This window comes from Oncorhynchus kisutch, linkage group LG6, assembly GCF_002021735.2.
Source record: "Oncorhynchus kisutch isolate 150728-3 linkage group LG6, Okis_V2, whole genome shotgun sequence".
Classification (NCBI taxonomy): Eukaryota; Metazoa; Chordata; class Actinopteri; order Salmoniformes; family Salmonidae; genus Oncorhynchus; species Oncorhynchus kisutch.
The window spans coordinates 75,572,378-75,641,830 of NC_034179.2; the positions used below are offsets into that span (position 1 = coordinate 75,572,378).

The 69,453-nt window shown below is 41.5% G+C and overlaps 7 protein-coding genes across 12 annotated transcripts in view; 5 read left to right on the forward strand and 2 right to left on the reverse strand.

Moving 5' to 3' along the window:
- LOC109898580 (thyrotroph embryonic factor-like) overlaps positions 1-2,714 on the forward strand; it is a 4,787-nt gene extending 2,073 nt beyond the window's left edge. Inside the window, exons 3-4 of the mRNA XM_020493598.2 lie at positions 53-270; positions 533-2,714. Of these exons, the coding sequence (XP_020349187.1) occupies positions 53-270; positions 533-748 (434 nt within the window). The 3' untranslated portion in view covers positions 749-2,714. The remainder of the gene's footprint in view (positions 1-52; positions 271-532) is intronic.
- Positions 2,715-8,894: 6,180 nt separating this feature from the next.
- Positions 8,895-15,793, reverse strand: LOC109898582 (protein Tob2-like). Its single transcript, XM_020493599.2, has 2 exons — positions 15,591-15,793; positions 8,895-13,937 (listed from the first exon to the last, which is right to left on the reverse strand). The coding sequence occupies exon 2, from the start codon at positions 13,658-13,660 to the stop codon at positions 12,446-12,448; it is 1,215 nt and encodes a 404-aa protein (XP_020349188.1). The 5' UTR covers positions 13,661-13,937; positions 15,591-15,793; the 3' UTR covers positions 8,895-12,445.
- A 398-nt stretch (positions 15,794-16,191) lies between these two features.
- On the forward strand, positions 16,192-27,447 carry LOC109898583 (aconitate hydratase, mitochondrial). Of its 3 annotated transcripts, none has more exons than XM_031827570.1 (16): positions 16,192-16,285; positions 18,946-19,088; positions 19,367-19,625; positions 20,143-20,235; positions 20,482-20,640; positions 20,773-20,923; positions 21,088-21,192; positions 21,344-21,435; positions 21,551-21,656; positions 21,877-22,034; positions 22,132-22,317; positions 22,415-22,693; positions 22,950-23,141; positions 23,259-23,391; positions 23,801-23,922; positions 24,042-27,447. In XM_031827570.1, exons 2-16 carry the CDS (start codon positions 19,015-19,017, stop codon positions 24,171-24,173), a joined length of 2,241 nt encoding a protein of 746 aa, XP_031683430.1. In that variant the 5' UTR covers positions 16,192-16,285; positions 18,946-19,014; the 3' UTR covers positions 24,174-27,447. The 3 variants fall into 3 exon arrangements, with proteins under 3 accessions (XP_031683430.1, XP_031683431.1, XP_020349189.2); XM_031827571.1 differs by lacking the exon at positions 16,192-16,285 and adding an exon at positions 16,844-16,943; XM_020493600.2 differs by lacking the exon at positions 16,192-16,285 and adding an exon at positions 17,309-17,431.
- A 1,461-nt stretch (positions 27,448-28,908) lies between these two features.
- LOC109884381 (DNA-directed RNA polymerase III subunit RPC8) lies at positions 28,909-39,480 on the forward strand. 2 transcript variants are annotated; one of them, XM_031827572.1, is made up of 7 exons: positions 28,909-29,101; positions 29,374-29,488; positions 29,681-29,777; positions 31,869-31,955; positions 33,923-33,986; positions 34,202-34,418; positions 37,698-39,480. In XM_031827572.1, exons 2-7 carry the CDS (start codon positions 29,378-29,380, stop codon positions 37,746-37,748), a joined length of 627 nt encoding a protein of 208 aa, XP_031683432.1. In that variant the 5' UTR covers positions 28,909-29,101; positions 29,374-29,377; the 3' UTR covers positions 37,749-39,480. The 2 variants fall into 2 exon arrangements, with proteins under 2 accessions (XP_031683432.1, XP_031683433.1); XM_031827573.1 differs by lacking the exons at positions 28,909-29,101; positions 31,869-31,955 and having other exon boundaries at positions 29,375-29,488; positions 37,698-38,254.
- On the forward strand, positions 38,986-43,150 carry LOC109884374 (cold shock domain-containing protein C2-like). 2 transcript variants are annotated; one of them, XM_020476337.2, is made up of 4 exons: positions 38,986-39,170; positions 40,554-40,905; positions 41,120-41,242; positions 41,473-43,150. In XM_020476337.2, exons 2-4 carry the CDS (start codon positions 40,724-40,726, stop codon positions 41,645-41,647), a joined length of 480 nt encoding a protein of 159 aa, XP_020331926.1. In that variant the 5' UTR covers positions 38,986-39,170; positions 40,554-40,723; the 3' UTR covers positions 41,648-43,150. The 2 variants fall into 2 exon arrangements, with proteins under 2 accessions (XP_020331926.1, XP_020331928.1); XM_020476339.2 differs by having other exon boundaries at positions 38,995-39,170; positions 40,557-40,905.
- Positions 42,917-55,681, reverse strand: LOC109884373 (phosphomannomutase 1). Of its 2 annotated transcripts, none has more exons than XM_020476336.2 (8): positions 55,235-55,681; positions 52,971-53,088; positions 52,067-52,143; positions 51,752-51,843; positions 48,016-48,115; positions 47,550-47,625; positions 45,069-45,184; positions 42,917-44,721 (listed from the first exon to the last, which is right to left on the reverse strand). In XM_020476336.2, the coding sequence occupies exons 1-8, from the start codon at positions 55,313-55,315 to the stop codon at positions 44,599-44,601; spliced, it is 783 nt and encodes a 260-aa protein (XP_020331925.2). In that variant the 5' UTR covers positions 55,316-55,681; the 3' UTR covers positions 42,917-44,598. The 2 variants fall into 2 exon arrangements, with proteins under 2 accessions (XP_020331925.2, XP_020331924.2); XM_020476335.2 differs by having other exon boundaries at positions 52,052-52,143; positions 55,235-55,661.
- A 4,116-nt stretch (positions 55,682-59,797) lies between these two features.
- The window catches only part of LOC109884384 (heat-stable enterotoxin receptor-like), a 17,920-nt gene continuing 8,264 nt past the window's right edge, over positions 59,798-69,453 (forward strand). The window contains exons 1-14 of the mRNA XM_031827574.1: positions 59,798-60,504; positions 60,667-60,779; positions 62,898-62,965; positions 63,196-63,414; positions 63,623-63,741; positions 63,933-64,029; positions 64,128-64,233; positions 64,350-64,506; positions 65,134-65,219; positions 65,335-65,452; positions 67,187-67,268; positions 67,880-67,982; positions 68,249-68,311; positions 69,346-69,417. Of these exons, the coding sequence (XP_031683434.1) occupies positions 60,294-60,504; positions 60,667-60,779; positions 62,898-62,965; positions 63,196-63,414; positions 63,623-63,741; positions 63,933-64,029; positions 64,128-64,233; positions 64,350-64,506; positions 65,134-65,219; positions 65,335-65,452; positions 67,187-67,268; positions 67,880-67,982; positions 68,249-68,311; positions 69,346-69,417 (1,614 nt within the window). The 5' untranslated portion in view covers positions 59,798-60,293. The remainder of the gene's footprint in view (positions 60,505-60,666; positions 60,780-62,897; positions 62,966-63,195; positions 63,415-63,622; positions 63,742-63,932; positions 64,030-64,127; positions 64,234-64,349; positions 64,507-65,133; positions 65,220-65,334; positions 65,453-67,186; positions 67,269-67,879; positions 67,983-68,248; positions 68,312-69,345; positions 69,418-69,453) is intronic.

Sequence of the window (69,453 nt, forward strand, 5' to 3'; positions counted from 1 at the left end):
AAAAAAAATGTATACTCATACTCATCATTGAGCTGACTTTGTCTCCCTCTAGAGGGGAAGTCTGCAGACCGACTCACATCCACTCCCATCGACCCGGAGGACATTGAGGTGGACATCAACTTCCAGCCGGACCCCACAGATCTGGTGCTGTCCAGCGTGCCTGGGGGTGAGCTGTTCAACCCACGGAAACACAAGTTCTCTGACGAGGACCTCAAACCACAGCCCATGATCAAGAAGGCCAAAAAGGTCTTTGTGCCCACTGAGCAGAAGGTAAGATGACCAGTGAATATTTGTTTCAGGGAGGTTATGAATGATGGAACTGGTTGTTCTGTAGTAGGATAATGAGAATGTAGCCACTGCAATTGGGCACCAAATAATCATTGGTTGATGAAGATTGTAGTATCACTATGTTACACCAGAAAAATGAATGAGTGAGTAGTAAGCCATGAAATAAAGGGGCTTGTCTGGGATTAGGGATGTTTCCACAACACTGCTTTTATTATTTTGTATTAAAATCCTCTGTCTCCCACAGGATGATAAATACTGGTCGAAGAGGAAGAAGAACAACGTGGCAGCCAAACGTTCACGTGACGCCCGGCGGCTGAAGGAGAACCAGATCACAGTGCGTGCTTCGTTTCTGGAGAGGGAAAATGCGGCGTTACGGCAACAAGTGGCTGAGTTGCGCAAGGACTGTGGTCGCTGCAAGAACATCATGTCCCGATATGAAGCCAAATACGGACAATTGTAAGGGACAAACTTTATCTTTCAAGAAAAGAACCGAAAAATAAAAACACCCCCAAAACGCAGACACAAAGAGAATCTGAATTGCACTCCTTTCATGGTGAACACTGGTCACTGCGTCAAGTTCTAGATCCTTTCCAACACGACAGTGGAGGCATGGATACACACTGTCAGTGAGCCCGGCAGCAACATGGCGAGAGGTGGACATGAAGGGTTGTGGAGAGCGACTGGCTCCTACACATACAGGGACTCAATTACAGACATAACATGTATATTGTCTACTGCTAGTCAGGTCTTATCACTGGCCAGAGGAGTCAGAGAAAGCTGGTGGAGAAAAGCAGGCTTGTGAAAAGAAGCGCTTAAAAGTTACACACACATTTATACAGCGTATTAATGGTTTGTTTTGTGGACCAAAGCATGAACATCATCAGTGATGAGTAGTGAATATTGAAAGTTGTCCCCCTGCCCTCTTCCCACTGTTTGCAGTAACTGACTGTCTCTCTCCTCTGTTTCAAGTACTTGTGCAGAGGCTCTGAAGAAGGACATGTGAACTCTTGATTTATTCATAATTGGGTAGGGGAGAAAACAATGAATAACAAAACGGACAGATTGAGGATGGCAGCTTTGTGATCGTACACAGAGGAAATAATTGATATTGGTCAGACAAAGGGGCGAGATAGTTGTGTTTTCTTGTCACAGCTTTTCTATGTCTGTCTTTGTTTGTACCACACACTAAGGTGTGTGTGTGTGTGGAGAGAATTCTTTGTAGATAGTTTTCTCCCTGCACCACAGATTGTGTTACCCCTGTTTTGCACTTAACCCTTCCAAAGCAACACCTTGTGGGTGAAGATTAGATATAGGGCTGGGCGGGTACTTTTTTCCTATTACGACATGATTTAAGCAATTGTTTATACAAAAACTAACTCTGCTTCTAATATCTTTCCCCCCAAAAAACAGTATTTTTGGTGGAAAGAGGCATTTTAAAAAGTAGTATGGCAAGGACTGTCTTTCCTCAGTATGTTTATTGCTCATAGGTCAGGCATTTATAAGGGCCCTCACTGGTGGAGGGGTATTTAATATGTATGTTGGTTTATGTCATTGCTCACTGCAAGTAGAGGGCACTATATTTGTGCCTCTTGTAGTTTGTCTGGGATTAAGAGTCAGTTATTTTGTCAATACCTGTGTCTTTTTATCTTAATTTACTGCTATTCCTTATGTTTGTTGAATAGCTATTATGATCAATGCTGTATTTATTCTAACAATGCATCTTGATTGATGTGCAACAATCTGTCAGATTTATATTTCTTTAGAGGAAAGAAAACAATGAACCAATGATTAAGCAGGGATCTCAATGGACAAACTGTGGTTTTTGGTTTATTTATTTTTAACCGGTTTTCAACCAGAATTTTACAGAAATATATTTTTTTTCTAAAGACAATTTCCTATTTACCTCATCCAACACTTCCATTGTTTAATGCTCCTATCTTATTGGATACCAATAATTTTGAAGGGTTGGGGTGCCTATGACAATGTTGACAGGAATTGTGAGCACAAGAACGGTGGTTTTGGTTAAGTCTGATAAAAAATGATAGGTCAAGGTACAGAGTCGACGCAGAGTTCTGTTTGTCAAAGTGGCTGTGCCTCAATTGTTGCAAATACTACAGTGCAGACTGTTAAGTAAAGGGACTCAATCTCTTAAGTGTCTGATGAGTTTGTGTTCCTGTGCTGATCTTCATTATGATGCATATTAGAATCATACATGTGGCAATAATATTAATTTTACTCTGCTTTGTTTCTGTAAAATAACTATGATAGACAAAATGTTGAAATGGTGCAAAGTCATGTGTGCTTCCAATTAAGTTTCCCAGTAATCCTGCTGCACGAAAATGTGTTAATGGTGTAATGTTTGCATCTGTTTTACACTAAGTATATGTACTTATGTCTGTAAATTAAAGGATCAAAACAAATATTTACTGAATTTGCTTCAATGGAAGGCATTGCATTGCGCTGACATTCATATTTTGTATGCTTAGGCATATAGTTGTTTAAACAGTGAGTTTAAGCTTGGTGCAGAATCTTGTCAGATCGATAGACCAACATTTGGGTATGATAGTCATTTTAGTATGATATGAAGTTAAAGCTGGATCAAAGCCAGTTTGTATGTAGAAATGAAACTCCTCAAGTTGTCCCAAACTATGTTCATTTTCTTTGTAGAAATTCCTCTACAATCTACATGACAAATCCAAAACAGGTTTTTATAAATGTTTGCACATGTGTAAAAAATTCAAAGTACTTTGAAGCAGCAATTACAGCCTCTTCTTTGGTATGACAATACACACCTCCAATTGGATGGGGAGCATCACTGCACAACTATTTTCAGGTCTCCAGAGATGTTCGATCAGGTTCAAGTCCAGGCTCTGGCTGGGCCACTGAAGGACATTCAGAGACTTGTCCCGCTGCCACTCCTGCATTGTCTTATTAAAGGGGGATATCCTAGTCAGTTGTACAACTGAATGCCTTCAACTGAAATGTGTCTCTCTGAATCAGATTGGTGCGGGGGGCTGCCTTAATCGACATCCCTGTTTTCGGCGCCCGGGGAACAGTGGGTTAACTGACTTGCTCAGGGGCAGAATGACATATTTTTACCTTGTTAGCTCAGGGATTTGATCCAGCAACCTTTCTATTACTGGCCCAACGCTCTAACCACTAGGCTACCTGCTGCTCCATATACAGAGGGTACCGGTACCGAGTCAATGTGCGGGGGTACAGGTTAGTCGAGGTAATTTGTACATGTAGGTAGGGGTGATGTGACTATAATAAACAGCGTAGCAGCAGTGTAAAAAACAAATGGAGGGGTGGGGGGTGTCAATGTAAACCGTCCGGGGGCCATTTGATTAATAGTTTAGCAGTCTTATGCCTTGGGGGTAGAAGCTGTTAAGGAGCCTGTTGGTCCTAGACTTGGAGCTTCGGTACCGCTTACCGTGCGGTAGCGAACTCCAAGCGGGCTGTCATGTGCCACTCTATCATAAAGGCCTGATTGGTGGAGTGCTGCAGAGATGGTTCTCCCATCTCCACAGAGGATCTCTGGAGCTCTGTCAGAGTGCCCATCGGGTTATTGGTCACCTCCCTGATCAAGGCCCTTCTTCCCCAATTGCTCAGTTTGGCTGGGCGGCCAGAGTCTTGGTGGTTACAAACTTCTTCCATTTAAGAATGATGGATGCCACTGTGTTCTTGGGGACCTTCAATGCTGCAGACATTTGTTGTTACCCTTCCAAAGATCTGTGCCTCGACACAATCCTGTCTCGGAGCTCTACGGACAATTCCTTCGACCTCATGGCTTGGTTTTTGCTTTGACATGCACTGTCAACTGTGGCACCTTATATAGACAGGTGTGTGCCTTTCCAAATCATGTCCAATTGAATTGAATTGATACTGATAATCTATTATTGTGAAGAGAATTGTATTGGATTCACCGTTTGTGTACCATGTCTCATAGAGGTCTGAACCTAGAGTTTAATATCAGACTCTTTCTTACATGAATATGTCACTTTGATTTGTCTTGCCTTCCAGGTCATCTACTTGGTCATTTTGCAAAATATATTATTTTCTGGAACTAGTACATGTACCCATCTCCTTGTTATTAAATTATTAGAGATAGACAAATTGTTTTTGCACCCACCATGCATCATGTCTGCAATGGTCATGTGAGGTGAAATGTGTATATTTTGGGATATGCGCACTCAGTTTGTTTGTTCGACCTGACGAAGACCCGTTTTGGATGTAAACGTTGTCAGTAAAGCTGTGAATTGGGAGCTTTAACAGTGTGCGGGCCTTCTTGTTCGATACTAGTATTCTTTATTAGCCCAGCACCTATGTTTTTAAGGATGTGCGTATGACCACAAACTTTTCAATCAGTTTTCAATCAATCTCAAAGATGATCAATGGAAACAGGATGCACCTGAGCTCAATTTCTAGACTCATTTACTTACGTAAATGTGATATTTCAGTTTTTAATTTTAAATGACCTTTTCGCTTTGTAATTATGGGGTATCGTGTGTAGACTGATGAGGATTAAAAATATATATATTTTAGAATAAGGCTGTAACGTAACAAAATGTGAAAAAAGGGAAGAGGTTTGAACACTTCCCGAATGCACTGTATATACATAAGTATGTGGACACCCCTTCAAATTAGAGGATTCGGCTATTTCAGCCACACCCGTTGCTGACATGTGTATAAAATCAAGCATGCAGCCATGCAATCTCCACAGACAAACAGTGGCAGTAGAATGGCAGTAGAATGGCCTTACTGAAGAGGTCAGTAACTTTCAACAGTGACTTTCGACTCATATCAAACATCTCCAATCTAAAATCAAATCTAGAGTCGGCTTTCTATTCCGTAAACACAGCCTCCTTCACTCATGCCTCCAAACTTATCCTAGTAAAACTGACTATCCTACCGATCCTCGACTTCGGCGATGTCATCTACAAAATAGCTTCCAATACTCTACTCAGCAAACTGGATGCAGTTTATCACAGTGCCATCCGTTTTGTTACTAAAGCACCTTATACCACCCACCACTGCGACCTGTATGCTCTAGTCGGCTGGTCCTCGCAACATATTCGTCGCCAGACCCACTGGCTCCAGGTCATCTACAAGTCCATGCTAGGTAAAGCTCCGCCTTATCTCAGTTCACTGGTCACGATGGCAACACCCACCCGTAGCACGCGCTCCAGCAGGTGTATCTCACTGACCATCCTTAAAGCCAACACCTCATTTGTCCGCCTTTCCTTCCAGTTCTCTGCTGCCTGTGACTGGAACGAATTGCAAAAATCGCTACAGTTGGAGACTTTTATCTCCCTCGCCAACTTTAAACATCTGCTATCTGAGCAGCTAACCGATCGCTGCAGCTGTACATAGTCCATCGGTAAATAGCCCATCCAATTTACCTACCTCATCCCCATACTGTTTTTATTTATTTACTTTTCTGCTCTTTTGCACACCAGTATCTCTACCTGCACTTGACCATTTGATCATTTATCACTCCAGTGTTAATCTGCTAAATTGTAATTATTCGCCTACCTCCTCATGCCTTTTGCACACAATGTATATAGACTCTTTTTTCATTTTTTCTACTTTGTTATTGACTTGTTTATTGTTTACTCCATGTGTAACTTTGTGTTGTTGTCTGTTCACACTGCTATGCTTTATCTTGGCCAGGTCGCAGTTGTAAATGAGAACTTGTTCTCAACTAGCCTACCTGGTTAAATAAAGGTGAAATAAAAAAATAAAAAATAAAAAACATGGCACCGTAATAGGATGCCAACTTTCCAACAAGTCAGTATGTCAAATTTCTTCTCTGCTAGAGCTGCCCTGGTCAACTGTAACTGCTGTTATTGTGAAGTGGAAACGTCTAGAAGCAACAACGGCTCAGCCGTGAAGTGGTAGGCCACCCAAGCTCACAGAAAGGGACCGCAGAGTGCTGTAGCGCATACAAATCGTCTGTCCTTGGTTGCAACACTCACTACAGAGTTCCAAACTGCCTCTGGAAGCAACGTCAGCACAATAACTGTTCATCGGGAGCTTCAATAAGTAAGTTTCCATGGCCGAGCAGCCACACACAAGCCTAAAATCACCATGCGTCGGCTGGAGCGGTGTAAAGCGCCCAGCCATTGGACTCTGGAGCAGGGGAAACGTGTTCTCTGGAGTTATGAATCATGCTTCACCATCTGGCAGTCCGACGTACAAATCTGGATTTGGCGGATGCTAGGAGAACGCTACCTACCCCAATGCATAGTGCCAACTGTAAAGTTTGGTGGAGGAGGAATAATGGTCTGGGGCTGTTTTTCATGGTTCGGGCTAGGCCCCTTAGTTCCAGTGAAGGGAAATCTTAACACTACAGCATACAATGACATTCTAGACGATTCTGTGCTTCCAACTTTTTGGCAACAGTTTGGGGAAGGCCCTTTCCTGTTTCAGCAGAAGTCCACACAGAAATGGTTTGTCGAGATTGGTGTGGAAGAATTTGACTGGCCTGCACAAAACCCTGACCTCAACCCAATCGAACACCTTTGGGATGAATTGGAACGCAGACTGCAAGCCAGGCCTAATCACCCAACATCAGTGCCGACCTAACTAATGCTCTTGTGGCTGAATGGAAACCACTCCCCGCAGCAATGTTCCAACATTTAGTGGAAAGCCTTCACAGAAGAGTGGAGGCTGTTATAGCAGCAAAGGGGGGGACCAACTCCATATTAATGCCCATGATTTTGGAATGAGATGATTGACGAGCAGGTGTCCACATACTTTTGGTCATGTAGTGTACTTCCTATTTTGAGCGCTATCTTTGCTGTTGTAGTGTTTGCCCTTGGACAGTCACAAGGTCATAAATGATTCCTTTTATTTTTGTTTGAAACATCTTGTAAAATACTAAATATCTATTTAGAAATTAACTGGACGTTAGCTTTTTGTGATGTCAGATGTTTGTTTTTGGTTCCTTATGTTACACGTGTTTCAGGATAATGAAGTCTTCTCAATGAGGTGGTCAGGACTGAATTATTTCTTTTTACATGGTTCATGAATACAATTACAGTTACTTCCTACCAGATCTGCATAGAAAACTGTTATAAAAGATACCAACTCCAGGCTGAAACAGCCCTTCACAATACAAACAGCCAAGGTCATCCTAAAATAATAGCCTCTTTGTATGTAGAAAACAGTCCAAAGAAAATTATAACGGTCTCTTTTAACAGCTATAATACTCCTGATAGGATAAACATTACTTTGAGGGCATTTCAAACTTTACCTGTCAAGTGCATTTTTTTCAACTCTTAAATAAAGATGCATTTCCTGTTGTGATTTTTAATCTGTATGTACCAATGTATGGGATATGTATCATGTATATTAATGAAGTGGAATTCAATGAAAGGTGAGCCCTTGCCTTGACCTTGCCTGAACAATCGACCAACAGAAGTTTTTTTTTTTACCAACGCTGACAGGATGCACATTGTGATGCTGGGAGACAAACAAGGAGCACATCACTCTTCTTGCCTCATGCACACAAACACATGCGCTGTTTATCACACACACACACACAAAACAGAGATTTGAGGTCCTCTGTTTCTGCTCTGCCTATCCCCCTACCTCATCAACATTAGTATTCCAATGGAGTATGAGATGTTGCGTAATGATCACATCCACACACAGGGGAGCAGTGTTGCATAAACACAGCCTCAAAGACAAGGGGGGATAGAGGAGAGGGGTGGTGAGGGACGAGTGGGGAAATGCGATGGGATAGAGAGCAGAAAGGCTAAGGGGAAAAATAGGGATTTGGTGAGAGAACAGAGGCGATAAAGGGAAGATGAGAGGGTGATGGAGGAGGGGAATGAGATGTGGTGAGAGGGCGGTGAGGAGATAAAGGGAAGATGAGAGGGTGATGGAGGAGGGGAATGAGATGTGGTGAGTGGGCGGTGAGGAGATAAAGGGAAGATGAGAGGGTGATGGAGGAGGGGAATGAGATGTGGTGAGTGGGCGGTGAGGAGATAAAGGGAAGATGAGAGGGTGATGGAGGAGGGGAATGAGATGTGGTGAGTGGGCGGTGAGGAGATAAAGGGAAGATGAGAGGGTGATGGAGGAGGGGAATGAGATGTGGTGAGTGGGCGGTGAGGAGATAAAGGGAGCCAAGGAGTAGCTGACCAAGCATGTTAATGCCAAACATCGACACGCCATAGGAGAGCAGAGCCCAGTGGAGTCACAACAGGGAGTCATGCAAACATCTGACAGATATAATAACACAATCAAAATAATGCACCGGACATATTTCTAGGTGATGAAATTAGGCAATATTTGTCTGGGGTCTAAGTAGAAGAGTTTGTGAGATGAGCTATTTGAGGTTTTCATATCTGGGTTGAATTATTAATCAGACTTCAATTTGTTTACATCAATATTAGAATGTATTGCAATACTATGAAATACATGTTTATTTTCTACAACCTCGCGAGGGCTTTTTATACCGCAGGGGAACATAAATACTAGAAGAATTCATGATCACAAGAAGGCCAACAGACACTATTCCAAATAATTTTGTAATAATTATTTTGCCAGGATTTGTCACATTTGACAAACTGAAAGACAAAAATGACAAGAGAACTGTATTATTTTCCATGCTTACTTTTGCAATTGTTTTATTACAAACTTAAAAAATAATCTGATACAATAAGAAAGTGCAGTACTAAGTCCCCATTCCCATGGGGGAGCACAGAAAACAGGTCATTGCATTTCAGTAGTGAAAGGTTCATATACATCTACAGGGTGTACAGATCAGATAGGAAGTAGGAAAATGATAACAAAATACAGGCAAAAGAGAAAGTACTATATTAATATATCTTACTTTTCAATTATATCCATTTATTCTTAAATGTTAAATAGAAAATACTTCTTTATTACAACAAAATATTCCAAAGTGTTAAATAAAACACACGTAGATAGATAGAAGCAAAAGACAGAATACAAAACTCTGTTTCTCACTTTGATTCAATCCTGGTGGTAGAACAGCCTGCTTTTAGTGCATTTAAAAACCAAGTATTTTTAATTACAATGCTTGGAGAGGATAGTGTAATCTGTTAATCATTTTTAAATGCAAGACGTATACCAACAGCCAACCACTATACTGCAACAAAACACTGTCCATCCTGTGACCAAAAAGCCAATGTGAACAATATTTATAGTCTTCCTGTAATCCATCAGAGCTTCCAAGTAGAGCAGCCCCCATCCCTCAAACGTCACAGTCCTCTGGCCTTCCCATTGGCAGTCAGTGACCGCAACATGGTCTCCAAGCCACCACTCAAACCGCCAGACCTGCTTTGCAGGCACAGGGAATTATATACAGCACACATCCGATTACCAAGAGTAATCTGACCATTATTTAAGCAATGGGGGGCGGCAGCTCTTTGGGATGCTCGTAGGGATTTTGGAAACCAAACATCTCACTGAATCAACAAGCACAAATAAAAAATAGCTCTATCCATCACCAGCCTGTCCACCAGGATTGACCAGTCACTGATCATAATAAACAGCACATTCAATGACGATCCTCCTCCTAAACCTACTTGAAACTCTTGACTTGAAGAAATGTATTGGAATATTTGTGGTTTAAAAGGACTAAGACCCCCCCCCCCCCCCCCCCCACACACAATTGTGGTCTAAAATATGGCGTTAGTTACACATTGCACTGGACCAGGGTCAGTGTCTGTGTGAGTAAAGACAGTCTAAGTTATGGCTATAGTAGCTGGAGCAGGGGAATGTTACCACAAAATGGATGTGAGGTGAATACTCATCAAGGATTAGACTGCAGGAACGGGTTTTTTGCTTTCCCTCAGTCTTTGTGTGAGAATGAAATTGGCAGCCAATTCAGTCATAGGACTGTTCAGGCACACAAATAAGGTTAGTGGTATAAAGAAAAGATGTATGGCACTGGACAATATGTAGATGGAATATGAATGAATAAGGGACAAAATTAGTAACATATGAGCACTACAAAGGGGATTTGGTTTAAATGTGGAGATTTTGGTTTAAGTGTACAAACTATGAAGGAACAGAAATCTTACACAAGTTATCAGACTGCCCTTAGAAACAGACTGAGAATGACGCTGTCGGACTCTCCACCCATTGTAAACATTCATCTCTGAAGCTCTTCAAAACCCCAATTTAACAAATTACATTTACCCGTCTTTTATTGGACAAATTCTGTACAAGGTACAATCCACATTCAATACTTTATTTTATACATCTTTATTTTTATTCCCAACTTGCATATATATATTTTGTTATTTTTGTAAAAAATAACTTCACCACATAACTAAACAAAGGAAACCTGAACATAATATATACATATTCCTACTGTTATAACATCTCGCTCTCTCAACTTTACAAATGTACTTCATTACTTTTGAAAAAAACATAGGAAAAATATAGAAAATTTAAAATAAATTACAAATGTAAAAATGACCCCTTCCCTCACAACCATTAGATTTATAAAGAGATCCTCCCGTCCCAACCCCTGGACGGAAAGATAAATAAACAGTTTGAATGACACGCATAGGACCGACAATCACAGCAATTACCAGTGTACTTATGTTAGCTTATACACAGATGTTAACATGGCACAATCTAGAAAACATTCAGATGGATAGGGACACTCCCCCTTCTATCCAAATACAAATCTCATTGGAACAGAACCAACATTTCTTAGCAGATGCAGCTGGAACATAATGGGCCAATAAGAAGAAAAAAATAATGTTTAGCGCCTTACATGACGGGGGGGGGGGGGGGGGGTGTCACATGGCATCTATAGCCCAATAATATAAAGTGTTGTATGGCTCAAAAGGAAAGGTGGGGGCTGCCTGAACCCTGGTGACAATTACTGCCCCCTCGATTACCTATATGGAGTCAGGGTATCACCACCACCTTCATGAGAATGATCTGACATGGCATCATAAAGTGACAAAAACACAGGTTTAGTTAACATTCATAGTCCTGGAAATTGAAAAGGAAAACAGCTTTCATTATATGATGCTGGTCTCCCACTGGAGCAGCAACTGGAACAGAGATAATTAAGGGATTAAAGAGCAGGGGACCTAGCGTGGGCCTTTGGCTGCAACGCCACTAAAGTTCTACAGAAACGTGCTCCGGGTTTTAAAGTATCAGTCTAAAGCCATTGCACCCAAGATGCCAAAAAGTGTTAAAATGCCATCGATGCCCCTGCCTTGCCATCCCCTTTTCCTCTCCTTACTCCCTCCCCATCCTCCTTTCCCTGCAGAGTAAGACCTCTCCTTCATAGTCACGCTAAGCCATTCATCACAATCCCCATTGCTTAGCAGCATCCTATTCCCCTCCAACAATGCCCGTTCACCTTCACACACTGCTGACAGAGCCGGTCTGTGTGTGTGTGTCTGTGTGAGATTAGTACATCATTATATCCGAAGACAAAGATAAACTTGCCTCACATTCACCAAGGTTCACTGACCTCCCTGGAAGTAATTATTCCTGTCATGACAGATACATTTCCTCATACCCTGCACATTAAACCCTCCCTTTTCCCAAGACACTACACACAGGCTCCCTTTCTAAGAAAGTCCATGACCAGATTTCAGAGCTGATGAATGGCAAATACTGATACCTCACGCCAAACCAATTCAGACATGTTTCAAAGCTCTAGTGACAGACTCACTATATTCACAATGACCACAAGCCACAGAAGAGCACATTTAACACCTGTTAGCATGAATAAGACATCACCAAACCCGCACAAACCCCTCTGTGCATTTTTGGTAACTAAGGCCGAGCAGATTGCAAAGCGTTAAGCTTTCCAAAGCCATCTTACAGGACATTGGTCCCTTTTCACAGCATAACTACCATACTGCTGTCAATAGACCAAAGCTGAAAGGCATTTTACTCTGCTGAACATTCAATGAAAATGATGCATGTGCAATAGGAGGCTGGTTACTCCTCTGGTTAGAGAAACTGAAATCAAAATCCACCAAAAAAACATGAATGATATGGAAATAATCATATTGAAATATATAGTGGAGGTTGTAGTAGTAATAAAACGAATTCTACGCTGTAGTATCAGTAAGAACAATTTTCAAAAAAAAATACTTGAGCATTACTGCCCTACTGCTGCAACAGAAATACTCATAAGAAAGGCTTAGTTGGCCAGCACCACCGGCTGGAAGGCCTGGCTGGGATATTGCAGGTTATACCCCCCTATACCCTCCACAAATGAGGGCTTCTCAATGTAAGAAATCCCACCGCTACCACCAATGATGCCAACAGCTGGACCAGGTGGGGGGCTGGAGAATGGCTCAAATGAGGGGTGGGAGTGGGCAGGGTGAGGGAGCTGGAAGGGGCTTGAGTGTGGTAGTATGGGCGGAGCATCGTTGTCAAAGTATAGGGGCCCTGGGGATGCCGGGTAAACAAACTCTTTGGCATTAGGGGAGAGCTGGCTGGGGATCTGAGCCCCCAGGGAGTGCAGGGAGACTGAGAGGGGCTTGTGTTTCAGCAGCCCTGGGGGAGAGATGTTGGTAGGGGAACGGGCGAGCATCCTCTGTGGCGGGGGCACACCTACACTCGAGCCGCCAGCCGATCCGGAACCGCCACACTTCTTCATCTTAGTGGAGCCAAATTTTGTGGCAGCAAAACTGGCCGTGGTGAAGGTGATGGGCTGCAGCGGTAGACGGGTGCTGGGCAGTGCGGTCGTTGGCTGCTGAGAGGGGAGGTAAGGGAGTGCCCCACTTGGAGGGGAAGGTGTGGATGTGTTAGAGTGGGCTGTTGGGTTCGTGGGTGTGCTGGAGCTGGGATAGCTGAAAATCACTGGGCAGGATGAGGCCGAGAGAGGTGTGGGTGAGCTGGAGAGGGAAGGAAGCAGAACTGGAGATATCTGGGCTCCAATTGGAACAAACACCTGGGCCTCAGGGTTGAAACCTAAGCTCTTGGCCTCCTCTACCTCCATGTCCCCTTTACTCACTCCACTTACTACTTCCACCATTTCGCCTTCCCCACCTAAGCCAGATGGATCCTCCAAGTACAGGACCTTAACGGCTCCATTCTCCCCAATTTGGTAGGACACCTCATAGGGGTCGATCCACACACTCAGCTCAGGGGGGACATTGGCACGCACTTCCTCTGTGTCCAGTCCACTTCTCCTGGCAGCTAGCTCCACCACTGGGTCCCTGGGGGCCCCTAGGTGCAGGCAGCGAAAGGCAGAGCCCCGCAGAGGAGCTTCAGGGTACCAGTGGCCTTCATAGCGTGACAACAGTATCCGCTCCAACTCCTCCCCGAAGAGGTCAGCACGACGACGGGGCAGTTTGTTGTACAGGTAGGACACAATGAAATTCAGAGCTACCTTTACCTCTAGCTGCATGACTGTATCTGGCCAATGCAGTCTGGATAGCCAGGTATTCAAATCAAGCCCAAAATTAGACTATACTGGAACAGTTATCTCTGGCTTGTAGAGGTCTGATGTTTTCTTATCCACTACATGTACTGCAGGTAAGTTGAAATCCGGCAGAATCTTTAAACCTCTTCCTGGGTGGTCAACATGGACAGACTTGGTGGCCAGGAGGCCAAAACCTAGTCCAACCAGTTGTTTTCAGTTGCCAGGTAACAAGACTTGACAGGTAACGAGATGAGGAATCCAACTGGTGGAAAAATAAAAACATGGTGTTATTTCTAGGAAGATAAAAGGCAGACCAAATAGGTTCAACAGAAGGGATAATGAGAGAGTGAATGGGTTAGCCAGCCAACATGGAGGGGAGTAACAGCTGCAGTGATCAAGGCAGAAAACCATGATAATCTGCTTCTGCCAGATGCTTCACTACTCAGGATTACACAATTAGAGAAAGTTCGAAATCAAACAGTGTAGGTGCGAGAGAAGGCTGTGGGTGTACAGTTCACATGTAGGCATGTTTTGCATACTGTAAATGGCAAGGTACTGGCTACAGTGCATAAAGGACACCATTTCCCACCATGCAGCACTATTAACGTCATCACAACACGTGCAATACATAGTCCACCTACGCACCATAAACATTGCCCAGCAGGCAGGATTACCCAGCAAGCTAAATTTAACAACTGTATACTTGAGATCTACGAGAACATCGTTATAATGTATGCATCAAGGACAATGAATTTTATATTGTGAATCAGATTATATTTTTTCTCAAGCTAATTATTGGTATGAGATATAGCTACTCTGTTTGCAGGCAGAACATTGCATCGATGGCTATAAAATGGGCAAGAACAAGATACAATACACAACCTGACTTCACTTCTTATTTAAGACAGTATTTTACTTGTGTTAAATCTATGAAGAAGCTCATTTGGAGGTGTGAAACCATTCAATTGGAGATGTTTGGCAGACGGCAAACAAACTTTCATGACTACATTTAAATCAATGATAATGAAGTTTACAGTACAGCTTCAAAAAGCATTAACCACCATAGTCATTTCCCATATCCAATGTCATTCAATGTCATCCCTACAAAGCTGTTTTTTCATCATTTCATATGCAGCTGGGACTTTATGTACAGTACAAAGTAAAACCTGTCATGTATCAAAATGGATCCTAGTTGTTAATTTTGACAATTGACCTATAATGCATACACTGTATTAGTTAAAGCAACATTACTCAACCATGAACATGTTTGTTTGTCATGGTTGTATCCTACTACTAAGTAGACTACACACACCAACAGTAGTTACATGACCTAATCTGATAGTTGACATTGTTTACAGTGCATCATCACCACCATAAAGCACACATCTGTCCACTCACTGTAACGTGGCAAGCTTATTCAAGTGGAAACTATACCTGTATATAGTAGCAGAACACATTTCCCTAATAAGGACACATCCAGTTTGTTAGAATAGTGTAAGACCTTCATTTATTTACAATGCCAATTTGTAAGGAGACTAATAAAGTGGTGAATTTGCGGTCTCATGTCATTATATCGACACATGAGCAGGACTACAATAGCTCAATAATAATTGGTCCTGCCCGAAAACAGGAAGAAATGGATTAGCTGTATATGAGAAGAATAAACACGACTCGAATCTCAAATAAGAGTTTGAGTGGGTCCTTCTAAAAATAAATATAAACAGAATCTAAAATGGATGACAGAACCAATTACAGTGTCTGTTTCTCAAAAGGCAGGGCATATTTTGAGAGTCCTAAAGCCTCTTTGATTAAATCATGAGGATGCACCATCTAGCCAAATGTACGGTTATGGCAGATAAATAAAAATGTATGTCAATGCCATACATGTTTATATGCGGACGCTGTGTATACTTACTAATGCAGCTTGTGTTCAGTTCCTGCGGTTTTAATTCCCGTATTTTACATTGCATTTGAAGGTGATGTGGCTTTTCAAAGTAGTTGTTTAGAGGCAGATATAATGTGGTGTGTTAAATGGGTATTGAAACGTATTCTCTTCATACGGTCTCCATTTCCACAACCGACAGGATGACCAAAACTGCCCGAGAAAACTTTAGTGTTTGACAACCTTGCGCATTTATACTGGACTACCCCCTGTTCTATGACGTTGGTCTGAATAGGGACTACTTTCTTGATACTTTTGTAATGTACACTATCAAATAAACTCATACACTCATAAGAGAGAATAGTCGACCCTCAGTAATAAGCCTATAGTTTCAAGAATAAGTAAATCATATGAAATAGGTTACGGGTAATTGAGGACAGCAAATTATGGTAGTTATGATTGAACATATTGGTATGAACAACGATGCTATAAATAACAAAATGCATTTTCTTTATTTCTCCCCACCCATGAGCCACAGAATTACATCCATGGCTCTACAAAACCAGAAAGCGAAATCCTAGTTTAGTTGGCGAACGGATATTTGTAACGCCAAGTAAGTACTGTGCCATTGCTAAAAATATAAGCGGTGATAGCAACAGAGTCCCTATTGGCTGAGAAGGGGGAGGACCCGTATTTTATTGGGCTGCAAAAGGGTGTCCAGTCAGCAAGTAAGTGATATGACGTTTTGCAGGAGTTGTGGGTAATGTCGTTCCAAACATATTGCGTTATTTACAATATTTGCTTGAATTTCCCGCTGAGACTTGTTTTGGGAAATCATTCTGCAGATAAAATTACATAAGGCTGTAAAGTTGCCATGTAAGATTGGGAAGGTTTCTACTTTTTTTCTACTTTCTCCCCCAGAGTGAACCCTACTTTCCAAAAATTAAGAATTGTTTTCTAACTATTGATATAATTTTTTATGTATTTTTATTTGATTTTATATGCTATATTTTTGAATATGCAACAACAATCTATAGCCACATAAGGAGAGTGATTAAAAAGGAAAATATTTGGACACATCATTGGTCCAGGACCAGGACAGGTACTGGAAGAAATATACTGAGTTACGAGTAATTCTTAAAAGTAATTATTATAATTCGTTTTATAGATTCAAAGTTCTGTCAAAATACCTTCTTCAGGAACGTCATTATATGACTGCTGTGCCACATCAGTCATTGTCATCAGTGGTACTATGTAAATATGTCCAATTAATTTGCATCAGTAAAACTCATAGCCTAATGGTGCTGCTGGTGTTCTCATGGGGCGGCAAGTAGCCTAGTGGCTTGTCACCGAAAGGTTGGTAGCTCGAATCCCCGAACTGACAAGGTAAAAATCTCTCGTTCTGCCCATGAACAAGGCAGTTAACCCACTGTTCCTAGGCCGTCGTTGTAAATAATAAATTATTCTTCTCTGACTTGCCTAGTTAGGTAAAATAGACTCTTTTAAACTGTAAAAGTGCATCAACTGTACGCTAACTAGGCATAGTTTAATTATAGGGAGCTGATGACAACCTTACAGATAAGTACTAAACATCAACATTTAAATGATTGGAACCACTTTGATAATTATTGGAATCACTTTAATTATTGGAACCACTTTGATAATTGTATGGAAATATTATATTTTGACTTTGCGTTATTAGAGTGAGTCGTAAGGATTCACAGAGATATACACTTGTAGGCAGTTTTAACACACCTGTCAGGACAAAAAAAATGGACGCGTTTAAATTAGGGTTCCTGACGTCACCTGACAGCAACACAGCTTTGTCAGTGAACAAAATGGCGTCCTACTGTATGACTGTCACTCGGCTTCGGGTAAGTACAACTTTATTTTATATTAATAAATATATTCAACACTATGCATCAAGTACAAATGCTCAGTTAAAAATTAATTACGAGATATTGTTGTCCACAACGATATTTTTTAAAATAATCAATATTGTAAACAATCCATTTTAGCGGCTTTGTCGTTTGGTCGCGGTGTCCCAGTAGACTGTAACGTCACAAACTAGCGCTCCATGCAACGGCTAAAAGTTAGTCTGGGAAGTGTATAATTACGCTTTATTTATAATGCTGGTTTACAATACAATGTGTTGTCGAAATGCAATAAATTGGATACTTCAAATTGCACCAAATGTCCAGCTGTTAGCAAGGTGATTCAAGGTTACTGAAGTTAAGTGCGCACTTGTCTGATTTCCACACCTAATAACATATTTAGTAAAATCACGATGTCGGACAATGCGGCACCACATTTAGAAATGTAATTGAACATGATATGATCTTATAAAAACCTAATGAAATGATCTGAATGGACACTGTCCAATACTGTTCTGCTACGTCGTCTGTAAAGATATTTGTCCAAGGGCCTGCTAATATGATGTAGATTTATATTTGATTCGGAAAATTAACATTACTGATTTTTCTCAGTTGGTTGTGATATTCCATTTGCTTACGTCTTTTTACTCTAGATAACTCAAGTTAGACAGGCTGATTAACATCTTATTGAGGACGATTGGCTATGTTGAAAATCATAACTAGGTTAGGCTACTTGAGCTGTCACAAAATTGTTGTGCTAATGTGTAGGGATTAGGTGTCTCCTTTAGGGCTAAACACTAATTGAACCAACAGTTGGCTACTCATGCTGTGTATTTGGGAAAATGAGTGACAAGTAGCTGGCTGACAGATTTACTTAGTGTAATGCAATGATCTAGTTTTTACTTTATTAGTCTTGCTGTCAGTCTCCATTGTGTCAGAGGTGATGGAACATAAGTCACATGGAGATCATGCAGATTGTAGATGAGTAATTTTATGGTGGCCTTGTTTTAAAACATTAAAAAAAAAAACTGTTTTATTTGATTTGGCTTTGGGATTCTTCAACCAGCATGAAAATCCATAATGTTGTCTGTCTGGGCCTCTCTGTTGATAATGCCAACATGTTTACTTGAAATGACCCCCATAATAACAGAGCCTAACACTTTGAACATGAGTCAAGTGAAACTTTATCTTGTTCTCTGAGAGTATGAATCCTATATGTCTCTGTTTAAACTTTCTGTTCATTAGGCTATAGACTAGGTTGAGGAAATTCAACTCTTACCCTACAAGGTCTGGAACCTGCTGGTTTTCTGATCTACCTGATAATTGCACCCACATGGTACAGTTATGAGAACGCAGTGGAACTGGCTTTGAGGTCCGGAGTTGAGTTTGAGGAGACTAGGTCCTATGTTTGCAATTATTAGAAACTTAAAAGCCCCTCTATCCTCTTCCATGATGATGAACATGTTTCCAAGTTTGATGTATCATTACTAAAAATGTACCCCCCTTTCCTTTAGCTTGTCCTTGGAGAAGGGGCAAGGCGTCTCCATGTTTCGGCAGCCTTTAATGCCAAAGCCAAGGTGGCCATGAGCCGCTTTGAGCCTGGCACCAGCATCAGCTATGAGAAGCTGCATGAGAACATCGACATTGTGCGCAAGAGGTCAGTAGCTACCTTTCCAACCTCACACCCAGCGCTCATCAGTGTTCCTCTGTTAATAACCACCACCACTACTACTACTACTACTATGACATGCCCATTACAACTGCTCACTTTGGCATGTTAGCGTGTAGACTTCTCATGTTCAGCAACACTGGCCACACTGAGCCAACTTTAGATTACAAAGCATTCCTCCTAGTGAGTTAACCTTTTTAAAATGTATTTTAGAAGTTCAATTCTAGCCACAGTGGCCTCCAATCCCTGCCCTCCTCTCACCTCAGGCTCAATCGCCCCCTCACCTTGTCGGAGAAGATTGTGTACGGTCACCTGGATGACCCTGTGGGGCAGGACATCGCCAGGGGCCGCACTTACCTGCGCCTGCGTCCGGACCGTGTGGCCATGCAAGATGCCACGGCCCAGATGGCTATGCTACAGTTCATCAGCAGCGGCCTGCCCAAGGTGGCCGTGCCCTCAACCATCCACTGTGACCACCTGATTGAGGCTCAGATCGGAGGGGTCGAGGATCTAAAGAGGGCCAAGGTCAGTAGGGAGCAGAGGAAACTCAAGGGCCTGTCCAGATGTTTTTGGGTTCCAGCTGATTTCTGTTGGCTGAGATTTAGGGTGTTCTACAGAGGGGTCATCTTTTCCATGGTATCACAAGATCCTAGGGGTAACCAAAAGTTTATTTAACCATTATTTAACTAGGCAAGTCAGTTAAGAACAAATTCTTATTTACAATGACTGCCTACCATAAGTTTTGCATTGGGGCCAAGATGACCCAAATGAGAGGGAATGTTGGTTAACTGCTACACATACACACACACACACACAGCATCACATATTTTTTAGACAAAGCGAAGCCCTAAGGAATATTTAGCATGGGTGACACTTACTACATCCAATTCCAGAGGTCAACTTGAGGGACAGGGATTAAAGGGGAATTAAGGTCTGCAGCCAAATATGTGCTGTGAACGTTACATAAAGGGGACTACCAGCTGAAAATATATTCTCCTCAACTGACACCCCAAACTCTTCTCCCTGGTCCTTTTTAATCCAGGAAGTGAATCAGGAGGTTTACAACTTCCTGGCGACAGCTGGAGCCAAATATGGAGTTGGCTTCTGGAAACCAGGCTCTGGAATCATTCACCAGGTACTGGAACTAAACTGGTTAGATTGAGCTGCCATGAGACTAATTTTGTATTTGAACAATATCCACTTCTGAACTTAGATTAACAACTAGATTGGAGCTCAGGAATACTGCTGTGAAACGAGTAGCAGAATATATTGTTCACTCGTGATATCAAACCTGTTATACATTCAGATCTCAATGTTATTGTGATCAATACTTCAAAGGATTGTTGTGCATTGGCTAACATATTTCATTTACCCTTGACAGATAATTCTAGAGAACTATGCCTACCCAGGCGTCCTGCTCATTGGCACAGACTCCCATACACCTAATGGGGGCGGCCTGGGCTCCATCTGCATCGGAGTGGGTGGTGCTGATGCTGTCGACGTCATGGCTGGTATCCCATGGGAGCTCAAGTGTCCCAATGTGAGCTGCATGACAGTGAACCACCTCACTACATTCCCTTCACCCACTCATGTATCTATCTCCTTCCTACATGTATAAAAAAAAAAAACAGACCTTTCACAAATGTAGTAATAACTCCATCCTCCCCATCAGGTGATTGGAGTAAAGCTGACTGGTAGTCTATCAGGCTGGACCTCTCCCAAGGATGTTATCTTGAAGGTGGCTGGTATCCTGACAGTGAAGGGGGGCACTGGAGCCATCGTGGAGTACCATGGCCCAGGCGTTGACTCCATTTCCTGCACCGGTGAGGCCAAAAGATAGTAAGGTTTACCTGAACTAGTGAGTAAACTACTCTACGCTGTTTGTTTTAACACTGCTTGTTTCAGTTGTTTGTACAGTGGTTTGGTCTTGATTTGGTGCTAGTTTACATAGAAACTTGAAGTGACTTTTCCCACCTCCTGGTTGCAGGTATGGCAACTATCTGTAACATGGGAGCTGAAATTGGGGCCACCACCTCTGTTTTCCCCTACAACCACCGCATGAAGACTTACCTGAATAAGACTGGACGTGCAGGTTAGTACTCACAATAAGACATTCTGGAATATTTTTAAAGCCTGTTATTGCACAATATGTTCCGTGTCAGTCTCGCAGCCACTGATACACATACAGCATAGTCCCTTAGCATTTTTGTTTTCTCTTTTGGACTTTTTCCATCTACTTCCAGACATCGCTGCCCTGGCTGACGAACATAAGGATGACTTGGTCCCTGACAAAGGCTGCAAGTACGACCATGTCATTGAGATCAACTTGAGTGAGGTGAGTCCACTCTGTTATTAGGCTGACATCCATTACTTGTATTTATATAATATATTTTCAAGAATTAACACACATTGTCAATGCTAACTGTTTGTCTGTCTTCTGTCCCTGGCAGCTGAAGCCCCATATCAACGGGCCCTTCACTCCTGACCTGGCCCACCCAGTGTCTGAGATTGGTGCTGTGGCTGAAAAGAACGGCTGGCCCTTGGAGGTCAAAGTGGGTCAGTATCAGCACCAGCAGTCACACGGTATCTTTAACACTCCCTTAAAAAGTATACATTTTGCTCTCTGTTAATATTAAAGGAAAGCCCTATAATAGGAAAGTACAGTAACATTTCATTATCATATATTTGCAGGCATATTTACATGACTGTTAAAATCACCTGCGTTTCTCCTATCTTTATTAACCTGATTTCCGGTGGTCCCTTGTGGTCCCACTAGGTCTGATTGGCAGCTGCACCAACTCCAGCTATGAGGACATGGGCCGTGCTGCTTCCCTGGCCAAGCAGGCCCTAGACAAAGGCCTGAAGTGCAAGGCTGCGTTCACAGTCACCCCCGGCTCTGAGCAGATCCGCGCCACCATCGAGAGGGATGGCTTTGTGAGTTCAAACCTTTTGGGAAAAATGTCCATTGCCAAACTAGTTGCTCTTTACTTGATTTGTAGGTGCATTCTTATGTTTGTTTTTTCTCCTTCAGTCTAAGATCCTGAGGGATGTGGGTGGAGTGGTCCTTGCTAATGCTTGTGGACCCTGCATTGGCCAGTGGGACAGGAAGGATGTGAAGATGGGGGAGAAGAACACTATCGTCACCTCCTACAATAGGAACTTCACTTCCAGGAATGATGCCAACCCTGCCACTCATGCTTTTGTCACATCTCCTGAGGTACCAATAATTACAACACACACACACTTCTTATATTATGACGTCCACACTATGTCCCCCTGTAACTGCCTTAATAACCCTCTCTCTTCCTATACAGATTGTCACAGCCTTGGCCATCGCTGGTACCCTGAAGTTCGATCCTGAGACTGACTACCTCACTGCGGCCAATGGTGAGAAATTCAAGTTGGAGCCGCCCAATGGCGACGAGCTGCCTGCCCGTGACTTTGACCCCGGCCAGGACACCTACCAACACCCCCCTGCCGAGAGCGGCTCTGTTATGGTGGACGTCAGCCCCACCAGCACCCGCCTGCAGCTGCTGGAGCCCTTTGACAAGTGGAACGGCAAGGACCTTGAGGACCTGCAAGTGCTGATCAAGGTGAGGGAAGGGGAGAGGTGTAGAAGAGATGTCAAGACAGCTATATGATGAGGAAGGCCTCTTCTCACTGTTTGGCTGAGTTCTATCCTCCACCAAGGACCATGGTTGGAATTGAGAGGCCTTCAACAGTGGCATTACATTCTAATTATTAGAGACTTAGAAACCACTGAGTTGGCAGATGTTTGTTCAGGCATGTGGTGCCACATTTGGATGGCCATTTACCCTACGGTCTCTTTTCTTCCTTCCTGTTTTGCAGGTGAAAGGCAAGTGCACCACAGACCACATCAGCGCTGCTGGCCCCTGGCTCAAGTTTCGCGGTCACCTCGACAACATCTCCAACAACATGCTCATTGGAGCAATCAACATCGAGAACGACGCGGTGAACAAGATCAAGAACCGGCTGACGGGAGAGTACGGGGGCGTGCCTGACGTGGCTCGCCACTACAAGGTGTGACAGACAGTAACTGTCAGGAGAGGACCTATAGAGGCTGTTGGGCTGTCCCAGAATGACAGTATTTAAATTTGAATCTGATTTTAAGAAATATTCCCTTTCTGCTCCCACCAGGCTAACGGTCTGTCGTGGGTGGTTGTGGGGGATGACAACTACGGGGAGGGCTCGAGCAGAGAGCACGCAGCCCTGGAGCCCAGACACCTGGGAGGCAGGGTCATCCTCGTCAAGAGCTTCGCCAGGATCCATGGTACGCTTAGATGCTACATGTGGAGTCACCAAGAGAGAGGAGAGGGTATAGGGGTGTGGTGGGGAATGTGGGTGGGTAGCATGAGAGGAAAAGCTTTTGGTGGGAACCTGCTCAATCTGAGACTATTTGTGTTGAGACAGAGCTCATGTAGCTATCATGAGACCCATTGCACAAGAGGGGAAACGGGATTAGAAACAAGATCACCCACACACTTTGAATGTGCACATTGTTCTCTATGACCTTGACTTGGCATGTAATGGATCTGCCCCGCTGTGGTAGAAGGCCTCTCTGTTTACACAATGGAGCTCGATACGAGCCAATTCGCAAAGCTCCCTCTTGTTCCCCACTTTCTTTTTTTCTATCTTGTTTTCTTTCTTTTCTCCTCATTGCCATTCTGTCCTCTTCTCAGAGACCAACCTGAAGAAACAGGGCATGCTGCCCTTGACCTTTGCCGACCCCACCGACTATGACAAAATCCGCCCCGATGACAAGCTCTCCATCACAGGCCTCGCAACCTTTGCCCCCGGCAAGGTGAGCGTCATTGACCATTCAGCCATCCAAATTACTTCCCTCCATATAATGGGGATGGGACTTGGTAGTATGTGTATTTTACACGGATGCCTTACAGGCCAGCTGTCTTTCTCCTCTAGCCCCTGAAGGGAGTGGTGAAGCACGGTGACGGCAGCCAGGACATCATCACCCTGAACCACACCTTCAATGAGAACCAGGTCGAGTGGTTCCACGCCGGCAGCGCCCTCAACAGAATGAAGGAGCTTCAGTAACTGAAGGGACCCAGGGGGGTGCGGAGGAGCACAGAGAGAGGCGGGCCTGAAGATACTGGGGGGAGGGGGGGGGCTGCTGCTGCTGCTGCACAGAGGTGGGAAATGGGCGGTAGCAGCCTGCCTAGCGTAAACACACCCCATGCCGCTGTACAGATTAAATGCTCGCGCACACATACAGGATTACTGTCAAAGCTCTCCCCACAGACAGGTAGAGCTGTATACGCACACACAAGCTCTTGACATAACACACACAAGAACCCTTGTTTTTGTTTCAGCATAGCATTTAAGTGTTCCCGTTCTAGGCAGCACTGCTCCTGTTGGCAGTACTCTGTGTAATCACATTTGTCACGCTTTTTGCCATTGACTGTAGTGCGGCAGTATTCAATTCATTCTTACCTCACAAACACACTGCTAGCTCTCCATATCTGGTCTGTAGCTTGAATCCTGCTCACATTCCTTTCCCTGTCATAGTTGTTGTGTTAAGCTGTGTACCTGGACCTCCACTTGTTTCCTCCAACACAGACAGAGTACATTTTAATTCACTGAATATATCCTTCTCATTCCCAGGATTTGCAACTCTTGTTAGTTCAATATTACTGCTAGTGAAGATGAATGTGAATATTTGTTTTGTTAAGTTCACTAGTTCTAGTGGGCCTCAGGAGCTGCACATTTTTCCTGTGACTGACCTGAATTGATCTGTTTTAGTCATTGATTAGAGAGCAAGTAGCCTAACCTGGTTACCCAGGCCTAATAACTGTTCACAGAGTAGATTAAAGGCATCAATGGAACCATTAGATTATGTGGCCCCAGGACCAGGTTGTAGTGACAAGGTCAACCCTTCTACAGAGTGTAGTGTAATCATTTACTTTTTTTTTTGTAGGGTTTTCCTTTTCTGGCATTTCTCTTAACCCATGGAATTTGGGGTACTGTTTGTCACTCCTTTGGATTCCACACTTTAAATCTCTACTGCTGTTTTCTCCACATGCTCCATTTGTTTCTACTTGAGGGCTATTGCATGAAGTTATATTAGATCCTAGCAGCCCTTTTCTGTGTGTCTTTGTAGGTGGGAGTAAAATGCTACAGACTGCTGTGTTGTACTAGTCTTGCCATTACTTTCCATGTGCGTGTCCATATATGTTAGCTAGCTAATCAGACCATTGCCTGTCCATATCACTGTCTGGCTTTGTGCTGCTCCTCTGTCCTTGCTAATACCAGAGCTCCACGCACAGCTTGAGGGACCTCTTCTTACAAAATTAACGCACAATCTAGTTTGCAGACTGCTGTACACTAGCGCTATATGTAGTAGTATTGTAGACACTCATCCACGCTTTCACTTATACATCGCAAATGCTGCACTCCATAGCATCTTAAAGCAAGGGTGTGATTTTATTTGAAATAACAATACAATGACAAATGTAATTTGAGAAATGTATACCATTATCTGATTCAAGTTATTACATTTGGCTAAAACTCTTGCCATTTTGTATCTACATTTTGCCACTTAAATGGTACATTGTGTGTTTGAGGATATTGCAGCTAAGTCTTTAAGTGTGACTGTTTTAAGTTGGCTTTGGGGGGGCCACCTATTCATTGCATTTGTTGTCTTGTCACTAAGAACTAATTTACTTTATAACTTAATTTAATCAAAGTATTCATGGGATTACTTTGGATTGGCTACTTCCATTAAATCATTTTGTCATGGAGCCAAGATGATTAATGTTGCTATCAAATCAACATTTATTTTCATGTCAGTTTATTTTGCTTGTCAGTGATGAACTGAAGAGCTAACTGTCTCAGTTTTTGTAGTTGCAGTAGGGTGTAATGAAAGTAGAAATGCAATGCCTATTTTTGTCCACTAGCATATTGACTTCAGTGACAATATATTCAGATGAATGGCAATAGCTCTGTCAAACCCAAATGTATTTAAAGGAACGTGTTTTGGGCCTGTGTGTAAATGTGACAGAGGTGTACATATGCATTACATTATAAAATGGAGAGAGGGTGGGCAGTAGCTGCCTGGTTGAATGCAGAGCCTTTCGTTCTCTGATAAACCCACTGTATCAAACTAATAATTTAATCTCCCATCAATTATCTTTTGTTAATCTGAAGCCTAAAATAGTTTTCCATTTCCCCCCTCTCCAATCTAAGGGTTTCACAACTTGTCAAACGAATTAACAGGTGGTTGGAGGTTTTAAATTAAAGGTAAATTGTTGTTGAAGCACTAAAGTAGGGTTGTACAGTACGTCTCAATGTTTTGTCGGTCTTGGACCTGTGCTGTACAGTGGTCCGTCTTTGTGTTGCACCCAGGTGAATGTTGGAGTTGTCAATGTAAAGGGAGAGACTGGTCAGGTGAGACATGCCTAGGTTTTGTTTTAAAGTTATTTGATGCAGATGAAGGAACCCCTGATTTGAAACAGGATTGGCTCCAGATCGTTGCAACTTTAACCCATGTTGTATGCGGTTTAGAGCACATTAACCAACTTGTTATACTAATTCGTCATTTGCTTAACCTTAGCAAAGTTAACATACTGCTGATGAATTCTCTGGTCTGTCTACTGAAGTTAATCGCCAAAGATGCCTCATGAAAATGCTCCATTACATACTAAAACAAACATAAGTGTTGTTACAAAGGTTTGCCATTCTGTTTAATTTCTTCATGTCTATGAACCCCATGTTTGAGTATGAAGATGACCAGTGTAATGCCAGCAGCATTTAAGTTTGTTAGTTGTGTCTTTTAAAAAGAAATTAATACCGTCTTAAATTCCCAAGTATTTAATGCAGTCTCTAAATGGAACTGTTCCTTTGCATTGTAATTCATAAGAATAACAGCCACCCGTGAAGCAGTATGCAATATACAATATGTTGATCCCTGGTTTAAATCGGAGTTTCTGAAATGCTACTGTGACGTGACAAAGCAAATGCTTAGTTGTACTCTAAATTGTCTTCAGGAAATCCAAAACCTGAACTGCTTTGTTTTATTGGCCTAGCTATTTATTTTCCATTTAGAAACACTGTCAATGATTGACTTCATAAGAATGCAAATTTTGTTCAGACACTGCAAACAATTAAATGTAGAAACCCATTGGCAGGCTTTATTTAATGTAATCTCAAGTGGTGAATTCCGCTTCATGGATTTTCTGTATTTGTTTTGATTTTAAAGTTGGTTTTGTATTAGGTGATTTGAATGCTTGCAGTTTCATAGCGTGCAAGACTTAGAGATTTTAGGATATTTCATGTGGTAAATTCATATTTAATAAAGATGAATAAAATCTTTGTTCTAATTTTTATTTTTTGAAAGTTTAAATAGATTTAATTCAGCACTTTTATAGTTTCTGTACAAGTAATACAGTTAAAATACTACACAATTCAGCACTGTGAATATAGTATCCCTTAGCCATAATAGAGGCGGTTTCCCGGACACAGATTGAGCCTAGTCCTGGACGAAGTACTTTCAATGGCGATTTTCAGTCCATGACTAGGCTAAACCTGTGTCTGGGTTTTTCCGTTACAGCACCATTGTGTTGCCAGTGAATATGTTAATGTAGACCCTAGTGTTATTTTTTTTCGAGCAGAGCTGTGGAATTGGAAACACAAGTCTGAGACTTTTTGGTAAAAAACTGAGGCAAGTCTCGAGTGGAAATATGCAATTATGGTGCTTTTCGAATGAGACTTAACCCCACACTAGAGATCTTCACAGGTCCTAAAAGTTGGACCCAGACCCAAGTCCAATTTCCCCCTTTTCTCCCCAATTTTGCGAAATCCAATCTTGTTCCATCACTGCAACTACACTATGGACTTGGGAGAGGCGAAGGTCGAGAGCCATGCGTCCTCCAAACCCCTCTCCCTCTTGACACACTGCTCGCGTAACTCGGAAGCCAGCCGCACCAATGTGTCGGACGAAACACAGTTCAGCTGGTGATTGTAGTCAACTTGCAGGCAGCTGATCTGCCACAAGGAGTCGCTAGAGTGCGAAGGGACAAGGAAATCCCAGCTGGCCAAACCCTCTCCGAACCCGGACGACGCTGGGCCAATTGTGCCTGTGCAGTGCCTTAGACCGCTGCACCACTCGGAATGCCCAAACACATTTTTTTAAAGGGTGACCCGCACCTGAATGGACCCGTAAACAATTTAACCTGAATGGGCCCGATGACAACCAGACCTAGAGCCAAATTTCAGGTTCAATCGAACCCATGAAGACCTCTACCCCCACACCAGTTGGTTGCCAGTGTTTTATGTTTAATGTAAGCTCCAGTGTAATTGTGATTCCTTCAGGAGTGTGACACTAAAGACGGGGTGAGCAGAATCAACAACCTCTGCGTCATTCAAGATGGTTGATTTGTGAGAAGGTGCTGAAGTTCACAGTTAGCCAGTGTTATGTAAAACAGACAAGTCTGAGTCTTTTGGGTAAACAACCAGGGTAAATCCTCAAGGGAAACTCACTATTCATGTGTGACATACATACATACAGAGGAAACTGCATGACTGAGCATAAGGACAAATAATGTGTATCTCAATAGTATTAATAAGTGGCCTCCTTTCTGTGTGTCCTTTTCTACACTATGTTGAAGAACTGGGCAGGTGAGAACAAATGTATGAGTTCTCAGATCAGTAGACCAGATAAGGAAAGGAGACCAGAGGAGGAAGCCAAGAACTTTGACGAACAAAATAATCAAATAAAATGTCAGCAAAAAAAAGAAGCGTTCTGTGCCTTTAAGATTGCGACCTGCCGTAAACGGTAATGTAGTAAATCAATAACACGTGTAAAAAAAAAGATTTTATGAAGCTAGCGACACGAAGATGGGGATTTTGGTGTCAACTTATCTATGATACCAGTATTTATTCAAACTAATACGATGTTGGTCCTTGCAGTTGAAGATACACTGTCAGAATTTTTATAATTTGAGTAGTTTAAAGGATTCAAAGGAAAAGTAGGTAACGTTAACAGTTTCAGGACAGTGATGCTTTGTTAGCTAACTAGGGAGATAACATGTTTCTTGGTGAATTTGTTATACGTTACTAGCTACATTGTTTCATTACACTGTAACAATGGAATTGAATATGATAAAGTAGCTGGTAAATGTACCTGTGCGATAGTACTTTAACATATTGCAGACTTACTGTCATACCACCCTGTCTGAAAGGTAATTGTTCTGTGATTTCATAGCTACTGTATATTGTTTCTTGTTTTTCCTCGGACCAGAATCATGTTCGTGGCAGTGGAGATGGTTGACACTGTCAGAATCCCCCCATGGAATTTCCAGCGGCAGTTCAATGAAGCCATAGCCGAAGAACTCAACAAGAAATTGGCCAATAAGGTGAGAGGATGCAGTACCAAAGATACTGTAACCTACTCCCCTATTCATCAGTGGACAGGGGTTCTGTATATTGTCAGCTGAGTTAATCTTTTATTGTTTGCTTTGTTTAGCCTAACACAATTGTGACATTGTAGTCTTGTTAACTTATCTGCTTTATTTATGTTTGGCTGTTCTTTACCTGCATCTCTACAGGTGGTTTACCAGGTTGGCCTCTGTATCTGTTTGTATGACATCACAAAACTGGAGGATTCCTACATATTCCCAGGTGATGGAGCTTCCCACACCAAAGGTAAGGAAATTACAATTTGCGACAGATTTTCATGTGAATATTTAAAAATCAGCATAAAAATATTATGCACATTTTCCCAGCAGAGGTGGGTTTCCATCAAACGGACTTGTTGCAGATAAAAAGCTGTGCGATGACAGTGCACATAAAAAGCCCTTTGTGCTTACATTTCTTTGTACCGAATAAAAAAAATGGAAGTTTGATGTTTCCATTGCATTTTCAACCCGACCGATGGTTTTGTTACAAACTGTTACAATTAATAGCAAACGTGCTCAATCTGGTTTTGGCGCATGCTCTCTAGACAACAGTTCACTTATAAAGTTGACAGAGTAGGTTATATGATGAGATGTGGATAAAGCCAAACACGGATCATGTCACTAGCAATCAAATAATACCCTCAATATTTATTGGACATTTGCAAGCTTACAGTGTACTTAAAGGGCCAGTACAGCCATTTGTATCGTAATATCAAATCATTTCACCAGGCAGGCCAAAAATCCATCCCACCAAAACAGGCTGAAATTTCAGGTTGTCTTTTCAAACGGCGCTTACAATAACAGGGCATTATAATTATTTTCAATTTCAGCATTATTCCAACCTTATAGTATGTAAATATATATATAAAACACAGGGAAATTGCAGTTTTGACTGCACTGGGCCTTTAACCACCATTTATTTAATCTGCCTATTAACTACATGCTCTTCCATGGCATGGTGGTAGTAGGCTACAACGTAACATATCATTGCGTGACTCCAAGTTAACCTTGACAAGATGGTTAATATATCAATAGTTGCAGCGTTTCGACCATGATTATTGCATAATCTTTCACAGGCAAAAAAATTATCCACCCATGTTCTAGTGTATTTTGTGTTGACATTTTGCCCTCAAATGTGCTGTTTCTATCAGGCCTGCTGTGAGTTAATTTTTTTTATGTGTAATTCATCTGCATGAAATGGTTGGATGGAAACCTGCTTAATGTCGCTGATAGGCCTCCATGTTTCATATGAATATTGATTTGCAGGTAACAAGTGAATACATTATTTTAGGATTGAGCCCACAAATGTATTCACTTGTTACATGCAAATCAATATTCATGCAATAATTGTGATCAAAACACAGCAAAATAATTCAAATTAAATTAAAACGGCACTGGTCCAATAAACGTTTATTTTCAAACGCTCCGCATGGAATTATTACGTTGTCTTATCTAAGGTAGAAAAAAATACAGGTTAGGACAGACTACGTAATAATTCCATGTGGAGCGTTTCGAAAATAATCACATTCATTGGACCAGTGCCGTTTTTATTTTATTTGAATTATTTTGCTGTCTTTTTTATTTTACCTTTTTTATTTAACTAGGTAAGTCAGTTAAGAAAATTCTTATTTACAATGACTGCCTTGGAACAGTGTGTTAACTGCCTTGTTCAGGGGCAGAATGACAGATTTTTACCTTGTCAGCTCAGGGATTCGATCTAGCAACATAATCGGTTACTAGCTAGGTGTCAGAAGCAGCAGGTTCATCATCCTTTCTCCCCTGCCTCTGGAATGGTTGAAGTCTGGGAGAATGTTGGACTACCTAACTAACATTCTTGATCCTGCTCGTTTGATCCTGATCTTATTCCAAATGCTCACACGGACGTTTTCCAATTCAGTCTAACAAATAATAGCTTATTACCAAAGCGGTATTGTAAACGCATTGTGGCCGATGTGTGTGATTGTTTGCAGACTTTTTTTCCCCCAGCTTTGACCGTGCTACTGACTATAGTGGTGGCGCTCGAGCTTGCGCATGCACATTTAGTTCACACAACATTCTAGAATAGAATTTTGTTATTTGACACGTCAAATTAAAAGCTTAATTGACGTGTATCTTTTTTGACACGTAAAGACCCAAAAGGCATTCCATATGTTATAGAAGTAGCTCCACCTTGCCCTCTGATAGGTTAGGTGGAACTTTCACCACATTGCACCATATTACTATCAGATCTACACAAGTGCCTGGAGGTCACGGCCTAGGAGATGTTTCTGGGCAGGGACATTCTCTTAGGACTGACTGTCCATTTTGATGTGAACTTATCTTTTCCCTACTCTGTTAGTCCACTTCAGGTATGTTGTGTTCCACCCTTTCTTGGATGAGATTCTTGTTGGAAAGATCAAACACTGCAGTCAAGAAGGAGTACATGGTGAGAGAAACACCTCATCTTTCCCGCCACCTTCCAGTTTTCTCCCCACCCATCTGAATGTTAAGTCCTAGTAGCCTATATGTCCATAACGCATATACAGTTGAAGTCGGAAGTTTACATACACCTTATCGAAATACATTTAAACTGTTTTTCACAATTCCTGACATTTAATCCTAGTGAAAATTCCCTGTCTAAGGTCAATTAGATTCACCACTTTATTATAAGAATGTGAAATGTCAGAATAATAGTAGTGTGATTTATTTCAGCTTTTATTTCTTTCATCACATTCCCAGTGGGTCAGAAGTTTACGTACACTCAATTAGTATTTGGTAGCATTGCCTTTAAATTGTTTAACTTGGGTCAAACGTTTCAGGTAGCCTTCAACAAGCTTCTCACAATAAGAATGTTGTCCCATTCCTCCTGACAGAGCTGGTGTAACTAAGTCAGGTTTGTAGGCCTCCTTGCTCGCACACGCTTTTTCAGTTCTGCCCACTAATGTTCTATAGGATTGAGGTAAGGGCTTTGTGATGGCCAGTCCAATACCTTGACATTGTTGTCCTTAAGCCATTTTGCCACAACTTTGGAAGAATGCTTGGGGTTATTGTCTGTTTGGAAGACCCATTTGCGACCAAGCTTTAACTTCCTGGTTGATGTCTTGAGATGTTGCTTCAATATATCCACATACTTTTCTGTCCTCATGATGCCATCTATTTTGTGAAGTGCACCAGTCCCTCCTGCAGCAAGCACCCCCACAACACGATGCTGCTACCCCTGTGCTTCACGGTTGGGATGGTGTTCTTCGGCTTGCAAGCCTCCCCCTTTTCCCTCCAAACATAAGGATGGTCATTATGGCCAAACAGTTCTATTTTTGTTTCATCAGACCAGAGGACATTTCTCCAAAACGTACAGTCTTTGTCCCCATGTGCAGTTTCAAACCATAGCCTGGCATTTATATGGTGGTTTTGGAGCAGTGGCTTCTTCCTTGCTGAGTGGCCTTTTAGGTTATGTCGATATAGGACTCGTTTTACTGTGGCTATAGAATATTTTGTACCTGTTTCCTCCAGCATTTTCTCAAGGTCCTTTGCTGTTGTTCTGGGATTGATTTGCACTTTTCGCACCAAAGTACGTTCATCTCTAGGAGACAGAACGCGTCTCCTTCCTGAGCGGTATGACAGCTGCATGTTCCCAAGGGGTTTATACTTGCATACTATTGTTTGAACAGATGAATGTGGTACCTTCAGGTGTTTGAAATTTGCTCCCAAGGCTGAACCAGACTTGTGGAGGTATACAATTATTTTTCTGGGGTCTTGGCTGATTTCTTTTGATTTTCCCATGATGTCAAGTGAAGAGGCACTGAGTTTGAAGGTAGGCCTCCAATAAGGCTAATTGACATAATTTGAGTCAATCAGAAGCTTCTAAAGCCATGACATAATTTTCTTGAATTTTCCAAGCTGTTTAATGGCACAGTCAACTTAGTGTATGTAAATTTCTGTCCCACTGGAATTGTGATACAGTGAAATAATCTGTCTGTAAACAATTGTTGGAAAAATTATTGTCATGCACAAAGTAGATTTCCTAACCCACTTTCCAAAACTATAGTTTGTTCTAAATACATTTGTGGAGTGGTTGAAAAACAAGTTTTAATGACTCCAACCTAAGTGTTTGTTAACTTCCGACTTCAACTGTACCTATGTCTATTCTTGACTAATAGGCCTCATCGTGTCAAAATAAGAACACTTGAACATGCTGTGATTTGCTGATACACTAATTTGGGTCAGATGCTTTTTATACACCGCCGTCACAGCCCCAGAGGAGTCTGTACACACTGCAGTGTGATTTCTACTGACCCTGTCTCTCTCAATGCATAAAGTGGATCAACAGGGAGAATGTCTCCAGTATGAAGTATAACATTGATGTGGCAGTCTGTCTGTATAGATTTGTTCACAATGCCATATTTTGTTTCACAGTCAGCCTAGGATTCTTTGATGACATCGTCATTCCCCCAGAGTCCCTACAGCAGCCTGCAAAATTGTATCCTGCCCAGTGATGTGTTTTTGTGTATTTCTTACCAATGTGCACATTTGACAATGTGTTGCTTAAAGCTGAGTTGATGGCTCTGAAATACAATCATGTAAATGTTAATTCAACTCCTCATGTTTATAGCTATCTGATAGACATTTTAGTTTACCTGTAAAAGCTGGTGAAAATAAAGCAATCCAGCAAGCACTCCTTGACTGCTGCCTCAGCGACGAAGCGGAGCAGGTGTGGGTGTGGGAGTATGAGACGGACGAAGGGGCCCATGACCTCTACATGGACCAAGGTGAGGACATCCGCTTCCGGATCACAGATGAAGTCTTCTTGGACACGTCGCCCACAGGCCCTTCTGCCGCAGCAACCAACACCCCTGCAGCTCCAGGAGCAGAGGAGGGTGGCCAGAAGAAAGAGGCCCCTTACACACTGCTAGTAAGAAGGCGCTCACTGATATAGCACAGACTTATTTTTACTATTGTTGTGAATTTAATAATTTCAGTATCCATATACAGTATATGTGACTGAGTTAAATGGTACTGGTAAGCTCACTCAAAACGTCCAGTCAAATCAAATCAAATTTATTTATATAGCCCTTCGTACATCAGCTGATATCTCAAAGTGCTGTACAGAAACCCAGCCTAAAACCCCAAACAGCAAGCAATGCCGGTGTAGAAGCACGGTGGCTAGGAAAAACTCCCTAGAAAGGCCAATACCTAGGAAGAAACCTAGAGAGGAACCAGGCTATGTGGGGTGGCCAGTCCTCTTCTGGCTGTGCCGGGTGGAGATTATAACAGAACATGGCCAAGATGTTCAAATGTTCATAAATGACCAGCATGGTCGAATAATAATAAGGCAGAACAGTTGAAACTGGAGCAGCAGCACAGTCAGGTGGGAGTTGAAACTGGAGCAGCAGCATGGCCAGGTGGACTGGGGACAGCAAGGAGTCATCATGTCAGGTAGTCCTGGGGCATGGTACTAGGGCTCAGGTCAGTTGAAACTGGAACAGCAGCATGGCCAGGTGGACTGGGGACAGCAAGGAGTCATCATGTCAGGTAGTCCTGGGGCATGGTCCTAGGGCTCAGGTCCTCCGAGAGAGAGAAAGAAAGAGAGAAGGAGAGAATTAGAGAACGCACACTTAGATTCACACAGGACACCGAATAGGACAGGAGAAGTACTCCAGATATAACAAACTGACCTCAGCCCCCCGACACATAAACTACTGCAGCATAAATACTGGAGGATGAGACAGGAGGGGTCAGGAGACACTGTGGCCCCATCCGAGGACACCCCCGGACAGGGCCAAACAGGAAGGATATAACCCCACCCACTTTGCCAAAGCACAGCCCCCACACCACTAGTGGGATATCTTCAACCACCAACTTACCATCCTGAGACAAGGCTGAGTATAGCCCACAAAGATCTCCGCCACGGCACAACCCAAGGGGGGGGGCGCCAACCCAGACAGGATGACCACAACAGTGAATCAACCCACTCAGGTGACGCACCCCCTCCAGGGACGGCATGAGAGAGCCCCAGCAAGCCAGTGACTCAGCCCCTGTAATAGGGTTAGAGGCAGAGAATCCCAGTGGAAAGACGGGAACCGGCCAGGCAGAGACAGCAAGGGCGGTTCGTTGCTCCAGAGCCTTTCCGTTCACCTTCCCACTCCTGGGCCAGACTACACTCAATCATATGACCCACTGAAGAGATGAGTCTTCAGTAAAGACTTAAAGGTTGAGACCGAGTTTGCGTCTCTGACATGGGTAGGCAGACCGTTCCATAAAAATGGAGCTCTATAGGAGAAAGCCCTGCCTCCAGCTGTTTGCTTAGAAATTCTAGGGACAATTAGGAGGCCTGCGTCTTGTGACCGTAGCGTACGTGTAGGTATGTACGGCAGGACCAAATCAGAGAGATAGGTAGGAGCAAGCCCATTTAATGCTTTGTAGGTTAGCAGTAAAACCTTGAAATCAGCCCTTGCTTTGACAGGAAGCCAGTGTAGAGAGGCTAGCACTGGAGTAATATGATCAAATTTTTTGGTTCTAGTCAGGATTCTAGCAGCCGTATTTAGCACTAACTGAAGTTTATTTAGTGCTTTATCCGGGTAGCCGGAAAATAGAGCATTGCAGTAGTCTAACCTAGAAGTGACAAAAGCATGGATTAATTTTTCTGCATCATTTTTGGACAGAAAGTTTCAGATTTTTGCAATGTTACGTAGATGGAAAAAAGCTGTCCTCGAAATGGTCTTGATATGTTCTTCAAAAGAGAGATCAGGGTCCAGAGTAACACCGAGGTCCTTCACAGTTTTATTTGAGACGACTGTACAACCATTAAGATTAATTGTCAGATTCAACAGAAGATCTCTTTGTTTCTTGGGACCTAGAACAAGCATCTCTGTTTTGTCCGAGTTTAATAGTAGAAAGTTTGCAGCCATCCACTTCCTTATGTCTGAAACACATGCTTCTAGCGAGGGCAATTTTGGGGCTTCACCATGTTTCATTGAAATGTACAGCTGTGTGTCATCCGCATAGCAGTGAAAGTTTACATTATGTTTTCGAATAACATCCCCAAGAGGTAAAATATATAGTGAAAACAATAGTGGTCCTAAAACGGAACCTTGAGGAACACCGAAATTTACAGTTGATTTGTCAGAGGACAAACCATTCACAGAGACAAACTGATATCTTTCCGACAGATAAGATCTAAACCAGGCCAGAACATGTCCGTGTAGACCAATTTGGGTTTCCAATCTCTCCAAAAGAATGTGGTGATCGATGGTATCAAAAGCAGCACTAAGGTCTAGGAGCACGAGGACAGACGCAGAGCCTCGGTCCGATGCCATTAAAATGTCATTTACCACCTTCACAAGTGCCGTCTGTGCTATGATAGGGTCTAAAACCAGACTGAAGCATTTCGTATACATTGTTTGTCTTCAGGAAGGCAGTGAGTTGCTGCGCAACAGCCTTCTCTAAAATTTTTGAGAGGAATGGAAGATTCGATATAGGCCGATAGTTTTTTATATTTTCTGGGTCAAGGTTTGGCTTTTTCAAGAGAGGCTTTATTACTGCCACTTTTAGTGAGTTTGGTACACATCCAGTGGATAGAGAGCCGTTTATTATGTTCAACATAGGAGGGCCAAGCACAGGAAGCAGCTCTTTCAGTAGTTTAGTTGGAATAGGGTCCAGTATGCAGCTTGAAGGTTTAGAGGCCATGATTATTTTCATCATTGTGTCCAGTGTGCAATTATTGGATGTTTGATCAGGAGTATAATTCACTGGATGAATTCTCCTGATGACCTGGATGGAATTATGTGATCTTTCCTTAACCCATAGGAAGACCCACCCAGTTGACTACTTCAACATTTTTACAGTCCTCAATGACGCTGCCCATGCTAAAACAAGCTTTGGGGCACTGGAGCTGTCTATCTAAGTCTATGGTGATGGTGCTGCCGAATTGGTACCTTTTGGGTAGTGCAACTGGTTAGTACTTTGTCAATCAGGGCGGTCACTTGTGCGTGTGACGCAAAGGACCACTTGTTCGAGAAGTCAAAAGTGTTAGCAGCACAGTGATGTCCGTCACATAGGTGTACTTTTGGTTTACATCATACATCCTTATTACAAATTACTAATTACTTTTTCAATACTATAAGTCCGTTTTTTTTCTTCTAATAATGGCCTTAATTAATTCCACCCCTTCCCTCCCTTTCTTGTGTATCAGGGTACCATTAGCGAGCCAGGCTTGGGCCTGCTGTCCTGGTGGAACAGCTAGCGAAAGGAGAGACCATTACAGTAGAGAAAACAGGGGAGACTGCTGTCAAGTATTCATCCCAGCTGCTGGACATACACCTTCTTTTTGGACTCTTCTCAGTCACTCCTCCCAGGTTGTGACTTTAACACTGGAGAAACATGCCTCTGTTAAGTGTCCTCAAGGCTAATAGACAAAGAACTGTGGGCTCAAGTAGAGGAGCCAGGATTCCCATAATAGGAACTGCCCTATCTGCCTTCATAATGGCAGACCCAAGGACAAGGGACCAGTAGCAAGGATTTCTAATAGAGCACACAGGCCGGGGACGTGGAGAACTGTCTCACTTGCAAAGCTGTAGATCCACTTCCCCCTGTATATTGTAAATACTACCACCATAACTGTTAGCAGTTACACCCGGTGCACATGACTGTAAGAAAGACTGATTAAAGGTCCCCAATTGGCCTATTTAGTGTCACCATGTAAGTCTGAGTGTTCAGTTGAACAAATAATGGAGTGAGTGTGCCTAAATATACAGTTGTGTGTTGTCTTTGTGACCAGTATAATGTTTCCTCAGTGATCATTTTTGTTTGCATGATTTTGAGTTGGGTTATTTAAGCAATAAGGCCCAAGGACGTGATGGTATATGGCTAGTATACCACGACTAAGGGTTGTTCTTAGGCACAACGCATCGCAGAGTGCCTGGACACAGCCCTTAGCCGTGGTATATTGGCCATATATCACAAACCCCTGAGGTTTCTTATTGCTGTTATAAACTGGTTACCAACAGTAATTAGAGCAATACAAATACATGTTTTGTCATACCTGTGGTATGTTCTGATAGACCACTGCTTTCAGCCAATCAGCATTCGGGGCTTGAACCACCCAGTTTATAATTGTGTATAGGACATGTATTCCAAAAATATCATTACAAAAGTACAGTCCTTAGGAAATGCTGTCATGAACCCACAAGCACTACACCTCACTGTAATTTGTTTATTTTAGTGGGTGTGGAGTTGGTCCTCTGAAGCGCCTAACAACATTTTTGATAAACCATAGAAGCCAGTGTCTTCCAAGCCAAATGAATGTATCATATTCTGATCTTGATTTTGGTTATTTTTTACTTAAACCATTACATGAAGGAATACACCAGTATGGTTTACAATACGAATACCTAAATGTTTAATGTAATAACTGATTTGACACGTATGAGCATAGCAGTCTTGTTATGCCTACAAATGTTTCGGCAAACAAGCATCACGCCCATTCTCTCAACTACGGTGTGATCTCAGCCAGCGGCAGCTGCGCAGCCTCAACAACACACTGCAGATCAGGGTATTCCGCGACTACGCGTATTTACTGGAGTTATTTATTTAATTGATGTTATATAATAGTAACTGACAAGGCACACACCCGTCCTCTACCGACAAAACGGACTCTAGCAATGCAGTAAGTAGGCCCATGTTTTTTTTAAATATATAATTGTACAAATATTCAAGAATGGGTATGCCTGCTATTGTTTGGATTGTAGAAAATCTGTGTCGCCTATTCATTAAACGTGTGACCGCCTTTTTGACCAAAGTATAGGCTAAAGGAAATGTATGATAATGACAACTGTTGGGTATAGAATACCTTTGACGAGGCTGCTCATCCTCTCATCCCTATACCGTCTCTGTTTGCGCGCTCGGACTTTTCGAATGTTCTGGAAATGAGGAAAAAGTCGGATGATATGCGTGTTTATTACAGAATAATTTGGCAATGCAAACTGGTCATTCACTTAGCCCGAAATGCACGCCTCTGCAACATGACGAATCATACAATGTTATCAATGTCTCACGTAGAGGGATTTTTCTTGCGATATTTAGACACGTTGAGCCGAGTCAACTGACTATTTCAGATATTTAATTCTGATGTAGCCCAGAGAAAGTATCCAGAGAGATAGACTTCACTGTTTCTCTTTTTCATTTTTACTTTATAAAAACGGATTCCTCTCGTTCTTTAAACAGTCATTTTTCATTCGCGTGAAAGGATAATCTACTTTTCTAATTTGACCATTTTGGTGTTACAATGTAGCAGCCCTAATGTTTTGGTTTTGTCGTCATTATCCAACGCTTTCCAGTATTGCATGCTGACGTCAGAAACACACGGCTAGGGTTTTGCCAGCAGCTCTGTCGAAAGCGTGCGAGCTGTCAAGAGAACTCTGATTTACTGTAACCTTGATGATGCAGGCAGAGCAAAGAATGTAACAATCTTAAACCATGCAAAGCCATCTTGGCCTTAGAGTGTGTGCTGTGGCCTGTCTTATTGTGTGCACATGCCATCAATATGCTCCACCATGTCTTGGCACACAATGGCTGCTTTATTTATTTATTTTATTTAACCATTTATTTAACTGCTTTTGTTGCAGCTATTCCTAAAGCTGTGCTTTTCTTGAGCTTGAAGGACTTGATACATAATGTAAAGAACAGTCATATATCTAAGTTGAGCCTATTATTGTTTGTGGGCAGACTTGGGAATGGTTTGCAGTTTAAATGTATGGGATTTGAAAGTAAAAATAGTCTGTAATGAATTGAAAGGCGGCCAGTGTCATTTTTGGTAAAACATTGCCACTAGGCTGATACTCTTAACCAGGGTGTTCGACTAAATGGCTTCATAAGTGTCCAGTAATGTAAATCCAAACATCCCTCTTAATATGAAGCTGTTATGAATGATACATAATGTTCTCTGCGGTAGGGATGAACTTAATGAAATCTGTCTTTGTTTCAGTTGTTCCTTCTGGTTCCACTTTTGCCTTTTACTTTGGTTTGTTTTCTTCTCTTTCTTTCTTCACAGCAGGCACCTTAAGAAACTTGCTGAAACAAACTGACCTGTGTACTCAATAGCAAGATATATTAAAGCAGCGACAGTGAGCAGACAAACACATAACTGGAGTGTCAGCATCAGGCCAGGTGGTGAAGAACCAGTAGAGTGGTAAGAAGAGCGACCTGGCCTGTGACTCATCCATGGCAGACCCCAGCCTGACGTCCCCCTCAGAGGCTCCTCTGCGCTCCCCCCGGGCTGCACCCCTTTCCCTCTCCTTCCCCTTTTTGAGGGAGGGCAGCCGTGTGTGGGAAAGAGGAGTGCCACCACTACCCCGGTCACTGCCCAGCCCACTTCCCACCAAACGCAACCGCACCTATTCAGCGTAAGCATCTAAATATGCTGCTCATGAATGCGTTTCTGTATTATAATTGGTTTGATAGTGCATGTTTATTATCCTTCACTTTTATGACGTTTATATATACATTCCTTAACTTCTTAGAGAATAACTTATTTCCACAAGCAGTAGCAGAAGGGATATGGTGTGTTGATGTTTTGTTGAGAGTGGACATGATGCTCTCTCCCCTGTCTCTCATCAGCACGGTGCGGGCCACCTCAGGGCCAGCGTTTAAGGGCGTGTGCAAGAGCTTCTGCAGGTCACAAGGTCATGGCTTCATCCATCCCTCCAATGGCGGAGATGACATCTTTGTTCACATCTCGGAGTAAGTGGCCTTCATCACTACAACAGCCTTCTTTAGCTTGGCAAATTGCTAAAATGAACAGAATGCCCTGTTTTTTTTATATTCTGTTCACAGCTTTCTATCTCAGAGCAGCAATGTAACATCAGTGTTCAGTGTCAGATAAAATGTGTCAAGGTTCAGAGCAGGAACTGACTGCATATTCATATTGTGCAGTAAATGAACATCTAAATCATTAATTCAATCTATTTCAGTATCGAGGGCGAGTATGTCCCAGTAGAAGGAGATGAGGTCACATACAAAGTCTCCCGGATCCCACCCAAAAACCTGAAGATCCAGGCCGTGGAGGTGAAGATTGTTCATCTGAACCCAGGGACGAAGCATGAGACCTGGTCTGGCCAGATCATCAGCCAGCTAGACGAGAGCTAGGCTTCAGCGCTGGCCTGTTTATCTACAGGGAGGGCTAGGGTGGGAGGTGGAGGGGTCTGGCTAGGGCAGGCAGGGACGGCCAACTGGTGCTGGAGAGTCTGTCTAAATCAGGTGTGCTAGAGCTGGGCTGAAACAAAACTCTAGATACACTGACTGGCTCCTCAGGACACAAGTTGGCCATCCGTGAACTAGGATGTGGTTGGTACAGACTGGATTGATAAGTCATAAAAGCAAGTAAGGGAGGAGAATATGTTCAACCTGAAGGTACTGAAAATGGGTGGTGGAGGAAATAGAATGAGAAATCCGACACCATTTTGAGGAGAAGCATTACTATTGGTATGAAATCAAAATGAGGTTGGAGAGAAAATAACTGACAAAGGTTTAGAGGTACAGAATTGGAAACGTCTGATTGAGAGAGCAATCGAGAAGGGAGGGAGAGATGATGTCATGGGAGACAAAAAAAAGCTTTGAAGAATGATTTCTATTTGACTGTGAATGGAAAAGCCACTATTAATATGTTCGAGGTACACAACCATCTTTGTATTTATATATATTTATTTAATCATTTTGTTTAGATTTTTTTTGTATCCGTTAGTTTTGAGGTATCTGGATTTAAGTTTTGGGTAGTCAAACAAATGCACTTAAACTTGAACTTCCATTCTGAAATACTGCCGAACCGACTACAACTCCTATTAGGCTTTATCATGTGGCAATATGTAGTCCTGTTTGCAAATTGTAACTCACCATGATGGTATGAGAAAATTACTGCAAGGTTTTTGAAACTATTTGAAACTTTTCTATTGTCTGAGAGACACTGTAACACACTGTCAATGGAATTGAAATACATTTTAATGTTTTTTTAAATGTTTTTTTTTTCATTTGATTGTTACTCAACCATTATTCATATGTCGTTTAGCATTTTTCCATATTTAGGAAATTTCTATGCATATTTATATCCTTCATTCTTACTGTTTTGGGTTGTTTTATTTCATATTTTAGTTTTAGTTCAAATGCTAGGTTTTCCATTGGTCACAGTTCAGAGCATTTTCTGTTACACAAGCCACTGTGGCTATAGTTTACCCTCATTTCTATGTGAGCCTTGAAAGAGCACTAATAACATTTTATGATTCACAATTATGATGGCTTATCTTTTTTTAGTATTTGTCTTTGGAGATAAGGGTGTACACATAGTCTGACATTAGAATGCCAGGCCTATGCCTTAGTTATCATTTCCATCTGTTGTACAAAAAAATAACAAGTCACACTTGGCACAATGATGTAAAATAATTTATTACAATGAACATAGTTCAAATTAATACAGTACTCAACAACCACATGATGATTTCACAATTAGTGTATGTCGATCAAACTGTACAAGTGAATCCACTGGACCTTTGTCATTCAGGAAGGTCTAATGGCCTTTGGCAGAAGGGTGAAGACATCTAGATTATTATATTTGTAGCAGACGGCATTAACCTTTTAATAAAATTTGATTTGATACAACTAAAGGATGTGTACCTGTGAATACTGGGTAGGTAATGGTAAGGCTGTATAAGCCATCTGTGAGATCCATTTCTTATAGTGGTGCAGACTGAAGTAGCAGGAATAATTTATATGTAATTGCATAGATGAGGTAAGACTTCTCCCTACAGTACCTAAACACTTAGAAAAAAAGGTACTATCTAGATCCTAAAAGGGTTTTTCGGCTGTCCCCATTGAATAACCCTTTTTGGTTCCAGGTTGAACCCTTTCCAAAGAGGGTTCTACATCGAACCCAAAAGAGTTCTAGCTGGAATAAAAAATGGTTCAACCTGGAACCGAAATGGGTTCTCCTATGAGAATAGCTGAAGAACCATTTTGTGTAGAACATCTACACCCCCCTTGTCTGATATGTTATTGTTATCTATCTACCAATCACTGCCCTTTATTTCTGAAGCTTTCAGAAAAGCCCTGGGAGGACAGAGCAAGAGGTGGTCATAAAAAAATATACCTAAATATATAATATCAACCCCCATTATTTCACACAGAGTGAGTCCATATAAATTATTATGTGATTTGTTAAGCCACATTTGACTTCTGAACTAATTTAGGCTTGCTAAACAAAGGGGGTGAATACTTAAGGAACAATTATATTTGAGTTATAATTTGTTTTTACATTTGTAAAAATCTTGACAAACAATTACAATTAAATCTATTTCAATCTGACTTTGTAACACAACAAAATGTGAAACAAATTCAAGGGGGTGCAGATTTTCTATAGGCGATTAATCTGAAAGTGGACTGGCACAGAGCAAAACAACTCTCTCTCTCTCCTGTTTTGCTCCATTTTGTTCAAAGACAACACTAGTCACTTCCTACATTTACAAAGAAAACAAATGATCCAAAACCCAGTTAGTCAGATAACTGTATCAATATTAGTGCAAAACATAAGTGGGTATTTACATTATATACTCAAAATGTATAGAATTCTTCACATGATATTCACAAAAGAGGATTGTCTTACAGGAGGGCTTATTAGACATTATGGTTAATTTGATGTTACATACAAATACAGGGACACACTACAAAAACCATTGGGTTGATAGATGTTAAATAGTCAGATATTACATTAAAACCTTAGAGAAACACTTAGTCATGATAAAAAAACTGAAAATATTAGTAAACTTCCTCACATTGTTTGAGCTACCATCCCTTTAAAAAAGCAGAGCTTTCCACATCTCATAGTACTTTCCATGGGAGTCCAGCCAATGTGAATAACTGATGATCCCTTTATATGTCCAGTGCTAGTTAGAATAATATTATACAACGACAATGCATTGATTACTTAACAAATCTGTAGTGGTTTACCTCCCATCTCCACCTCTTCTCCTTCAGGTGCTCTTAGTACCTGCCCTGAACAGCAGGGGGAGCCCAGGGGAAGCTGACTGTGAGAGTGCCTGCTGCATGATTTATCACGACTCATTGGCGGGAGCTTTGAAGAAAATCTCTCGACAGTGCCTGGCTGTGTCCTCTGGTGAGTATACTGTGAAACCAATGGTCCGCGGGTCGTTGAAGATCTCATAGTCGTTTCCCCCCTGAACAGAGAGGAATGTAGATACGGCTTTAGAATCTGCTTGTTCACAAATAGGTTTGCACCGACTGCCCTTTTCACCATTGTCGACCTCTTTCCTTGTTTCCTCACTCACTCTTTATCTCTCTCTATGTCTCAGTAAAATAAGTAAAATAAACACATAACCATCACAAAGCTCATGCAACATTGTTTCAGGCAGGGGTCAACTCCACTTAGATTGACAACAACAATGATCTCTGAACTTTAACCTTTAACATTCAAGCCACATCACAATCCTACTCTCATTGCTATCTTTAGACTCAGAGCATTCCCCACCACTGACACGTCCACAAGGTCCTCCCCTTCACTTACAGACGACGTCTCGTTGCCAAAGAAGTAGATAGAGTCCAGGCCCTCCCCCTCCAGCACGTCCAGACAGAGCCTCTTGTCCCAGCCTTCAGGGAACACGTCAAAACTGATGAGACCACCTGAATAGAGAGGCACACGAGAGGGAATAATTCAGTCAAATTCAATTGATACATTACAATTTGACATCATGTTACTGAACAGAATATTAGTCCCCCCCATAAAATAAACCCTGTCATGTTTTAGTGATGATTATTAACGCACTACAACCAGCTCTCTCATGCCATGTCAGGGATATTGGTTTTGGTTGGTCAATGCACTGATTAGTGAGGATGCCCAATGCATGTAAAATAGGTGTGATATTTTCCCCATTACAGGAACAGCAGCTTTAAGATATTTTTTAATCTGCAACTTCAACCGGTTAATGCTGCACATTTCTCTGCAACAGACTTGGAGCCCAACACATTCTCCCCTCGAAAAGCATGAAGGTTATTAAAAGCCCCAATCACTGTGCTCAGTTCAGCAGAACAGACTTATTTATGCCCTGTGCATCGACTGTGTGATGATGGCTTTGACATACAGTCTGTGTCCACGGAGGACAGTCTTATTATTGGGGCGGCAGGGTAGCCTAGTGGTTAGAGCATTGGACTAGTAACCGAAAGGTTGCAAGTTCATATCCCCGAGCTGACAAGGTCGGTCGTTCTGCCCCTGAACAGGCAGTTAACCCACTGTTCCTAGGCCGTCATTGAACATAAGAATCTGTTCTTAACTGACTTGCCTAGTAAAATAAAAATACATTTTTAAAAATTATTCACTACTTGGCTGACCTCCATGAGGTCCCTAACAGTATGTGACAGCCATCCCCATTGTGGAACTGAGGTGGACTCAGTTCCACAAACACAGCCTGTGGCTGACTCCTTTCTTTTAAATCGCTCTTTCCTTTTCATTCTACAACCAGAGCAGTTAGTCTTTAAATTCTGCTACATATTCAGGTCAACGAGCCGTGAATGTGCACGAAAAGCCCTCAGCAAAGTTTAAATTCTGCTTCTTGCAGAGTGTTTAAAGTGGCAATCAGCAGTTGAAGCGATAACAAAGCGCCCTCCTCACCACTGTTTCAGTAGAAGGTGTGGCTGGAGACTGGGACTGGGACTGGGACTGGAGAAATGTAAGCACTCTCAAATTCAAAGGCAGAGCTATGAATGCAAGGACTGACCTTCCATGTTATCAAAAGTATAACTTTAACCATGTTTTCAGGCTATACAGTGTTTGTTTACATTTACTTTGTTTACATACTTTGGAGTAAAACTAGCTTATATTTTGTTTTCTGATTGGGTACGACATTTGAACTAAGATCATATGGCATTTATAAGTTATATCCTTCAAGAATCAATGGTTACATATCATTAATTTATTAGTCCAGAAATGGATTTAGCAACTGCTGCTTGACCCTAAGGGAAAGCTCTCAAATGCAACAGCTAGGGAGGTTTCAGCCAATCGGAGGGTGTATTGGCCACAAATGCCCACATCCTCAGCCCATCCCCCACACAGTTCCTTCCCCGCCCCTGACCATGCACCATAAAGGTGAAAGAAAACAGAGCCAGGACAAAGGTGCCTGTATTTGAAGTGACGCTGCAATGTCGCCTTTTGAGCTGAGTGACACGGGCAAAAATCTATGGCGTAAGAACAGACAGTGCTGCATAGGCATAAACAGCATTGCATATGTGAAATGCGAACAAACCAAGGCAGGGTAGACGTGCAGATACAGACTGCAATGAGCAAACACATAAATCTTATCCACTAGCCTTCTCATTGGCTCGTTTTATCAGGCTCTGCGGCTGCAGTACAAACAGCCCTCCAACTGGTTCTGCTGCCAGTGCTATTAGCATCAGCTTCCACATCAGCAACCAGAAGGATTCCCAGTTAATATCAGCAATCAGAGGGATTCCCAGGGCAGTCACTCAGTTAGGGTGCAGTAAGGCCGTTAGGATGAAGTAAGGATGAATGTGTGTGTTTGTAACTACTGCTGCTACTGGCCCAAGGCTTTAACAGAGTGTCTTATGAAGACAACAGCCTTATCTCCAGCTGTTTGAGCAGCTGTCTGTATTGTGTACAGTTTCACAGGCCATTAAGTAAGCCCCACACCTCGTTACAGTCAGCAAACACCTAGTCTGACTAACCAGAGAAAAACATCTCTGAACCTCAGAGAGTGGAGCAGGGGAGAGTAATGTTTAATGAAGTTGGGCACAATGTGTCCAGGAAATTGACTACGCATGGCAGATCGTCTTTGTGAACTGGCAGATAGGAAACAACAGCAAGGAAAACACAGCAAAGGAGCAAGTATATTCAAGTCATAACAGGGTTCTATCAAATGTAGATATCACACCATGCACAGATGACATACAAAAGAATACTGAAATACAAGACTAGAGGTGCTAATAGTTACACTGATATTAATTCCCAGCTCACATCCTGTGCCAGTTGGCTTACCTCTAGTAAATCTTAGACCCTTCCCAGCAAACTCCTCCTGCAGGGCCGCAACAAACTTCTCCCGGATTTTCTCTCTCTGTGAAGAGGTTAAGGAAAGGGGTCAGGCTTCAGGCCACTAAGGGATAAGCCTCTCCACATCACCCATCAGACCACTAGACCCTCCATAATGTGTGGCTGTGAAACATCAATGTCTGTTCAGCCATCTTGAAAGCTCAGCATTGTTTTGACTTGTTTACTCTCTTCCTCTTTTAATAGGAGCCAACATAACAGTATAAGAGAAAATCATGCCTGCTTGCACTGTGCAGTGATTTGAGGTTATAAGAGGTTGAAAGCATGACTCAATCAATAACACGTGCTTTGTTTGTTTACTATTCATTTTAAAAAGTTGAGATGTTTAGGTGTTTTCCTTAGAAGATAATGACTGCTGTTTGGATCATTATTTAGGCACTCTTATACTGTGTAATACCTTGTCAATTTCAGAGAATTCGATTCGCTCCTCAAGTGTGCAGCTCCGGCCAATGGGGGAGATGTTCAGCATTCCGTTGCGGAATTCGATAAAGGTGCCCCTGAGGGCAGAATAAGGCATTAATCTGTAAGAAGAGAATTTAGTCTGGCTTTGTTGCCAACCATCATACAAAAATTCTAGAGATTCTAGCATTAAAGTCAGAATTGGACTTAAGGAAATAAGTATTTCCACCCAGATACAGATCAATCCTTCTGTCTTAGTCTCTCCCTTAGGAATGCTGACAGAGCCACCATTAGAAGTTAATGAGAAACCCCACGCTTGCTCTGGAAATGTACATGAGAACTATGCACATTTCTCCCGAACAATATGGGAGAAATCGGACTCTTGCGCTTACATGTCAAGACTGTTCTCTTGGTACTTAACCATGTCTCTGGACTTCACACTTCTCCTGAAATATGTGGCGTTTAAAGACTCTGGTGAATATGGATTCTCGTTCAACTGCTGTCTGTAACTCCAAATGTTGTAACACTCGATCTAGACTTGCCATTATCTTGCTGCTTCTTTCGTCTGGAAATGTCCAGTCTAATCCAGGTCCTGACATTCTTACCCCTGTCGAATTAAGTAGTCAGAGTGGCCTGAAGTTTTTGCATATAAATGTAAGAAGTCTTCTGCCGAAGCTTGATTTTGTGAATATATGGATAAAAACTGCCGACCCGGATGTATTTATGCTTTCTGAAACCTGGCTTAAAAAATCTATTACAGACAAAAATATTGGCATAAATGGTTACATTGTTTTTCGTACAGATCGTAAATCTAAGGGTGGTGGTGTTGCTGTAAATGTAAAAGACAAGTTCTCGGTGGTCGTTCTGACTTCGGTTACTAAACCTAAGCAATTTGAATATTTGTCTTTGAACCTAAACCTTGGCTCATCTTTAAATATTGTTGTATCTTGCTGTTATAGACCTCCATCTGCTACTGTGGGCTCTCTGGATTGTATTTTCAAATTGTTATCACAGAGTTTGTCCTGATGGGTGATCTGAATCAGGACTGGCTAACATCTAGCTCTGATCAATTTAAAATTCTGTGCAATACCTACAATCTCACTCAGATTGTCAACAGTGTAACGAGGTTGAATATAAAATATCCTCTGAAATCCTCTTTGATTGATTTGATCTTAACCGATACTCCTCATCGTTTTAATGCTTCTGATATTTTTGCAAATGACATAAGTGATCACTGTGCTATTGCCTGTGTGAGAGATGGTCAAATTCCTAAGAAATCTTCACGTGTTATTACGAAAAGAAACTGGAAGCGGTTTGACATTCAAGTTTTTTTTACATGATATATCTAGCATTGAATGGAATAGAATGGAATTCATCCCTGATGTTGAACTAGCCTTTTCTTACTTCCACAACGCATTCCAGGATGTATGCAATAGGCATGCCCCTTTACAAAAATTCAGGATTAAGGGCAGAACCCTTGGTTTACTAAGGAATTTACAAAAATCATAAGGGAACTAAATGCTTTGTGGGCTAAAGCAAGAGGGACTGGTTTGGCAGATGATTGGATGGTTTTTAAACATCTTCGAAATATGGGTGTGGCTATGATTTGTAAATTGAAAGCAGACCACTACCTGAAATCTACTTCACAAAATGTAAATAATCCATCCAAATGTTGGAGTGCAGAAAAGATACACAGCTTCCTAAACAATTGTTGGTCGACACACAGATTGTAACTCAGAGAACCTCCATTCTGAAAGCCTTGAACCATCATTTTTTAGATGCAGGCAGTTTATTTCTAAAGGTCAAAGGTATAATTGAGCCCTCTATAAATTTACCTGACACCCCTGTGCACTCCTTCACCAGGTTCTCCTTTTCATCCTTCTCTGTTTCAGAAGTGTGTAAAGCCCTGAAAGAAATTGATTTAAAAAATCCCCTGGCCCTGATGAACTAGACCCCCGCCTCTTACACCTAGCCGCAGACATCATTGCTCCCCCTTAACATGTATTTTAACCTTACGCTTGATGTTAAGGAAATCCCCAAGTTATGGAAATCTGCTTTTGTACTGCCTCTCCTGAAAGGTGGAGATCCCTCGCTACTTGACAACTATCGACCCAAATCAAAAGGTACTGTCAAAGGTACTGGAGTCCTTAGTTAGTTGGCAGCTAAAGACCTACTTCCAAGAAAACAACATCTTAAATGGAATGCAATCAGGTTTTAGGTCTGGCCACAGCACTGTTTCAGCAACATTGAATGTTTTAAATGACATCCACTGTGCACTTGATTAGAAGTTACATTGTGTGTCTGTTTTTATTAATTTGTCGAAGGCTTTTGACACCGTGGACCATGCTGTGTTAGTGCAAAGTTTTAAATGTTGTGGAATTACTGGTCAAGCTCTAGATTGGTTTATAAATTACCTATCAAATCGTACACAATGTGTAATGGCGGATGGTTGTAAATCTGAGTCCATAGGGGTGTGTGTGCTCAGGTGTTCCGCAAGGTTCTATTTTTGGCCCACCGTTGTTCATTTTATATATAAATCTTATTGAAACAGCAGATGTTCATTTTTATGCAGATGATACTGTTCTTTATTCAAGTGGTAGTAGTTTGTCTTTAGCTTTTGAAAATGCCCAAAGAGCATGTAACATCATACAACAGAATCTGTATGATTTAAAGCTGATTCTAAATTTGGGTAAAACAAAATGCATGGTATTTTCAAATGCCAGGCATGTTACAAATCATATCATTGCTACATTGGCTAGACATACTATAGAGCAAGTTAAAGTGTACAAATATTTGGGTGTGTGGGTTGATGATAAGCTGAGCTTCATTGTGCATGTAGAGAACTTGATAAGGAAGCTCAAGCTGAAAATAGGATTTTATTACCGGCATAAGGCTTGTTTTTCTTTTGAGGCCAGGAAGGAGCTGGTACGATGTATATTACTGTCGGTTTTAGATTTTAGTGATGTTATATATATATATATATATATTAGGCCTCAGCCACTACCCTGAGAGCACTTGATTCAGTGTATCATGCAGCACTTAGGTTCATTACAAATCAGAAACGTCTAACACATCATTGGGATCTCTACAGCGCTGTTGGCTGGTCGTCATTGACCTTGCATAGGCTTAAACACTGGTATACACTGATTTATAAGGCCATATTGGGTAAAATGCCATTTTATCTCTGTTCTTTTTTAGTCAGGTCAGTAAATAAATATAAATTACAGTCCCATTCTGATTTGCTTCTAACAGTACCAAAAATTAGAACAGGTCATGGTAGAAATAGTTTTAGTTACTTAGCACCGTTGTCCTGGAATTCTTTCCTGAACATTTTAAAATGTGATGATCTAGTTTCGTTGGTGGAGTTTAAACACTTGATCGATGTATATATCATAGAAGAGTGTAATTGTTTGTAGGCCAGCTGTTTTTAGTCAAGATGTTTGTGTTTTTAATGTAATATGTCATTGTTGTACTGTATGTGTGTTTATAGTTTTGTTTAATGTTGTGTTAGTGTATGTACATAGTTTTGTCTGAAACGTTGTTCCCCCTGCTGCTATTGGACCAGGTCTTTCTTGGAAAAGAGATATAAATAATAATAATAAAAAATTCCTTTCTCCAATGCCTACAGCTGTGATAGACAGGTTGTAGTGGCCATGGGGCCTCTGAATAACTAGAATGGAAAAGGAGCTGAAAGGAAAAGGAGCTGGAAGTAGGTCAGAGGGAGGGAGTCTCACCTTTTCTTGGGCAGCTTGATCAGCCCCATGTAGCTGAGACAGAAGTTAATGAGGTCCTGTAGTAGTTCCTCTCCTATCTGGTTCTGGATGGCCTGTAAGACAAGAGGACATAGTTCAAATATTTGAACTGTCTATTATTAACACAGTGCAGTTCTCTTAAAGGCCCGATCATAACTTTCCCTTCCAATCTTAGCGGAGTACAGTTTACAAGAAAAAAGGTTGTCCCTGCATGTTGTTTACATGGAATCAGGTTTCAATAGCTTGTTAGTAAGCCAAAATATATTTTACTCCTTCCCTCACCTCAGTCACACCCACCTGTTTGGAAAGGAGCTTCCCGTCTTTGTACTGCACCGTGCCATTCTCAGCAAACACATAGTCAAACTTCTGTATCACTATAAGAGAAAAAGAGGGCAAATTAGGTAAAAGTGTGTTACTGTGAGAACATTCATAGTAAATAGATAACACAAGCTACCAGCACATAGCCTAAAAAAAATCCTCCCCCAACTGGAACACAGGCATGTTGTACCTGGTGCAGCGGGATTATTGGTCATTGCAGATTACCACCTATGTAACACTACCTGGAACAGTCCAGTTTAATCTCTGTCCTGTCCATTCACTGTACACATATCTCACATGGCTAGAGTATCAAAGTACTGAGCATCTCAATCAGTCTTGCATAATGCAGTCTGGGGATGATAAGGATAGAGAACTGTTGATGCAAAAAATGCACTGAAAACAAAACCTTGAATGCACTAGTAGCATTAGTAGCACTCCCACTTATAATTACTCTATCGTTCATTGCTTTACTTTTGTTGCTGCTCTGAGTGATAACTGTCAGTTGTCAGTGTATTGGTGGCCAGTCTCCACTGCTGTGTGTAAACTCCACCACAGGGTCAGTGTGTCAAGGTAACACAGGTACATGAGCAAACATGTAACTCCACCTGGGTCCATGTGCGACCCGGAGCAGAGACATCAGTTATGATGTAGCTGCTTTCGTCTATGTCTGTTATTTATGGACTGATGTCAAATGAGAGTGGGCTGCCAACGTGAAAACACCTAAACTGTCTCTCTGGTGAATTTTCCTGAAATAATTTAATTCCCATGAAAGCGACATCCTTTTGGGGTTTGCAAAGCCCTGTGAGAGAAAGGCAATAATGTGGGTTTGAGGGTGAATATGTGACACTGAAATGAGACCAAAGTGAGTATGAGGAGCGCTCACCTTCATCTCCCTCACCCAGCTGCTCTGCGATCTTTGAGTAGTCTGATCCACCCACTATGCCGATCTTCACTTTCCTGCGCAGAGACTGGAAAAACTCATCCAGCGTAGGGTCAATTTTCTGCAGGATGTAAGCACACATGAATGATGTGTACACACAACAAGTGCACACACACACACACACACAGTCTGTACCTGTTTGTGTTGTCTATCATTGAAAACACCGTTTTAGGGACTCATTATATAAACTGTGACAAGACAGGCATTTACAGTCCTGAAAACTGCTTTTGTTGTCTGACCACAAAGCAGGAGAATGCTTTTGTTTGTGAGGTTAGGTAGCATAGACAGAGTGAGATTGGCATCTGTCTCTGAAGGAGGAGCAACTTTGATAGTGGTCTATTGATCCTCTGCAGACATAATCCTATTAAACCAGCTTTCCATCTTGCCAGAGAGACTTGGGCAGATGGATCAGGCAGGGACCTCTTCATGTTCACATGAGGAAACTGCATTACATAATATAAGGGCAGTGGGTTTATTCTGCACACTGATGTCTCTGTGACCGACCAACGGCTGCTGAACTGGGCACTGCCTATACGACGGTCATTGAACATTTCTGTACATCACCGGTCCAGACACTGAGACAAGAATACAGATAGCAACAAAGACATCATCTTGTGATGATGGGCAGAGATAAGAGGGATAATCAACATTTTTATCCTCCTGTTTAATTTAATTATTTGAAGACATGGAGAACTGCCTATTTTCACACATGCCAATTGCAAAGACATTCCTTGGATGCAGCGTTGTGCAACTGAGTTAACCATTTATCAACATATGAATGAGTAATTTTTGTTATTAAACTACTGAAATCATTATGAAAAGCACTAGAGAGCCGTTTCACTGATTATTAATTGATTATCTTGCATTTCAAGTCTGAGGGTCAAAAGAGGCTAAGGACATAACTAATAGGCTACCCCCATTATGAATGTCAACATCCTTGATCAAAGTAGTCCGAGTTTTTAGGGTAGGACCTTCATGAGACTCTTTACCCCATGTTCCCATTTAAGTTGTTTACTACAGTTATCTCTCTGTTAAAGTTCCAATGCAGCTCTTGTTATCTCAAAATCTGGGTAAAATGTTGTTCTCAAAATCTGGGTAAAATGTTGTTCTCAAAATCTGGGTAAAATGTTGTTCTCAAAATCTGGGTAAAATGTTGTTAAAATTAAGTACCTTAATTGTCAAAAAGAAACAAAAAATAGCTTCAGAGCAAAGAGCAATTTCTCAAACAAGAAATGAGCTAGGACTGTTTGAGAGTGGTCTGAGTGGGGAGGTCTGAGTGGGGAGGGGGAAACGAAAAATTGTGCTGTTATTGGCAGAAAGGTTTGGAAGTCTCTTTCTCATTGGTCTATTAACTAATTTCCTGCCTTGTGATATCACCAGGCATGCCAAAACTCCATCCCACCAAAACAGGTTGAAATTCAAACAGCTGTCTTTTCAAACAGCTCTTACACTAAAAGGGCATTATTATAATTTTCACAGTATTATTCCAACCTAATAGTGTGGCAATATATATATATATATATAAAACACTGTGCTTTTAAGAATTGGCGCGAACAGCTGCAAGGTAATTGATACTTCATATGGACGGACTTGAAACTTTCAGGAAACAGCAGTTATAGGGTAATTTGAATAAGCATTAGCAGTGGTCTAGGGTTGACCATCACCAGGATGCTATATGAAACTTGACATCATACGTGTTGTGCAAGTAGGCAACAGTAGCCTACAGTCGTGTTCTCGTACGGACGGGGGACATAACGTTCTTCCAAATTAATTATATCTCTGCTCCATGGGGCGCGCGCTACTTTTAGTGAAATACAAACTTCAGATGCAAACGAAGACATTTCAGTTTCATTCAAAAGAGTTGGCGGACGACTGCATTTGTAGGCTACAACCACGGGATTAAATAATATATGAAAGCAAGAACTTGGAAAGACAGAAAATGATGCTGTTTGCCTACATTATCAGGAAGTATATCGACAGAAAATAGTAAATCATTACATAGCGTGCAGGAACATTCCAGACCTTGCAGCAGATAAGACATTGACATTATGGCAACAGTTTTGCGCTATCAAGATGGCACGGCAATTGGCAAAGCGCCGTATAATTCTTTAAAAATAGAAAGCCATGACAAGTTCGACAGCAACATTAGAAGAAAGAAAATGTCAAACACAATACAATGGGATAATGAAATTTTTTATTTAGCCTACCTCTCTCGGTGGGGTAAGAGTGCCGTCCACGTCAAATAAACACAGAATAGTCCTTTTTGAAGAACCGTTTGATTCATCCATTTCTTATTTTTCAATGATAGTGTTACGAATGTGTAAGTAATGATAATGTTACTAATATGTAAGAAATATTCTGGGTAAGAGTGACGATTTTCTGATCTAGCCTCTTATGCAAAACAAAGACTACTGTATAGGCTACAATACAGTACACTGTAAAATGTATTGCCTACCACTAGTTGGATTAATAATTTATGCCACGCGGTCTAGTAGATAACGACAAACCATATCCAATAGTTATTGAACTGTAGCTTATCTTCAGACTGAAGAATAGTTCTGCCACCGTTTTCGATCGAATTCAGAGAATCATCACATGCAGCTCGACACGTCTCAGGTTTATTTTGCAACAGTGTCTCGACTCTCGTAAACTACATGCAAACAGCCAATGGCAGCTTCTATGTTTGATGACGCGAGGTGGGCGTTGGCAAAGATATATAAACATAGAAGTCCATTGCTCCCCATGTCAAATCAAGACTGATTAACACCAATCTCAACAGTCATTCGACCATTCACCTAGAGGGGAGGACAGTGCTCAGACTGTGCCTAGATATGTACAATGTAGGCTATCGTATAATAAATTCACAGCCCAAGCAATGGAATGATTCCTTTACTGCATGTCAGGCCAACCAGGGCATTAATCAGGCCAGCCAGGGCAGTGAGAAATGTATGATGAATAACGTTTAGGTGATAGATCCGTCAAATGTTGCTTTAATTACCTCTGTAAAATGTAAAATATATCCAACTTCCAAGATACACACTCACACTTGGCTCCGTCTGGATAGAGTTGTTGTGCAGGATTACCAGGACGTTTGTGTGTGGTCGCTTTTATTATCAGTAAGTTAGTTGTCCACAAGAGGGCAGGCTAAAGCAATATACATGCCGGTGCACTATGGAAGCCAAATGGCATAGTGCAGAACAGCTGATATAGCTGAAGGAGGTTCTGAGGGCTGTTAGATGGATTTGTCTGTTAAGGGTATCAGATATCTGGTATCTGTTTACATGAAGACATGATTATAGTCCTGGTCCCTATTAGCACAGATGGCCATTTGTTCTGCGTCACTCCTTAATAAAAAGTCCATATTTTGATATTCTAACATCATGAATGGACATGAGAACCATGCATTTCAAATAGATTTCGAAAATATTTCTTATTGTTGCATTGTCGAGAAGGAACCTACAAGTACGCATTTCGTTGGACCGCGTGAATCCTGTACATACGACGAATAGAACTTGCAACTAAATGAATTAAAACTCCTGTTGTGTGTCTTTTATCCTTCTACCAGTTATCTACCAGTTATCTTGGTATACCCTTGCTCTATATTTAGCTGGTACGCACAATGCACCTTCATAATGTGATTAATGGACAATGAACTGAGGTCAGAAATGGAGATCATACAATGCTGAATTGCAGCAGGTGATGAATGGTTTTGCATAGCCACCATTAATGACCAATATACCTCTCACATTTCACAACAGCAATAAATCACATCATTGATTTGGCCTGGAATCTATTTGTGCCTTTAATTTGTAACAAGATATTATTTCTGTGCGTATGTATATGTATAGTGAATATAAGAATGATGTTAAAGAAAAAGCCATCTATGTTTGACTTTAAAGACACACTTCAGTTGGCCTTAGTAACATAATATCAATTAACGTGATGAATATTGAGGCCAGTCACTAAGTCTGTATTTTAAAAGGCCCCATTAATACCAAAGCCATGAATAGATAAGGGGCTGCCCTATGAGGAAGGAGATAACAGAGCAGATACTGTGAAGCAGAGACAGGATTACTTACAGCCACAAGTCACAACACACAATTTACAGCATGCCTCAGTGAGTTTACCATTACTCAACTCTCACTTTCCCCTTCATTAAAAATGTGTCAGGGTCCTAGTCGGGGTGACAGTCTGCTTCTGCAGTATCCAGAGCTTTGTATTATCTGTGTTTTTGCTAAATATTTTATTTACAGGACGGACAGAGATAAATAGGGCTGGCTAAAGGAGAAAGATGATCACTCAGGCCATAGGTATCCCATCATGAGCCTCAGTCACTGAGAAAAAAAAACACTGAGAGACCCTTCAGTGGAACAGGAAATCCTCTGCTTGGACGTGTGGGCGTTTATTGCTCATAAACACTTTGTGATGCACAACCAATCACTCTATGCAGTAGGCAAGATTGAACTTTTTACACAATTTATGATTTATATTTGAAAATGTGTTCATGTTTTAAGTAGTAGTACTTATATTAAAAATGACTTCTTTCTTATTTATAGTGTGCCTACAGGTTTTGTCTGTGTTTGTGTGTGTGAGGAAGCATTTACATAGACAGCCTTTCTACATGTATCTTTTTATAGATGCACTGAAGTGTTCAGCAAAGTCCATTTTTTGAGGAAAACAAAAACATCCATAACAGGCATGTGTCATGCCACTCTGTCCAGTGGCAATCAGAGAGCTTTACAGTCACTATAAAAACAATCTCTTGTTCCTTTAACACATTATTACTCCATTTGCTAATCAACTGGGGTGTTTGAAGACGGAAGCATTATTAGCTCTCTCTCTCTCTCTCTCTGTGTTAACGTGACAGAATAACTGTGTTTCCCAAACCAACCAAGTCATTACACTTAGACACATTCCATGTAATATTTATATACGTTTTTACAGCCCCGGTGTCCAGTTCTCCTTCCTGAACACGTCGGTCTACATGTAAGAGTGTGTGCAGAGTATATGACTTGAGTAAACAGAACTAACAGCCCATTGCCTCAGAACATGATGGAGTTACTGTCAGAGTTCAAGGTATTGGGGCGAAGATGTTTTTATGCCAGAAAGAGATGCACACTCAGAGTAAATACGCTAAGGTGGCAACCCTAACAATACACACACACTGCAAGTCATGATGTTCTATTCATTGAGGAGCAAAACAACAGCAATGTGAGAACATGAACAATAACGAGCACGATAATGAATGATACACATGGAGACTGGGCACAATCTTGGAAGGAGGCCAGTAAAGGAGGGGTGGAATATAACAACTCAAACACATATGCCAGTCTGGAAAATGTATTGTAGTCTAGACTACAGTACACACAGGTTCTGCCACAGAGAAGGCATATTTGTTTCTGCAACCAGTTCTCTTGATTTTACATGAACTATACATGTTTTGGATAATTTAAAATAAAACTGTAATAGCCTATAAATGTATGAAAATCTTTAGTTGATATGTCTCTCCAAAATGTAGTGTGTGTACTTTAAAGGGGCAATCCGCAGTTGTTACATCCAGTTTTTGGACCTATACATTAGTAGTATGTACCCATTGGTTCTTGAAGAATATAACTCATGAGCTTAGTTCAACTGTCATACCCCATCAGAACCATAAAATATCGGATTGTTTTACTCCAATGTTTGTAAACAGTGTAAATATAAACAAAAATTGCATAGCTTAAAACATGGTTAAAACTATCGTTTTGATATCATGGATATTTAATTTATTTTTTATTTAACCTTCATTTAACTAGACAAGTCAGTTAAGAACAAATTCTTATTTACAATGATGGCCTACCCCGCCCAAACCCAGACAACGCTGGACCAATTGTGCGCCGCCTTATAGGACTCCCAATCATGGCCAGATGTGATGTAGCCTGGATAGTCAGACCTTGCATTCATAGTTCTATCTATGAATTTGAGAGTGGTTACATTTCTCCAGCCACATTACTCAGCTTTTTACCAAAACAGTGGCAGGGAAGCACTTTGTTATTGTTACAACTGCAGATTGCCCCTTTAAAGGGCTAGCAAACAGTTTTATAGGCTTGCAATCTACCTGCTTTTATAACCGACACATTTATCTGTAGCACACAAGACATCCATTTTATGGCCTTTTGTGACCTTCGCACCTCTCCCTGCAAAAGTTCTCCCTTTTACTGAACATGGAGTTTCTGGGTCATTCTAGACTGTGTTGCTGTATAATAATTCTGTAATTTCCATTGATTTCACATCTGTTTGTCCTCAATACGATTTCACATCTACCTGTTTGATTTTCACATACCTCCTTGTGAACTGGTCAACATTCCTTTGTCTTTGTTTTCCTTTCTTGTATATTCGTTTCTCCTAATTCTCATTAGGAGAAACACATTGTTTCCTCTAATTCCTTCTTCTAGTCAGTTGAACATTGGATTTAGCCTACTCACCTGTATCCTATACAAGGAAACAATAGAGACTCAATAAAGGCCATGCTTAAAGATATACATTCTCAGAGGCAAGTAGATTATTGTAGGGCCTACAATAAGTTAATAAGGGCAATTACAATGTTTCTATAGGGTGTTCTGCATACTACAGGATTATTCCCATAAATTAACAGGGTCGACAAATAGCATGTTTATAAACATGATTAAATCATTCAGTTTCATATTGAGATATATAAATGCATTAACTGTAGGTGTCAGGCATAGCTGCCCTCCCTCTTCTGTGTGCACAACTGATGGTTGTTCATTAACGCGTGGGACAGAGTGGCTGGCAGGTACTATCTCACTGAAGCGCTCACTGGTGGATCTATTGCCTTTGCTACTCCTTCAAACCTTTCTACTTTTAATATCAGAGGGTTGTCTACTTTTTTGTTAATTTACCATTACTTTATCCAGAGAGTTGGTTGAGCTGACATAAACAACTTCTTTCTATCCCATTTGTTCTTGTTCTACCTTAGCTCTGGTAGGTGTGCCTCCTGTGATTGCAACTAACTTAGTGTTCATTTGTTTTTTGTATTTGATGGTCTGTCCATTATTTTTCATTTTATATTTAGCCTGTCTAAGAATTGAAGTAGTTTACTCAAATAGATTTTTTTTTTTTTACAGTCCCGCGACCTTTTTGGTTTGGAGTGGCCTGTAACCCTTAAGGGTGTGTCTTTAAAGATGTTAAGAATTTCTACATCGGGATTTAGATAGTGGAGTCTTTTTTACAGTATTTAAAAAAAATCCTGTTCTATACAGCATCAAAATGCTGAATTCACATTGTTTTCTTTGCGTGGGAGTCTTATTTGTGGCACTTATTGAGAGCCGAATGCTGGACAAGTGCATGAAATCCAAACCCAAATACACCATGAACGTTGTACTTTTGGAGGATCAAACCTCAGACTGGAGCCTCAGGTTTGTAAAGGGTGCAGTGTTGCAAGCAATTGAAGCGGACAGGCAACTGAACATGGCAGCAGGTACAGAAACATGCATTTCTTTTTTCATTTCAACATAAAACAAACATGTCAGTGATTAAACAAAATTCAGCTGTAACCTACCACACAAACCTATTGGACATTTCATTATGCTCGATAACAGTTATTATCTCATCCTCCTATAACACTCTCTCCCTTGCCAAGGTTTGAACACCAATTTAACGGCCAATTTCAATGGGTTTAACACCACGCTGTACAAACGAAGGGGCTGTGGGAGCAGCACCTGTGAGGGAGTGGAGATACTCAAGTCCCTGCATGTGAGCCAGTCTTTTTTAGACAGTAATGTCCATTCCCATCTTGATACCATCTCTTCCAGGGGACCATTGCTACTTGAATTACAGTTGAAGTCGGAAGTTTACATACACTTAGGTTGGAGTCATTAAAACTCATTTTTCACCCACTCCACAAATTTATATTTCCTGTTCGCTATAGTTTTGGCAAGTCAGTTAGGACATCAACTTTATGCATGACACAAGTAATTTTTCCAACAATTGTTTACAGACAGATTATTTCACTTATAACTCACTGTATCACAATTCCAGTGGGTCAGAAGTTTACATACACTAAGTTGACTGTGCCTTTAAACAGCTTGGAAAATTCAATAAAATGATTACATGGCTTTAGAAGCTTCTGATAGGCTAATTGACATAATTAGAGTCAATTGGAGGTGTACCTGTGGATGTAATGCAAGGCCTACCTTCAAGTGCCTCTTTGCTTGTCATCAGGGGAAAATCTAAAGAAATCAGCGAAGACCTAAATTGTGGACTTCCACAAGTCTGGTTCATCCTTGGGAGAAATTTCCAAACGCCTGAAGGTACCACGTTCATCTGTACAAACAATAGTACGCAAGTATAAACACCATGGGACCACGCAGCCATCATGCCGCTCAGGAAGTAGACACGTTCTGTCTCATAGAGATTAATGTACTTTGGTGTGAAAAGTACAAATCCATCCCAGAACAATAGCAAAGGACCTTGTCAAGATGCTGGAGGAAACAGGTACAAAAGTATCTATATCTGTCACAACTTCCACCAAAGGTGGCTCCTCTCCCTGTTCGGGCGGGGCTCTTTCTTATTGATTCACCTGCGTTACCCGTGGTGCTGGGGATACCCTGGTTGGCCCGTCACAACCCCAAGATCTCGTGGCAACAGAGGGCTCTGAAGGGGTGGTCAGAAGAATGCTCAGGCCTCCCGCAGTGGTTAAGGGCGCTGTACTGCAGCACCAGCTGTGCCATCAGAGACTCTGGGTTCGCGCCCAGGCTCTGTCGTAACCGGCCGCGACCGGGAGGTCCGTGGGACGACGCACAATTGGCCTAGTGTTGTCCGGGTTAGGGAGGGGTTGGCCGGTAGGGATATCCTTGTCTCATCGTGCACGAGCAACTCCTGTGGCGGTCTGGGCGCAGTGCGCGCTAACCAAGGTTGCCAGGTGCACGGTGTGATGCGCACTGTGTTAAGAAGCAGTGTTGGGTTGTGTATCGGAGGACGCATGACTTTCAACCTTCGTCTCTCCCGAGCCCGTACGGGAGTTGTAGCGATGAGATAAGATAGTAACTACTAAACAATTGGATACGACGAAATTGGGGAGAAAATGGGGTAAAAAAAATTAAAAGAAAAAAGAAAAAAAGAAGAGTGCTCATGCAGGTGTGTAGGAGTTTCCATAGGTAGGAGGCCTACAAACCTGACTCAGTTACACCAGCTCTGTCAGGAGGAATGGGACAAAAATCACCCAACTTATTGTGGGAAGCTTGTGGAAGGCTACCCTAAACATTTGACCCAGGTTAAACAATTTAAAGGCAATGCTACCAAATGCTATTTGAGTGTATGTAACTTCTGACCCACTGGGAATGTGATGAAAGAAAGAAATGCTGAAATAAATCACTCTACTATTATTCTGACATTTCACATTCTTAAAATAAAGTGGTGATCCTAACTGACCTAAGACAGGGAATTTTTACTAGGATTAAATGTCAGGAATTGTGAAAAACTTAATGTAAATGTACTTGGCTAAGGTGTATGTAAACTTCCGACTTCAACTCTATATGTTGACTGACAGACTGATTTTGATGTGCAGATGAGAAGATTAATTGCCATTGAAGTGTAATTTCGACCATTCACTGTTGGCGGATCCGCTTGGCTAGTAAAACTGTTCTAAGACATCAGGTGGAGAAGTTTCCATTCCTACTGATGTATACTGCAATTACTATACTGAAACTAAGCAGTAATTTCAGTCAGATTAAAATTGGGCTGATGAAGAGGGCCTATAAGATGAATAAAGATGACATTATTTCAGTAAGAGAAAGAGACAGGGACAAGCCCTTCCCCATTACTCAACAACATGAGTGCCTATGGTTATGTACATATTTGTTTGTGCTCCAGACTAAAGGTGAGGTGGGATGTGCCATGCTGGGACCCTCCTGTACATTTGCCACTTTCTTTATGGTGGAGTAAGTACTCTCTCTGTCTTGCACGCACACACGCATGTTAATGATTCCTGTCTCTGTCATCCCCATTGAACAAGTATTTGTTTTGCCTGATTATTAGTAGTTGATGATGTGTATGTGTGGTAAATGACCCACTAGGTGATTATGATAACAGTGTTTATTGCTATGCTGGTTGATAATATGCTGTCCTGTAAGATAAGGACAGATTGTGACCCCCGGTCTGTGTGTCTCAGCGTGGAGATAGGCCTGACCCTGACTATCCCCATCATCTCCGCTGGGAGCTTCGGTCTGTCCTGTGACTACAAGGCCAACCTGTCCCGCCTGCTGCCCCCGGCACGCAAGATCTCCAACTTCTTTGTCCACTTCTGGAACTTCACCAGACATGGTCTGAAGATGTACTGGGGGAGGGCTTATGTCTACAAGAAGGCAGACCAAACTGAAGACTGTTTTTGGTGAGATGGAACACCTGTGCATTTGAAAGGGGATTTCTGCCACGTCCACACATACAGACAGTACAGAGATGCTCATTGCATGTGTATGGTAGATTGTAACACTGTAACATACATATCTAGAGTAAGTTTGATGTCTGGGAGAGAAGAGTTTATCGTTGGGTGCTCCATGGTGCACCATTACATCACTTCCCTTTTGCCATCGTCATAGGTACATCAATGCGCTGGAGGCACCCTCGGTCCAATTTGCTATGTCAATCTCAAGAGAGATGCTACGCAGCAAGAAAGAGCTAAAGAAAGCTATTCAGTCTGAAAACAGACACAGCAACGGTGTGTATCTCCCTCTGTCTTCTTCAATACCATGTCAAGTCTTATCCATGCCTTACACTCCAGCCACTGTTTCCACCCCGAATAGGAGGTAAATCAATGGATACTTAAAACAAAACTTTTGGAACCTAGCTACAATATTTTAGATGTTATTTCATCACACAGATTTATAGCCCCTGCACAATATTTTCCAGTATTTATTCTCTGTGGAACCCCAGATGACATCACCACTATAAAGAACGAAACAACGATTCCCCCAGAAATTGTCTTCATCCTCATCGATATCTATAAGTGAGACTGGTTTTGGTAGTTTGTTACACTACATTACATTGTTTTTTTTTGAGGACACTGATTGAAAGTTGAAACCATGTAACTTTTCTATCTTCTAGCCATGGGTATCACACTAACATGACTGCCAACCCAAGCATGGACAATGTTCTGGTGCTCACCTTGCCTGAGAGACAATACAACAACACAGTAGTTTACAACAGCACGGTTAGTCCCTGCTCCACTCATCTGTCTTCATTCCTCAGTTCGTCTGACTTCCTAATGTCTAAACAGAGATAACATCTCTCTCTGTCTTCCTGACTGCTTCTCCTCTCCTGTTGCAGAAGTTAAATGACTATGTGGCAGGGTACCATGACGGTGTGTTGCTCTTTGGCCATGTGCTGAGGCAGAGGTTGACCAGTGAGCTGAGAGGCAGAGCAACACAGTCCACCACCACAGAGCTCTCCGATGTAAACCCCTTCAGGAATGTCTCTTTTCAAGGTATAGGAGGGCCTAATGGCCAGGGCCATGGTCCATCCTGTCCTCAGTCCTCCATTTAAACACCATAACATTTTACGTCAGGCAATGGTGAGAACCTATACTTGTTGGACTTGGCAAAGCTGCTCGGCGGCAACCTTTAGCATCTGATCTTTGACTCTCGTCCAACGGGAACTTGCGCAAACCAGAACAGTAAATGTTTCATTTTTGTCACACCACCGTCATTCTCCACACAGGAACAAAAAGCCACACATTATGCAGAAACCCATTCACTTAGATTTATTTTACAGTGCAGTACATGGCTAATTGGAGTGTTCTCTCTTTGCTGACTTTTATGGGCAATATTTCACATTTTGTCCATTTAAAGCTGAGGACCATAGTAATTCAGCTGGTTATATGTCTTCTGCAACCTCTTGTATTAGATAACATTTCCCAACCTGAACCTTGAGTATAGCACTAGGTCATAGCCTCAATTTCTTTGGAAATGTTGCTCCCAGTGGTGTGATTATTGGTGCTACAATAAGGGAGCAAATGGTTGTTAAGGGCAGGTGTTTCAGTCAACAGTTTTCTGCTCAGGAGGATAAATGGTGATACTCTTAAAGGGTTAGACATAATAGTGTCTGTGTGCAGGTATGGGGGGACACTACGTGCTGGATGAGAATGGGGACAGGGACGTGAACTTCTCTGTGATTTACACATCCACCATCGATAAACAGGTAGGCTTCATCCAATGTAACTGTTGGAATGGTCACCATCTCCGTCCCTGTTAAACAGCAGCAGGACATCATTTAATGATCACTTAATAGCGCTGTCATTGCACCTCCCCTCCAGTACAAAACCCTGTTTGTGTTTGATACGTCCATAAATGAGACCAGAGTGGAGGACAGCACCCCCTCACTGCCCTGGCCCGGGTCCCAACTGCCAGATGACAAGCCAATCAACCCTAACGGTAATGGCATACAGTGTATTTGGAAAGTATTCAGACCACTTGACTTTTTCCACATTTTGTTACGTTACAGCCTTATTCTAAAATTGATTAAATTAGTTTTTTCCCTCATCAATCTACACACAATACCCCATAGTGACAAAGTGAAAGCAAGTTTACCTTATTTACTTAAGTATTCAGACCCTTTGTTATGAGACTCGAAATTGAGCTCAGGTGCATCCTATTTCCCATGATCATCCTTGAGATGTTTCTACAGCTTCAATTTCCACCTGTGGTAAATTCAATTGATTGGACATGACTTGGAAAGGCACACACCTGTCTATAAAAGGTCCCACAGTTGGCAGTGCATGTCAGAGCAAAAACTAATCCATGAGGTCGAAGGAATTGTCCGTAGAGCTCCGAGACAGGATTGTGTCGTGGCACAGATCTGGGGATGTTTTTCAGCGGCAGGGCCTGGGAGACTAGTCAGGATCGAGGGAAAGATGAACGGCGCAAAGTACAGAGAGATCCTTGATGAAAACCTGCTCCAGAGCGCTCAGGACCTCAGACTGGGGCGAAGGTTCACCTTACACCAGGACAACGACCCTAAAAAACACAGCCAAGGCAATGCAGGAGTGTCTTCGGGACAAGTCTCTGAATGTCCTTGAGTGGCCCAGCCAGAGCCCGGACTTGAACCTGATCGAACATCTCCGGAGAGACTTGAAAATAGCTGTGCAGCAACGCTCCCCATCCAACCTGACAGGGATTGAGAGGATCTGCAGAGAAGAATGGGAGAAACTCCCCAAATACAGGTGTGCCAAGCTTGTAGCGTCATACCCAAGAAGACTTGAGGTTGTAATGTTTGCCAAAGGTGCTTCAACCAAATACTGAGTAAAGGGTCGGAATACTTACGTAAATATACATTTTCAAAAATGTCAAAAAATCTGTTTTTGCTTTGTCATTATGGGGTATTATGGGGTATTGTGTGTAGATTGATGAGGAAAACAAAACAATTTAATCAATTTTAGAATAAGGCTGTAACGTAACAAAATGTGGAAAAAGTCAAGGGATCTGAATACTTTCCCGAATGCACTGTATAATACTACCACTGTATAAGCTCTTGTAACAGGCCAGTAGACGTTTCTACCCCCAAGCGGCTGAACAGTGGCTACCCGGACTATTTACATTGACCCCCTTATTTTATTTCCATTTCTGTCATTCAGCAGATACTCTTATCCAAAGTGACTTACAGTAGTGAGTGCATACATTTCAATGTACACTCACTGGACACTCACACACACACACATGCACATTTGTTCACACTCTTCCAATACACTGCTGCTACTCTCTGTTTATTATCTATGCATAGTCACTTTAGCCCTACCTACATATTATCCCAATTACCTCGACTAAGCCACACCCCTTCACATTTATTCGCTACCGTTACCCCTTGTACATTACCTCGTTCTAGTTTTTTAATTGTGTTACTATTTTCCCCTTAGTTTATTTAGCACATTTTTCTTACTTTTTAAAGACTCTTCATTGTTGGTTAAGGGCTTGTAAGTAAGCATTTCATGGCAAGGTCTACATCTTCTGTATTCGACACGTGTGACAAACACTTATTTTATTTTATTTATAAACACTAGTGCTACTAGTAACAGTACAAAGTTTATTCTAGTACACAAGCCCCTTTGAAGTTTATGTTACAAAGATACAGTATTGGTGGGGGAAATACTTATTCTATGTTTGTGATTCCAGATCTGAAGACACAGGATATCATTGTGATCGTCCTGAGTGTCAGTGTTGTGGTGGTGACTGCCATCGCGCTGATCTTCTACAGGTCAAATATGCACCACACCAACCTCTGTGTTCTCACTTCTGTCCAATCACATTGTTACTTGATGACATGTCTCACTCACCTCTGTGTTTGTCTAATTATTATTATTATTATTATTAAACTTATTATTATTATTATTAACCTTATTATTATTAGCCTTATTATTATTATTATTATTAAACTTATTATTATTATTACACTTATTATTATTAAACTTATTATTATTATTATTAACCTTATTATGATTATTATCCGTATTATTATTATTAAACGTATTATTATTATTACACTTATTATTATTATTAAACGTATTATTATTATTATTAACCTTATTATGATTATAATCCTTATTATTGTTATTATATTTACCCTTCTGCTCAGTCACTTTAAACCTGATTACACAACTGTCACCAGAATCCATTCCATTGATTGGAACTGATATTGACCTTGTATATAGTATTTATTCTCGTGTCTATTTTTCTTTTATGTTACTTAGCATTACTGCATAGTTGAGGAAGAGCTGGCAAGCAAGCATTTCCCTGTACTGTTTACACTTGCTGTATCCTGTGCACGTGACAAAGAAACTCTGATTTGATTTGATTTATGGCCGATAGGCAGAACATGAAGGAACGTCAAAACCAAAAGAGGTGGTCCCACATCAGCCAAGACCTGATTAGTCCGCTGGATGGGAAAGAGTTAAGCCTGGTCTCACTGAAGGTGAGCTCCCTCACCTCCTCCTTGTCATGATGTTTTTGCCTGTCTATTTCTATTTCTAGTATGTAATCTCTCAAACTCCCATAATGCATGGCCAACACAAGCTGGTGTTACACTGATGTTGGTTGAAATTCTTTCATTTACATTCTGATACTCACTGTGTTCTCTAATACCCAGGGATCTAATTGGATGCCTATAGTCTTGTGATATTTTATTAATGTTGACGGTTTATTCCACATTATTTATCCCTTTTTCTTTCTATATATCAGATCGATGAAGACAACAGGAAGGACAGCTGTTACCAGATTCACAGGGCTCGCTATGACAAAAAGGTGCCATTACACTCTTTGGTCCATAAAAAGACATGGTGTGAGTTGTCATACCAGGGTCGTTCCGCGAAAAGATGCCTTTTGCATCCCTTTGATTTGTGCACCAATATAACATTTTAAAAGCCTGTTATATTAAATGAATTGCCCTTTAATGTAGACCACATGGAGAATTCAATCAATTAATAAAGACTTGCTGAAGTGCAAACATTCAGCATTGTGATATGTCCCTCTGTGCCCCCTCTCTGACCTCTAGGAAGATTATAACCCACTTAAACCCCGAATTTCACCATCATTGTAAAGCCCTAGTTATTTTGTTGCTTTGACAAAGTCGTTTCTGAAGGTTATCATTTATTTCATGTGATTAGTGATTTATTTACGTTTGTTCCTCATTTTAAGGTCAAGCCTGTTATTTGAACTGAACTGTCGTTAGTATGGTATAACTATTCCTTTTTAATATGTTTTTCAAAATAAACATCTTTCATTCAGAGAGGTTGGGTTAAATGCGGAGGAAAATGTTCAGTTGAATGCATTCAGATGTGCAACTGACTAGATATCCCCTTTCCCTTTCCCTTAATAGTCAAATCATAGTGTAAAAAGCAAGTGAGCTGGTTCTAGTCTTTGTGGCAATTTTCTGGTGTTTTGTGGTGGAAAACTGAGCGGTTCGAGCATAATACTTCAACCAGGTTACCCATAGATAGACAGGCTAGAAATGATAGAACAATTCAAAAAATGCATTCAATTGTTGCACACAACAAGCTTCCATTTCCCCTGTCACACGGGGATTATGGCTGATTTAAGATGAAATCGTCAACCCTGTTACTTTATTTGACACTTAATAGGCACTTACTATAGTAATATTTTTATTTAACCCCTTGAGATGGTGAAAAGGTGTTTTTCTTGAAGCTGAACATGTGCTCTTTGTGACAGTTACACTTCTTGAAAGGCACTGAATTGGAGGAACGACCCACCAGTAACTACTCTCAAAGGCTGAAATGGGCATAACTTCTACTCTATTATTATGGATCTATTATTTTCAGCCCGTGATCCTGAAGGAGCTGCAACACACAGACGGCAACTTCAGTGAGATCCAGAGGATTGAGCTCAACACTGTAAGGTTCTTGCTAGTGATGTTACTTCCTCTCCCC

Excerpts from the sequence above, each read along its gene's own strand:
- LOC109898582 (XM_020493599.2), bottom strand. The coding sequence starts at position 13,660 with ATGCAGCTAGAGGTAAAGGTAGCTCTGAATTTCATTGTGTCCTACCTG.
- LOC109898583 (XM_020493600.2), top strand. The coding sequence starts at position 17,330 with ATGGACGCGTTTAAATTAGGGTTCCTGACGTCACCTGACAGCAACACA. Across the intron at positions 21,436-21,550 it reads TTGAGATCAACTTGAGTGAG|CTGAAGCCCCATATCAACGG; the intron begins GTGAGTCCACTC and ends TGTCCCTGGCAG. Across the intron at positions 22,694-22,949 it reads ACCTGCAAGTGCTGATCAAG|GTGAAAGGCAAGTGCACCAC; the intron begins GTGAGGGAAGGG and ends CCTGTTTTGCAG.
- LOC109884381 (XM_031827572.1), top strand. The coding sequence starts at position 29,378 with ATGTTCGTGGCAGTGGAGATGGTTGACACTGTCAGAATCCCCCCATGG. Across the intron at positions 29,489-29,680 it reads ACAAGAAATTGGCCAATAAG|GTGGTTTACCAGGTTGGCCT; the intron begins GTGAGAGGATGC and ends GCATCTCTACAG. Across the intron at positions 29,778-31,868 it reads TGGAGCTTCCCACACCAAAG|TCCACTTCAGGTATGTTGTG; the intron begins GTAAGGAAATTA and ends CTACTCTGTTAG.
- LOC109884374 (XM_020476337.2), top strand. The coding sequence starts at position 40,724 with ATGGCAGACCCCAGCCTGACGTCCCCCTCAGAGGCTCCTCTGCGCTCC. Across the intron at positions 40,906-41,119 it reads CGCAACCGCACCTATTCAGC|CACGGTGCGGGCCACCTCAG; the intron begins GTAAGCATCTAA and ends GTCTCTCATCAG. Across the intron at positions 41,243-41,472 it reads ATCTTTGTTCACATCTCGGA|TATCGAGGGCGAGTATGTCC; the intron begins GTAAGTGGCCTT and ends AATCTATTTCAG.
- LOC109884373 (XM_020476335.2), bottom strand. The coding sequence starts at position 55,315 with ATGGATGAATCAAACGGTTCTTCAAAAAGGACTATTCTGTGTTTATTT. Across the intron at positions 48,116-51,751 it reads ATCAAGCTGCCCAAGAAAAG|GGGCACCTTTATCGAATTCC; the intron begins GTGAGACTCCCT and ends TTCTGCCCTCAG. Across the intron at positions 44,722-45,068 it reads TTGGCAACGAGACGTCGTCT|GGGGGAAACGACTATGAGAT; the intron begins GTAAGTGAAGGG and ends CTCTCTGTTCAG.